The 71,978-nt window shown below is 44.5% G+C and overlaps 1 protein-coding gene and 1 long non-coding RNA gene across 3 annotated transcripts; one reads left to right on the forward strand and one right to left on the reverse strand.

Moving 5' to 3' along the window:
- Positions 1-42,008: 42,008 nt before the first annotated feature.
- lmo4b (LIM domain only 4b) lies at positions 42,009-58,719 on the reverse strand. 2 transcript variants are annotated; one of them, XM_080860508.1, is made up of 5 exons: positions 58,298-58,719; positions 55,667-55,907; positions 49,433-49,529; positions 47,403-47,558; positions 42,009-43,244 (listed from the first exon to the last, which is right to left on the reverse strand). In XM_080860508.1, exons 2-5 carry the CDS (start codon positions 55,900-55,902, stop codon positions 43,236-43,238), a joined length of 498 nt encoding a protein of 165 aa, XP_080716634.1. In that variant the 5' UTR covers positions 55,903-55,907; positions 58,298-58,719; the 3' UTR covers positions 42,009-43,235. The 2 variants fall into 2 exon arrangements, with proteins under 2 accessions (XP_080716634.1, XP_080716633.1); XM_080860507.1 differs by having other exon boundaries at positions 55,661-55,907.
- Positions 58,720-66,334: 7,615 nt separating this feature from the next.
- On the forward strand, positions 66,335-69,896 carry LOC308361172. Its single transcript, XR_013968543.1, has 3 exons — positions 66,335-66,470; positions 67,929-68,179; positions 68,543-69,896. It is a non-coding gene; the product is annotated as an uncharacterized lncRNA (long non-coding RNA).
- The last annotated feature ends 2,082 nt before the right edge of the window (positions 69,897-71,978 follow it).

Here is a 71,978-nt window from a genome sequence, read left to right on the forward strand (position 1 = left end):
ATGTGCTCATTGGGACTTACTTACTTACTTACTTTCATACTTATTTCCTTACAAAAGCTGTTGTAATGCCTTTCAGCTGAGCTCAATGCCTCACTGCCCTGTTGATTCAGACCCTATTTCTAAGCCTGTGCTTTGGTGCTGTCTTCTCTGCAGTACCAGCTGCAGAAGAGGGCCGTGTGGAGAGCCGTGGCGTTGCAGTGGCAGACCTGGCCCATCCTGCTATCAGCTGTAGCGTTGCTCGCCCTGGTGCCATACTCCGTCTACCGCCTGCTGACCACTTTCCCGGACCCCACCCCTCACACGGTCTTCAGGGCAGCCTCCATCTGCTTCGGCCTGCTTTCCATCATCCTCCTCATCAAGTGAGTAGAAACAGCTGCAGCGGTTGCTCAGATACCTGACTTTTACACCCTGCTTTCAGTGTCTGTCCTCACCCCCTGCTTCCACCCCCCCAGTTCTGCCATGGATTGAGAAACAAATGGCTCGGTGTGAAATACAAAAGAGGACTGAGGCACAAAAATTAAATTAAGGATTCATTCAGGGGTCACCAAGAGGCGCGCACATCTGCAGTGCTCTAATTGCAAACAATGGCAATTCAACATGTGACAATCTCCCCACCGATTATACACACACACACACACACACACACACACACCTCCAGTTTGGTACTGTCCTGTGGCAATATGTCTTACACAGATGAGGGTTTTTCTTTTTTTTTTTTTACTTGCCATAGGGGGGGCACAATAGAATGTAAAGAAAAACACCTGCCACTTGTGATAAGGGAATCAGGAGTGGGAAGTGAGGATTCCATGTGCCGTGCGTGTGTGTGTGTGTGTGTGTGTGTGTGTGTGTGTGTGTGTGTGTGTGTGTGTGTGTGTGTGTGTGTGTGTGTGTGTGTGTGTGTGTGTGTGTGTGTGTGTAAACGCAAAGAACATGACTCACTACCTGTGGCCAGTCTCTTGAGGCTGAATTAAGCTCATAGACTGTGCATTTTAATTCCAGTCCCGTTCTCACTTATTTTCTCAGCACCTAATTTTTCAGCACAGTCCTTCTTAGGCCCCATCCACATGATGACAGCAGTGAAGTGGAGGTTTTGCAAAATGTTCAGGGCCTGAAAATGCATACTTTTGAAAATGGGTCCAAGAGGGGAGACTTTTTTGAAAACAATGATGACACAGCCCCATCTTTATCCAATCACGTTTCCTTCTCTGCAAAGTTTTAGTCTGAGCTCCGGCCTCCAAAGTCACATCTTCAGTGGCAACAAATAGAAGATCGATTTTTGATTGTCAGACAAATCATGGTTATCAGCCAGTTTGTTCTGTTTCTACGAGGAGATCATCTTTTATCTTTCTGGGTTTATTTGTAAATACATACTAACAACCTTAAGCAGTGTAAGGGGAAATTCTGTCTGCCCAAACCACGACCCGATGAAAAATGAACTATTTATATATGCAGGAAATGTGATTTTTAAACGACCTGGCTAGCACTCAAAATGGTGTCTTATGGACTCAAAACACTTTAAATGTTTTCAGAACATCCCATTGTCGTGTGGATGGCCCCTTATTCTAGCTCTTCCAAAGTGAAATAAAAGAACTAGTGCAAGGCATGCAATCGGGAGGAAGTAAAGCAACCAAAAAAAAACCTAATTTCAACTCAGACCTCACACGTGTTAAGGCTCCTCTTTATGTTTATCTGTGAAATCAGGTATTTATTTTGCCCAGATTTCAAAAAGCGTTCAATGCGCCTGTCTTAAATCACACCGTGATGAAATTTTTCAGAAATCTGATATGTGCAATGACTTTTTTTCTCCCTTTAATACAATCTTTCCAGCTCACAGAGCCAGCGCGTCGTAATCTCTCAGATTGTTTCGTTTTGGCCCTGAAATATAAAACGACTGGGAGAGAGGTTTTTTTTCTGCGCAATATTGACATAACCAATCAGGGGTAAAATTAAAAGCTGTATTGATCTCTGCCTTTCTCATTTTTCTCTCCCTTTTGGTCCCTCTGAAGTATTGCAATTCAATTTTCAAGCTTAACAAATTTAAATACATTTTCCAATTGATGATTTGGTGTATTTAATTGGATGTTCGCTGGCAGATGGAGATGTCATCTGTGCGAAAAATCCCACCGAAGGCAGAGAAGTAATAAGGAATGAGAAACACATCTCGCCACCATTAAACAATCAGTGTGTTCAAATAAGCCCTTTTATGTAATGCCATGCCTGCTATTTCTTTCAGGGGCTATTTTTTTTGTCTTGATTATTTTCGGCAAAATCTCCACTATATCCTGCCAGCATCCTGTAATGATCTAATTAGTGGAATCTGGCAAAATCTGCATCCCTGGAGTTAATATCCATCAAGAAGTTTGCCATGCAAGTTTCTCTCTCTCTCCCTCCCTCTCTCTCTCCCTCCCTCACTTGCTAGTTTTCTTCCATATGGCATTAAGTCATCCTACAGAAGTTTATGGGGATGTGTTTTTGAGGCATGGATCATCATTCATCTAATGACAGATGCTTGCATGAGGAGAGTACAGAGCGTATTAACGATAGGGTTTGGTTCATATTGCGAATATGCCTGTTTTTCTCCATATTGCATAACCCACAGGGGTCAGTCTTTAGGGTCAAAGGTTATGAGTGGAGACTTGATAGATTGGGCAGGGTCCCAGTGGAGTAAAGGCCGGTGTTCACTTAAACTGGGGAATACCCCTGAGGATTACCCTGGAAGACAGCTATGTGTTAGATGAGTGCGTGCTGATTGGGGTTGTAAGACCTGACTGAAAAATGGCTCATACAGTTTTAGTCATGCATCTGGGTCCGTTCCAGAAGCGCTGTTCTGTCCATCTCCCCGGACCATGACAGTCGTATCACCGCTGTTAAATCAGCTTAGTTTATTCTACTGACATGTGAGGTGGCATTATTTGATTGAATCCTTTAATTAAGTGTAAGTTTTTCTTTTGCGAAATCATGTCTCAGAAAGGAAGATTGAAATGAGTTGGCAGGATATAATTTAAAAAGGTACATTTTGCGTTAAATTACTGTTATTTTTACACTTGTTTTGAGTCATTTGTTGCTCAAGTTGTGTATAACCAACATTAAAATAAGGTTTTTGTTAATCTGCTCATTCAAACCTACTGTTGAGTGAGTGGTGATGTGTGTGTGTGTGTGTGTGTGTGTGTGTGTGTGTGTGTGTGTGTGTGTGTGTGTGTGTGTGTGTGTGCGTCTGCTAATGACTTCAGCCTGACTCAAAATAAAACACACTCTTCCACTCCCTCTCCCCTTCTCTGCAGTCTCTCCTACTTGATTTGATTTGAGTCGTTTTCATTTTTTAATATGACTAATTGGAATAATGCCTGAGGTGCTTTAAATCATTAGTAAATGAACAGCCTGCCTTTATTAGTGTCCCACTTGTAAATAATGTATTGAATTCTTGGCATAAACATGATCAGCTCTGTGCTGTATTCATAATGGGGAAGAAAAGTATTGCTTTACTTCCCCTCACTGAAGTAATTTTAACAAATCCAATGTGAAAGATGTTATTTGCGGAAGCGGTGATACAAATATATATACACCCGGGGCTTCTTTCCATGCTAACAAGGGAAATTAAAAATGGCGACATGTACTGTAATTCTGCATCCCCCCCCCCCCCCCCCCGTTTCTTTATCTGCTCTGTTAAGAGAAAAAAACAAACAAATCAGAACAGGCTGTTTATAATGAAGCTTTGTCTCATTAAACGGCCATTTTTGTTACCTCCCCCCTCTACTCTCTTTCCATCCCTCGCACTCTCCATCTCTTTCTCTTCCTCTCGTTCTGTCTCTCTCAGTCCGCTTCTCGCAGGGAATGTGTCACATGGATTGAGAATTAATAATATGGTTGCACCCGTAATGTGCCATTAAGCTGTTGTTTCAGCCCTAATCCATGCTAGCAATGAGCTGTAACTTTACAGTAGGAAATTGGTTTATGTTTAACCAATACGCTAAATTGCTCTAGAGAAGCTCCATCATCTGGGCCCCCTCTACCATACATGCCCCCACCCACCCCTGCCTGGCCCTGGGTACACTGCTTTGGCTTTGGGACCAGGAAACAAAAGGCCTATAAAAATATGTAAGCACCTTGAGGGGAAGTGGATGGGGGTGGAGGGAATGGGTGCAGCTGCTGGAACCTCCACACTCAACTGGTGTGTTTGAGGTAAAGAGAAGATTTATTTGCACCCAACAGCTGCTGAATCATGCCAGAGTTCTGTGTTTTTAAGAAGGCAGCAATACTGTTACTGCGGTCTGTAGTGTTGTGCCCTTGCTCCTTTCATTTCCTTTTCAACCCCAAAGCTTTGACAAACAATATCCTCAACACTCTTTATCCACTTTCCAGTTTAGGCAACGTGCACCTCCAAAATGTCAAACATGGCTGGGCTCTTTTAGAAAAGTGATTGACTGTTTCAGAGGATTGGACAGAAGGTGGTTTGTTCCCGACCGCCATGTTCTCTAAAAGAATAGTCATCCTGAGAGTCCCTCTCTACGTAAGCAACAGACTGCCGAGCTGTTGGGTTATTGCCAGGCCACGCTGATTCATCGTCTACACCCACCGCATGGACAGACCCCTCATTGGAGATGATTCACGGCAAATGGACAGAGTGAGAAATAAAAGTTGGAGGGACAGAGCGCTGAGGGAGGGGGGGGGGGGAGATGGCTTATGCTGTGATGCAGCAGTTGATCTTATTATCACGTAATCATTACCACACTTGTTACGGAGGCACCGTTATTATCCATCTGAAAGCAGCTTGACACACTTACACACACACACACACACACACACACTCACTCACTCACTCACTCACTCACTCACTCACTCACAAACACATGCAGCAGAGCTGAAAGAGGCTAAGGGTGTGATGACATTGGATTATTCATTGTCGGCGGCACAAACTTAATTGACGGCAGGAACGGCCACACTGGCGACATCTCAGTGTGGACGCAGGGCGGAGGGTGTCAGCCCCGAGAGCGAAAAAGAGTGGAGCTGAAATAAAAGAGGCTGCACCCTTCCACTCGACGGCCTCGCTCTGTTAGATGCAAAGTCCTCACAAAAGCAAACACTAAGATCTCAGACATGAGTCAGAGTTTGGAACAGGAGTGACAAGAATAGACAGAAAGAAGGACAGAAAGCCTCATGCATAGCAGATGTCGGCCAAATAGGCATCATTGTGTTCAGTGCTGCTATTGAAAATATCATAGACAAAGTCATAGTCAAGCCTGTTCGTTTGTTCATCTCTGAGTATTCATAATTGTTTTCTTATGTGTACAATGTATGTTCACATCCATATATTGTATATGCGTGCCTGTATGTATGCATTCATGCATACATATGTTAAACACACGGACACTCATTTTGTGTGTTTGTGTGTGTGTGTGTGTGTGTGTGTGTCTGCCCTAAGCCGAGTGCATCCGCATGAGTGGTGTTTGATACATTACACCCCAGGCACAGTCTATGCAAATCAGCCCCAGACAATTGCAGCATGTTTGCATAACATATTCCTCCTCTTATTGATTGCAGGGGAGTTATCTATCTGGTCTAGCCCCAAAAAAAGCCCTGATATCTCTTTCTCTCTCAAGCACCTCTTGAGTCACATGAATCATACGGCGAGCACGAGATATTATTACCTCTATCTTGATGAAATATGACTGTTTGTTCCAGAGGTTCAAGATTTGGAGCCCTACCCCCCCTCCCTTCTCCCTCTGCTGCCACCACCACTACTAACACCCCCCTTCCCCCACCCCCATCCATTCCACAGTACCGGGGAATTTCGGGGAAAAGTGGCCTAACCTTCAACGCTTCATAGCACCCATTGGATAACCATCAGCACAGCCAGCTTAGCTTTCCACTGGGAAAAAAGAGGCCATTTGGGTGAGCTTCCTTGGAGAAAGCTGGGTACTCAGACACTGTATTTTTGCTCAAACTGATGAGCTCAAAACATGTGAAGTTAATCATATTCTGTTGGCTATATTGCTGTAATGGAGGACAGCGATAATAGAAGGTTACATTACTGATGCTCCAGTGATTTGGCCGTCCAATTACAGTGGCTAGGCAGACTTCCAGGCAATGAAGTGATGCCTTTGTCACCTGTCAAACATGCTGGGTATTTAATAGAGATGTCCGCTTGAATGTTTCCATTGACAATGATAGGTTGTGTTTTCCCTCCAAACAAAGCAATTTGTCTGTGGTCTTGCCCTAGCGTATCTTCTTTGGTCGTGTGTGAGTGTGACTCTTATGCATCAGTGTGTGTGTGCGTGCGTGCCCGCGTGCGTGCGTGTAGTGGCACAGGAATGGATTTGCCCCCTGGTGCCCCTGTGCTGCCCGGGGTGTGCCAGCCTCCTGCTGCCCGCTGTCAGTGTGTGTCTCAGTCCTTGGCCGACCCTCAGGGAGGAGGCCCCTTCAGAAGGGTGGGGTAGGTGGGAGGAGAGGGGTGGCTTCTGGGTCCGCCTGACATCCTAACCTTTAGCAAGAAGCGCTCAGAGCATTTAGAAAAACAAAAGCCCACCAGCCTCCGTCCACTCCCCACGCATTCTGACCTTTCACTGCCAGTGCTATTGTGTTGGCTGCATCGTCAGGGAAATAAATAAATAAATAAAACGCAAGCAGGAAGATGCATTCATTTATGTATTGGGTTGTGCTATTAATTAGGGTTAGTGTGGTGGAGAGGTTGTGATCTTCTCCACTGCCAGCCTGGCAGGGTGGAGCACCCTGTAGAGTGCTCTGAAGTAGTGCAGGAAAAAGTGGGGGGGGGGAACAAAAACCTTCTGTCAAACCCTGTGAAAAAACAACCTATTTACATTCAGTTCCTGCCAGGAGCTCTCACCAAAGCACAGTGCTGTATGTCCATTGTATGTTGTAATCAATTTATGTAATCATCAATATATATCATAAAGGTCCAAGAAAGACTTTTAGTAATACACAGCCAAAGATGTTACATTTCTTGTGCTATTGGTTGGGGACTTCCTACAACAGGCCAAACCTCTCACTGTCACATTGAAGTACTCATACCCAACAACCTAGCTTAAGCATTATAACACAACCATTACACCAATACTGAACAATACTTAACATCAACAACAACAAATATGGCTTTGTGTGCATTTCACTGGGATTGTCAAGTGTGCACCTTACTTTGTCAGTGTTTCGTTGAATTAGGCCCATTACTTCTAGAAAGCAGTGGTAAGCCCCCCCCCCCCCCCCCCCCCCCCCCCAAAGGGTATGTCAAATGGACATTAAACAAACACTTCCACATAAACAGCATCTGCACTACTCTTCAAAGTGGTCTCCTATGAGATTTCCATGGGAACTATATGCTTCTAGGTCAGCAGCACCGTCTGTTCTGTTGCAGAAACCACTTTGTTTTTTTTTTCAGATTAGGTTGATACATCTTGAGCTCAATGTTTAGAGTGATTTAAAGATTAAGTGTTTCTAATCAAGCCGTGTTAGCAGGTTATCTCCCTCAAAGCATCAGGGACAGGTCAAGTGATTGGTTCATTATGTCAAGAATTCCCAGGCACAGTTCAGCCTTTGATAACCCTTATTTGCATCTTCTCTCTATCTGTAAGAGCCAACGTCTTATCTCCTCTGCCCCTTTCTTGCATTGTTTCAGCCTCAGCATCATCTCCGCTACAAAGGCAAACAGCCCAAGATGATGGCCAACAGGGCTGAAGCTTTAGGTCCTGATTTGCACTGCCCTGAGGTGTGGGGTCGCAGGGGGATTGAAGGGGGTAGGGGTTGTTTCAGCATACTCTGCTGCCTTTAGTCCCGCTGCACCACACCTCCTGGCATAGAGACAGCAGATGGCCACGGGGGGCAACTCTCTGTCCTCATTTCTGATAGGGAGGCCCAGCTCCTTAGCTCTCAGTCCTCAGGACACAGCTTTTGACAGCTCTGTGATCAGAGAGTGCCAGGCTTGGATTCTGGAATTTTCAGAGGAACAAATCAGACAGTAAAGCAAACTGGTTTGCTTTTTGTGCAGTGAAACACTGTTAGACCAGAGACAGGTATGCAGATGAAGGTGGCGACCTCCAGAGATGTTTTGGCTGCAGGGCAAACGCCTGGTTGCCATAAAGACAACGGCCCAGGTCCAATTTACATTAGCCTCAGGTGTGATACAGGTTAAGAGTGTTTGATCTATCAGAATGCAGATCACCTCTGAAGAGGTAGGCACCAGAGGACGTGTTTGTGTTCCTGCGTCTACAGGAGTTTCTCTGATGTTGGGCAGCACTTTTGTGGAGTCCATGTTTTATTTATGCATTGTGTTTGTGTGGCACAGGCTGTGTTTGTTAAATAAAAAAATATATACTGGTAAAAAAAATCTGGATGCATTTCGCACAAACAAAATTTTGAATTTGAAAATGATTATTTAGTTTTCTTGGTTTCTGTGGAGGAACACACAAAATACCAGCTGTTCAAAACAAAGTCTCTCAAATAAGGTTGAGGAAAATTGGATCTGACATCACTTTCAGTGCACAAAACACTTTTGACAAAGTGAAGTCATTCCATATTCATTGTTGGAGCAGATTGCTGTTGACTGCAGAGACTGAACCCTTTTACTGCAGTCATGACTCAAGCAGCTCTGTAGGTTCTCAACGTTTCATACTGGCGGTAGCAGGATTACAGGATGCAAAATAACATTGACATAAATTTGTGAGGTTTGACCAGTTGGGAGGTTGTCGATGGCAACCGGCTGAAGTCCATCAAAGCTGCCGCCAGACCGAGCGGAGTGGCAGCAGACTGTTGCCACAGTTCGTTTTGATCCTGCTGGCCTGCCAGTAAGTCACATGACATTTGTCTGTGCTGTGCCACCTTGATGTCCACAAAAAAGAGCCCCACTGTCACACAGTGTCATCCCCTTTTACCACCCCACCCCCTCCCCTCCGACCTCTCATCTCCTGTCAGGATGAGGGAGGAGGATCCACACACACTGGCTGCCCCGGCTGGGTCGGAGCTCGGCGCTGTGTGCTCTTGTACGCCACCGTTGCCTGAAGCTTTAAGATTCTCATTATGCCGCATGAGATTTATTAAAATAGATTATGGAAATGTTAATTAAGTCATTAATTACATTATTTAAGCAGCATTGACAGATAAGCCGGCATGCAGGGTGGGGGAGGGGGGAGAGTATGAAGCAGAGACGCATGGGGAGGGGGGTAAAGGGGGAAGGGCTTGATGAGAGGTGTCAGGCTTGTGCCGGAATGTCTTAAGAGGATTTTGAATGGTGATGAGACGCTTTGGAGAGTGTGCCTAACCAGAAAGGCCAAAGTGCCAAAAACATATCCTTGCAAACCATGTGATACGTGACACACACTGTCTTGTCTTCATCTACTCTCCCCTCAGTACTCAAAAGATTTGAAAAGAGACACTGATTATACTGTTATTTTACAAACTGAATGGGACAGTTTAGAGGGAAAGACACCTGATCAAATACTCCTGTGGCAAAGATCATCAATGGACTGCTGTAGTCAGTAATGGCATAAATATGCAAACATTCAAAAAATGCATTAAGCATTTGGACCAAGGTCTTACAACTAAATAGTAATTCAGGGCCAAATAAATGATTAATACACAATATTGTTTTACGACCTTATTCAAGGACTAGACCTTTGTTTTGTTCTACAATGACTAGGAGATATTTGTTAGGTTGTTGAACTGGATCCATCTCCCGTTTTAAAAGCTTTCTCCTCTTTTACGTCTTTATTCACACATAGAAATAATACATAAAACACGGACAACAAGGACAGATTGTGCTCTAGTTCCTCTTTTGCAACTTTAAATCTTTCATTGTGCAAGCATTTGGCGGAAACATTTGGAGTAACATTTGGACAAAGGCCTCAATCCATAATTCCAAGCTGTTTAAAAAGAGAGGGGGAAAAAAACAAGGGAGCGATCTCAAGATGGATTACCACCGAGGTGATACTGTGAGCTTCCTTTATCTGTTGACAGCTTAGTTACCGTTAAGGACGAGAAATGTGTTTTTCAATTCACTGAGAATGGAGCTTTCTTTGTCCTTCGCAGACCTGCATTAAGGAGCTGGCCGATCGTCCCATGATAAGTCCAAATAACCGGGCCCTGAAATGACTTGAGAGCTATGCCTGATTTGCTCCTCGCTAGTGATTATTTGTCTAAAAAAGTTTCCAGACTGTTTTGTTCCCTGTCCACCCAGAGTTACTCTCTCTCTCTGGTTTTATCTTTTATCTATTTTTCGATGATTGGTTCAACTTGGCCACCGAGGCACTGCTGTCCATGAAGTTTTGAAAAAACTTACAAAACAGTGTTTGAAATCAAGACAATTTGCTTTATCTCTCAAAGTTAATGATGTCAATAGATAGACGAAAGGCTACGTTCACACCTACCCCTCTTGAACTTGAAGGGGAAAGTGGTTATACAGTATACACAGTAGATTCACACACACAATCACACAAAATGTATGTAAGTTTTCCAGAGTCATTGAAGTTCAGTTACTGTATTTAATTTGTTCTGTGATTAAGGTAAAACAGCTTTCAACTGATTTTGAAATGCCACTCTTTATGCGAGCAGAAGCCTCGAAACGCCACTCCTCTGTCTGGCATCTCCGCTCCTACACTGAGGTTGCTGGGCAACCTGGAGTGACCCAACTCTTCAAAATCAAGTGGCTCTTGATTGCGGAGCAATTGACTGTTGTGAGATGAGCCTTGGAGAGGGCCATGGTTTTTAGTGCATGCCGCCACAGCAACCAAACGGGACCCAAGTGTCCTTCCCCAGGTGAACGGTGTCATGGGTTTTGATGACATGACTGTTTGAGAAATTGGCCTACAATTTTGAGAATTGAGTAAATCAGTTAACAAAGCAAATTTTTCACAAAGGCATTCACATGAAGGCGGTTGAAATCACAAAAGCAGTCAGCCAAAATATATTTTTTTCTCATGCTCTCCGCTTTTTGAGCAGCTTCTTGTTTCTTATCTTTGCAATTAATCATATAGATTGGTAACTTTGAAGAATGTTCTAATTACTGTGTGGCCATCAATTATACCCAAATGTCATAATGGTAGATTCAAAAACAAAAGTTAGGGAGAAGAATATTCACATCTCTCAACTGAAGTCGTCGTTTTTGTTAGGTATTCTGTCTTTGTTTTAAAATAGCCCCAATTAGTTTAAGAACAGATCATCACTTGTACAGCTGTTCTCAAATTTAACAGGTTCCCTTCTTTTGACAAGTTTAATTACACTTCATAAATAAAGGCATTATTAAAATAATGATCTATGTTTCATTCCAAAGGTGGTTTGATCTGATTATACTACTTCAGGCTGTCACCCTCTTATAGCCACACATTCTTTCTTAAAATACATTACATGCCTCAGTAAATGCTCAACCAATTAAATGTGTAAAATCATAGGAGTGGTACTTGCCGTTTTGAACTGTCTACTTCACATAACTAAAAACACTTATGTAACACACTTCACCCAAGTAAGTATAAACACTTATACAACACACCTCAAACTAGTCCAGAGTCAAACAGATAGTAAGGGTGAATAGACACACTCCATGCTTGACAATGCATGCTGTTGGTTTGGGAATTACATTTGCAGCAGCACAGCCATAAATGACTGCTTCAATCTGACTCTGCTCAGCAAGGGGTGCTGACATCTCAGATGAAAGCTTTATTGGCTGGGGAAACTCTGTGATAAAATGATTAAACATAAACTGATTAGTTTCACAGTTTGGTGGCACTTATCTATGTATAATAAAGATATCACTTCATATGTAATTACTTACTCTGCATTAGTATTGATGTATAGCAGTTTATGTAATTTACATGACAAATTACCTCTATTCTTGTATCGAAAGATTATACTTAGTTTTACTTGTATGAGGAGGAATAACAGTGTGCAGTGCGCAGTGTTTTTGGAAATTAAAGTTTGAAGATAAGTATATACCTTGAAGCGGAAGTCAGAGCGGTCCATACAAAAGCAGAGAGAAATTCTTGCTTTTGATAATGCATAAGAATTACAAGAAACACTATATTTTGACAGTACATCCGTACCGGTACTGCATCCTAAGCAATTCATAATGGATTTATAACACCACAGATGGCTGGAGGAAATCAGTCCCTGCAAGATCACTACATTTCCTTGATTTAAAAGCCCATACTTTAAGTGCATATGCAATATATGCAGTTATACAGGCCCTCCATATTGTAAATTGACTTCCTGTGTTAATTCATGAAAATACAGCTCTAATGTGGTTCTTGTACAATGTATAATGCAATGCCTTCTATCGCATGTATGATTATGTCAAATGAGTGTCGAATGACATTCATTTCCTAGGAAAAAATACTGTTCATTAATACTGTTATAGAAATGTAGACTCCTTATACCTTTCTTCTGTTGTCCCCATAAAAGCAATAATCTCAGTATGTGTGTAATTCCTCCAACAAACTTTAAAAGTTCAAAAACATTTGCCATATTATCATCATTACCGACCAGCATAATAGTACAAAATGCATTTGTGGTGTTCTCATGCGCGACAAGCACGCATTCACACATGTGTTCTCATGGCCGGTGTCCCCCTTCCTGTCTCCACAGGTGTGTGGCTAGCTGCCTGGGCCAGCGTTACCGGCAGGCGCAGCGCTCGGCATTCAGACTGCTGCCGCGGCCACTGGACAGGGAAGAAGGGGAGCAAGAGAAGAAAAAGAGTGACGCTGCCTGCTCAGCTCCTTGGTGGAGCGGCGTGACAACTGGCATGGCTCAAGGCTCCGGCACACCAGAGGGCAAACTGGAGGAGGCCCGAGCCAAAGGCCCCGGCTCAGGCCTGAAGCTGTGAGAAGGCGGACGAGGGGTGGGGAGTTGGGATGGGGGCAAGTAGAGGTGGCAGGAGAAGTCCAGTGCCACCACAGATGAAGAGGAAATAGCCCAGCAGTAACGCAGTATGGGGGTTGCGAGTGGGAGGGGTGTGGGGTGCGAGAAAAACAGATTGAGTCTCAGTGACTCATTTAGCTTCTGGATCACACAGACCCATACTCCTGCTGGCCATTCTGGCCATGTGTCAGTGGAACAGACATGTTGAAAAGAGGGGGGAGTAGTGTGTGTGTGTGTTGTGGTGTGGGTGTGTGTGGTTTTTTTTTGGGGGGGGGGGGTAGGCCAGGGCTTGAAGGTTAAGGGGTAATAAGACGCATTATATAAGACACATGATGTACCTTTTGATAAATTAACCTCTTTAGAATTAGTTTCTATGGTGTACAGACAATGCTCAAATACTCACCAAAGTTATAGTCAGTAGTGGGTAGTAGCAGTAGTCAAGTTCAGATGTAATGCCGGCCATAATCAAAGCATACAGTTTGGCCTGAATCCACTCTAACTTTTTATATTTTCTACTTTTATATGCTGATATAGTATGTAAAATGTATGTGTTTTTTTGTTTGTTTAATGCATACATCTAATCCAAATACTTTGTATTATGCACTTGTCACTTTTATGGATAGATCTTGGATGTAACATTTCTCTTTGCACAGTATGTTTTCTGGACTGTAACCGGGTTTCACTGACTATGCAGCAGATAGTCATTTTGTTTATAGTATGTTTACCATGTGCTGGTCACCATAGAATTAACTTCATGTGTCATTTATTGCTCCCCATAGATAGAAGGGCCCAGGTTCATAGATAGTTTTGCAACCAGCAACCGACTGAGTTTAGCCATTTGCACTGGGTGCAATTCAACTCCAGTTCATCCTCTAGAGGTCAACTGCATCCCGTGTGAAGAAAACGTGCAAGTTTGACTAGTTCACTCTGGTTATGGCTGCATGAACAGAGGACAATTTGGTTGCTTAATCTTTCTCTGGATACTGTTTTGACACAATACAGAGGTAAACAGGCTATTGTCTAAAGACACTCATTTTACTCGTTAGGGCTTTTTAGAAATGCTGGTATTTCACTACAACAAGACAAACGTTTGTTGAGGTGGAAGTTCACAATCCTTCAGAACACTGCCAACCCATCTCCATTTTGAGGTTGTACTAAGAGTGTGCACACCCAAGCTTGTTCCTAGTCTCCGAGGCATTAGTGACTTCTTTCTTGTATTCTCACTAATCGAAAAGCCTGGAATGGGAGGTGATGGCCAACAACACAACAGTTGTGTTTCCATTTCAAAACCAAGCCCTGCTAGGATGTTTGCGAGAGAGAGAGAGAGGGGTGTTTGAATGCTGAGGTGACTAATACAAGACAAGGCCATTAAAATGGAGTGGAATGCAGCCTGAATTAAGTTTGCAAATAAAAAGCCTGATGGAAGGAAATGGAGGTAACAGGTGAAAGAGTCTCCACTCTCAGTACGGCGCGGCCTCTGAAAGCATCCCCGCTGTCTGTGTGTGATGAAAGGAACAATAAAAGCCCTGATTTTCTCTCTTAATTCTCCTGTGACAAGCACTTCCATGCCTCTCTCTCTTTCTTTCTTTCCTTCTCTCCGTTTGGCCTTCCCGTTAAGGTGGTTTACTGTTGGTGCCTGTGTTCTTCTCTTCCATCACACTCCTCGGGTTTGTCTCTGACAGCCAACTCTGTTTACGCCTCTCAGTTCTCCCACTTAGATGAGAACTTGCTGCCTCGCTGTCGTTGTCATGTGTGCTCCATAACTGCGTTCCCTCCATGAAAAACCATATGGGAACACAACCCAAATCTCAGAGCCACACGTTTCTATTACAGAGATGAGAGAGAGATGATTTACTTATCAAATAAGTAAGACCCTGACATAGCTAAAGTTGAAATGCCACAGCAAAACATCATTATCATGGACCTCAGCAACAACAGCAGTGGGGAGACAGGCCCCAGTGTGCCTAAGCTAGTGCCAGTGTGTGTGTGTGTGTGTGTGTGTGTGTGTGTGTGTGTGTGTGTGTGTGTGTGTGTGTGTGTGTGTGTGTGTGTGTGAGAGTGTGTGTGTGTGTGTGTGTGTGTGTGAGAGAGAGTGTGGAAGGGGGGCTTAGCTCACGCACACAGGGCCAGATGGGCATGTTCATGAGTGTGTGAGCGTGGATTACTCCTCCTGCTGCAGCTGCAGCTCCACATGGCACAGCCAGACTGCGGGAAGCAGACACTGGGCACATGGACCCGGGGGGGGGGCGCAGGACACTCTCCCGATCTCCGTGCCCGCCAAAAAAGCAGCAGCAGCACCCCTTCCCCTGGCACAGATTGCGTCTCCTAAAAAAGGTCACATGTCCCCACTCCGCGCGCGCAAGAGAGATGCATGTGTCGGACTCTCCCAGTCGAAAGAGCAGCGTTTTGGAATTTCGCTATGGAGTCGGACGCCAAGTCTAAAGTCCCTGTTGATGCCCTGATGGGGGCTACTGTGTTTTATGCGGCATCCATCTCCACCTCACCCCCCCTCCTCCTGGCTCTGTTTATTTGTGTTTGCGTACGTCCTGTCATGTGGTGGTCTTTTTTGAAAATGGTAATCTCGCCACAGATGTGCAGCGATGCACACATGGTTCGGCGGTAATTGAAGACCAAATTAGATTAGACCATTTCTCAGTATTTTGAGGTTGAACCTCTGCTCGTTTATAATAATGTCTTCCTTCAGTGGCTCGGCTAGAATATTCTGAAGTGCATGCTTTCTTGTCATTTGAATTAGGGGAGGCAAATGTCCAAATTATACATGAAGAGTATTTCTACACAGCAGACAAGAGATGAAATGCAATCACCAGAGGATTTAAGAGGATATGGTCCTGATATTTTCCTTTGTCCATGACACGTTGAGTTATTATATTAAAGCTTTCTGACGGGAATTGCTACTCATACCACGTGAAACACATCTCTAGAGTTTGCTGCATCGTGCCATGCCTGTGCTACTGATAGGACTACACAAATGTTTTTTTTCAATTTTACATGGGGGTCTGAGCGATGGCCTTACCTTTTTGGAATTGGAACAAAAATGCTTTCATCGTTTAAAGTCCGGGTCGAGCGTGTAATCTGCTTTTGGCAAGGCCAGGATCAGACATCATAACTAGCTGTTAACCCAACAGATGACAATCTGTCTCGGTGAAGGACAAAGCCACTCTTGTTTTCACTCTCCCTCTGCTGTCATGCTCCTCATCAATCACTCCATCCCTCTGTTTGCTCTGACTATCATATTTAGCCAAGTATGCAAGTATGCAACATCTCCAGAACTTTTTTTTTTACGTGAAGATTGATATATTGTGTTTTGTTTTGGTTAATAAAATGTAAAAAAGAAAAAAAAACAGTCCCATGCGTTGTTTCTTTGAAGTGTGTTTAATCATTTGAAAAATTGAAATAGACAATTATACAGTACAACAGAGGAGTTCATTTGAGAACTAATTTCTGGTTGTGTGATGACATATTTTATGTTATGAATTCCCACTTTCTACAAAGCCTGGCCAACAACGGCCATTTGTTTGACCAAATGTTCAATTAGATATTCAATATAATATCCAAAAATTCACAAAGAGAATACATTTTCAGAGTTTCGAGAGATGTTTAAAAGTATTGTGCACTGCCTTTTATGGTCATTAATGCTCATCCAAATGATCCGACTGCTTAGCCTTGGCAATGAGGTTTCAGCAAGGCTTAGTTTGCCTGTTGACTTCAGCTCCACCCCTCCTTCATGTCTCAGAGCTTGATCCAACCAGAGCACCAAACAAACCTGATTGACGCCTACAGTCATTCTCGTGGTCAAGGATCAGTCCAGAAATCAGTGTGGGAAGCGGACCCTATCCTTTTCAGCGGTAATAATTTCAATTAATTTCCATGAGGCGATTAAGTGCCAAACACCTCTTGTGCTGACTGCGGTCCAGGGGAACAGTCCCACTGCGGCCCTTGCCGTGAGGTAGAGCCTGTTTCCTTTGAAGCACTGGCTTTGGCAGGGAGCACCCATGTGCCAAATGTCCTGTGTCGTCCAGGATTTTTGATCTGCACTGCAAGCTACCTGATGATGAGGATTAGACAAAGCCAGGGTCCCATTTGCATTTCATGTGCAAAGGCCCAGCACGGCTCTACGTGCCAGTGAACCGCTGAGTCTTGCTGGGGACGAGTGGCGGAGAGCGGTTTTGAAAAAGTTCAGACACGCAACAGCGCCTTCAATATGAAAGAGCAGTCTGCAGACTGCTTCGTGCCTCCTCTCTGATCGTCCCACCAGACCAAAGCCCTGCTTGTCACACAAACATGGGAGATCAGGAAGTCAAGCTGATCCTTCTGCCATGATGGAAATGTATCCATGCCATCATAAAGCTGCTTCTTCAAAATTCTTTCTCTCCCTCTCTCTTTTTCTCTCCCTGTCTTTCTCTCTCGCTCTCTCCATCTCTGTACTTAGCAAAAGCATTTATTGTCAGGGTTCTTAGAAAAAGTCAGTAGGCCCATAACCAGGATCCATTCTGGCGGCGGAAGATTTAATGCCCTCCACTCCTCCACCCCCAGTTCTCATCCTCAAAAATCATATCAAAATATTTAGCGTCAGGGTCTGGTGTGCTGAAAGGAAGCCATCCCTAATCCAAATGGAGCCAGTAATGTGTAGCCCAGACTTTTGTGGCAGGGCGACTTTAATGCGTCGGGTTGCTCTAAATGCCCTTATTGTTTCAGGCAGCTGCATCTTTCCCCTAGTTTCTGGAGTGGAAAGCCTCAGATGCAGACACCCCCTTTTCCTGCCAAGGACACAGCATCCAGTGGTGAAATGGTGGAGGAACTATCTTCTAGAACAGTGCCAGGTTGGAAATAGCCTCCGCCGGGCCCTGCCAGGGACGCTTATGTGAATCTCGTGGGCTTGAGGGGCTCTTCAATCTCAGAGAGAGCAGAGCTTAACACCCAACGACACTGTGGCCGGGGTCGGCTTACGAAGAGCACAGTTACGGCTTTTGATCTGATTTAGAATGCTTTTTCCCCTCACTTATTTTATGAAACAACAAAAGCTCTGTCTTGTTGCTGTAAAATGTGGCAAGTTGGACGTCAGTCGACTCTCAGCCACATCGACACGAAGATGTTTCATGAGTTAACATCTGCGAGTCTCAGGCAGGGTTAGGGGGTGTGACACTTGTCAGAGCAAATCACTCACAGTAAACTTAATTTCAAAGGTAGGCTGAGATGATCTTTCCTTTCCTCCACTAAAAGTAATGTCACCACGAAATTTTAGCCATAATATTTAGCTGGAGTGTTATTGTAAATATGTGAGATCTTCCAGAGTTCTGCAGTCTGAAGAATGAAAAAATTATGTGTTCTTAAAACTGTATATATATGTACGTATCTATATACTGTATCTATATATCTTTATTACTTGACATTGTATCAGGGCTCGACTGACTACACATCCTGAAGCAATCTCCTCGCCTCTGGCCTGAGTCACTTCCTGTCTGCATACCTTGATAATGAATTCAACACACACACACAAAAAAAAGAATCCCACTCTTAGACTACGGTCTACAAACTAGCTCTGCAGTGTTGCTAGAATGTAAATTGGCTTTGCGGTGGTTAACCACGCCAGACCACATTTCAGTTAACATGACCCTCAGGTCTAATGTATGTACATTTCAAATGCTACCACGATGCCATTAGCGGCCGGCAGCATGACAAGCGCTGGCCATCATTATTTCAAATATGCAAATGTCATGGAAAAAAGGCCAACAACAACAAATTGCTTGTAAAGTACTCAAGAGCCTGACCTTTCGAACTGACGATCATGTATTAAAAGAATTAGCCTTACTTAGTGTGAGATTCTGGGATGTGTGGTGGCACAGCCAAGACCATTATTACGACGAGAGAACAACCGGCACCGCTTTGTGTTAAAGGAATTTCACATACCAACCGCAGGCACTGAGACACCCTGACAGTTTCGTTCACAGTGGCATCTTGCGGTGACAGTAAAATTGCGAGCCACTTCATGAAACACTGTCCAGCGAGCCTCCTCCATCTTGTGGTAGAGTTGGCCATGTAGACAGACCACTGCTCCCATTGTGATGCAAAAGGCCGTGGCATTGTGCTTATTCAGTGCGATGATGTGCAGAGAGGTGCTTTAAAATGATATGACATGTGCTTCTGACATGGCAGAAAACTCCCCTCCCCACCTGTCCTGTTGGCTTTGTCTTCCGTTGCGACACAAACAGATGAGATGTAGGACACTGCTGCAGTTGAGTCACAGTTTATGTGTGTGGTAAAATAATCAGCAGTTTGCAGTCCTCAAGCTTTTATCATAGTATACTATGCACAATACTTTTGCACAGAAAACTGTTTGTTTGTTGTTTCACAACCCTTGCACTGTCTCCTTCTGTGTTATGCTCCAGGGTATTGTTTACTCACGGGACATTCAGCCCAGTGGAGGATAACCTGTAATCTGATGCAGTTGAGATGAGAGAGAAGGAGAGAGAGAGATGGTGGAGGACTCAGTGGGTGATTTATGATTGAGGACTCGCTCATGAAAATATCAAAAGCATCGGGCCTCTGCCGAGGGGAGATACGGACCCTCTGCGTCCATCATGGCCGACAGGCCTGCACAGGGAGTGTTCTCTGCCAGTAATGCAATGCCTGCCCGCAGTCTTCGCCACAAGCCCTCTCAGTGTGCTCAGAACGCTTCCTGCTAGGCTTCACCCTCCACACAAGGTGACACTTCTCCTGGGTCACGGTCCACACCGTGGGCACAACCAAAGCCCTGGAGAGTGCAAAAACCAAGTTGTCTAAAACAATATAAAGCCTTACCCAAAAAAAAAGAGATAAATAAATAAATAAATATTCTTTCTCTGGGACTAAATGTCATGTGCATGCAGAGCACTGGGGGCCTACCTGCCCTTTCAAAAATACTTTAGATGCAGTGAATACCCAAGTCTCATCATCTTGTCCTGGAATATTTTGTTGTTTTGTGCTGTTTGACATTGAGGCATGAGGCTCAGGGCAAGTTGTCCTGTTTGGTCGGAAGAGGCTGTTCTTTTTTTCAATGGTGCCAAACAAACAATATTTTGAACATATAATTGTTCTAATGTTACAATGAATGGTAAGGGATAAGTTTCCATGCATACATCCGGTTCCCACAGACATCCTTCGCAACCTATAACTAAAATAAATAAATAAAATGCACACATAAATAATGACACACACCTAGAAGAGTCAGGTGTGGGTGAAGGTCAGGTGTAGGTATTCTTATAGTATGATTAACAGCCATTAGTTGAGCGCAATATATCATCTGATACCATTCGAGGTAGGCCTATATGACGTATTAGCCTATATGACGTGGACAGGTTAGGTAGCTACTACCCTAGCAACATTGCATTTTTGTTCTCTAAATAGGCTAGTCTGTGTCAGGACCAACGATCCTGATCCAAAATAACGATGTCAGGTGTGCCTGTGTGTGAGTGAGGTACATGGTAGAACTTGCGCAAGCCGTAACTGTATACTTTATGGTCAACTATATGCTTTTGCGTATTTTGTACATGTGTGTATTTTTGAGAAATGGTAAAATGGTGCCCATGCATGACGTTCCTGAAAATGTACACTGTGTCCTGAATATTAAAGTACAAAGCCGGTGCTGGAGACTGAGGCATTTGTGATAGTCACTCACTGTGGCTTAAGAGCGGAGATAAAAACTTGATGTCTCCCTGACATTTTACACTGAACTTGAATGAAGCAGCATTTATATGTTAAAAGTAAAGGGGTGTGCTGGGTTGTAGACCGGGAAGCATTCTCACTTAATTCCTCTTCCATCATTATTATTCCTGAAATCCAAATGATTTTCTGTCAAGTTGTCTTGCTCGCACACTGAAATCATCTCCAAGCAACTCACACTGTTCTGGTGATACAAATTTCACTCGACATGAGCGATTGCTCCTCGACGTAACAGCAAGACAGATGTGTTCATTTTTTTTACTTCCTTTTTTCCCCTTGTTCAGTGTAAAATTTGCCTTCAAGTCAAACCTTCAAGGAATTCTTTTTTACACATAGCATTTACTTCTATCATTAATTAAAGAAATCAAAAGAGAGAACAAGCACAATTCAACAGGTGCTTCAAATTAATCCATTAGGATTTGCTCTCACATATTGTTCACATTTCCCCCACTTTTTTCAGATTATGTCTGATGCGAACACACACTCACACACACACACACACACACACACACACACACACACACACAATTACTTTGTTTCTGTTCACTTCTGTAGTGGTGGCCATGAACCAGCGCCTCATCAACTATGAGTCAAGCACGCACTAAGCCCCACTCACTGCAGTTTGAGCATAATTCATTCGGCCGTAGAATTACACAAATGTGAGTGCGTGTCCCTCACCAGACTAAATAAAAAACCGGAGAAGAATGTGGCATGATGAAAGTGCTTACAAGGAACTCTCCAGGACAATGAGTGATTTGCAAGGTCCATTTCTTTTGAGGGATAGGCCGGGAATTAAGCTGTAATGGTATATTATTTACTTTCTGAGGGTGAACTAGCTGCAGTGGTGTGGGTGAAGGAAGGGAAACAGCCTGGTGAATTCTTGCTTTTTGTGCGATTTTAATTGGCTGTGCTGCGCAGCAAATGAGGAGAGAGGAGAGAGGTCAAGGAATGTCTGATCCATCCGCAAACATTGACTCTCATTAGGCTGGTTGGCAATCTTGCGGCTCCTTGCGTTCGGAGAGAGAGGGGAGGACCAGGAATATATGTCTTTGAGTGTTTACTTGGCCTTGTGGGTTCAGTGCTGATGTGTTTCGTTATTTCATAGGTCTCACGGACACTGGTGGTTGATGATTCTCTCCAACCAAGCCCCGCACAGATGCAATGATGGTTTCTAAAACGTGGTGTTGAGTTTTGGGTGAGGTTTGGGGGTGGTTGATAGGGGGGCGGTGGGTGGTTGAAAGGGGGGCGGTGGGTGGGTATGGGGAGGTTGCTCGTTTAGCTGTCTCTTGGCTGTGGTGTGAAATACTTGTCTGCTGCGGTCATGGCTTCTCTCTCATTAGCCCAGCGAACCCGGCGGTCGAACATCTCCAGCTCCCCTGGCTTCCCACCACCACCCCCTAGTATCTCTCAGCTCCATTGCAGGCCCCTCTCTATAAATACTCTGGATGGAAACAGGGCTGCTTGTGTCTCTGAAATGAAACCATTTGGCGGGTGATAAGGTGCTAATTAGCGCCTCTTAGTAGAAATACCACTCGCGAAAGACTCACGTTGGCGTTGTCGCCGAATGTTCCGAGGATGATCATTTCCCCTCTGCCAGCTGACTCCGCCACTTGAAAGATGTTCCTATTAACACCGGGAACCAGAAACCTTTTTTTTTTTTTAACCCCCCTCCCTCTCCAGACCAGGCTGACAAATTAAGTCCACAGAGTCATTAGATTAAGATAAGAACTTATCTTTTTACTTTGAGACAGAATTTTATGTGTTGTATTTTTCTTCCCTCCCTTTCCTCTCTCTCTCTGTCTCTCCCTCTCTCTCCCTCTCTCCATCTTTCTCTCTCTCTCTCCCTCTCTCTCTCTGTCTCCATCTGTGCTTCTCTCACTGTAATTAGAGGATGGTGTGTAACTGGATTGCCTCGATAGGATTTTAACCCTGTCATGGGCCGACCTCAGCCTGAGAGGGTGAATAGGCTGCTGCTGAAAGACACGTTCATTTTCATTTCAGTGGAATAGAGAACAGACTGGTGTGGGAATAGACATCATCCGTCCTTTTCTTCTTTTTCTTTTTTTCGCTCCCTCTCCACCTTTCATTCTCTCCTTTCTTCGCAGGTAAATTTGCTGCGGACCTTGCGGAATGACTACTTTGTAAGATGCAGCCTTATTAAAGCGCTGGAATGAATTCTTGGGGTCACTGAGCAAGGCTGTCGCGGCTCCTCCGTCTCCGCGAGCATCACTGAGAAATATTCAACAAGGGCCTCGCGGTAGGAGAGCCAAAAGCCATTTTAAATGCCCTTTTAGAGTTCAGTGCCAAGCATGCTCTGTTGCTCTGTCTTAAATGGATTCAGCAGCAAAAAGAGCACCCGTTCCCCATCCACCTGATAGTAGATGGATGATGTGGTGCTGGTGTAAGGGCAGCCAATACAACAAAGAGCCCTTTCCCCACCAGCCCGCTTTGGCCTAAACATCAATACAAGCGAGAGCGACTAAAAAAAACGCTAGATGTGTCAGCCTTTTAATTCATTATTAGTACTTTCGTAAGCCATTCCTTGCTCGGTCGTATTAAGCGCAGCTAAATATTTGATTAAATGAGCCACACTCTTCAGAAAACTGTCCTCTCTCTTTCTTGTCTCTCTCTTTTTCGATATGTCTTTCTCTTTCGGTGTCTGCTTTGCTCTCTGTTGACATGGACGAGCAAACCACAGTCATTTCATATGTGTGACACACAGAGAGTGAATTGCTTGACAGGGAGTCATGCGAGGCCTCAGAGTAGATTGGAGAGATTGGTGCGATCCTTAGGTCACCCATGCCCTTTAGTCTCTGTCTGTGGTCATTGCGGCACCTTGTTGATGTTCCAGGCCAAGGCGGCGTCTCTAATTACTATGGTATACGCAAGGACAGAGCAGCGAGGAACACAGGAATTCCAGGCACTTGTTTACCCAGCTGCAAGATATCAAAAACTGTCCCTTTTTTAAGAAAAAGAGAAAGAAGCAGAGAGAAAGAAAGAGAGATTGCTCCTGTTTTTTTAGAAAGAGACACAGAGAGACACTCTTAAATAATGAAGCGCCGATAGAAAAATGAAAAACACACATTATATTTTCCATTTTAACAGCCTTTAAGACAGGGGGGAGGCTACATGAGAGGCAAATGCTTGAAAAAAAATGTAAAAGAAGGCAGAGGCTTCATTGGGAGTTAAATGGCAAGTGTGGCTGGTGGGCCTGGCAATGGCCCTTTGAAGTGCAGCCTAACTAGCTTACAGCGCAGCTCGGCGACGTGTCAAACACGCATCCTGACTGATGAGAGCATTGTGTTTGTGCGAATGTAAGGTTTTTATCCCCTTTCCTCCAGTCTCCAGCTTTATGTTCCTCATTTGTACCTAATTTCATTAAACTTGACATTGTGTAATGCCAGGGACTGCCCATTAGTGCATAGTGGGTGTTTTTCCCCTTTCTTTCTTTTCATCTTCTTCCTCCATGGGTATTTGTTTGCTGGGTGGATCATTGATTCGGGGGAATGCTGTCATTTATGTCTATACGCTTTATAGCGGGATCAAAATCTATTTACATTTTGGATAAAAAAACTGGCAGCGCAAAGAAGTAAATATTTAAAATCTACCCAAAGAATTAAAAAGATCAGCCTTTTTCTCTTTTTCCTTCTGCCGCTGGTTTGATGTGTGTGTTGACTGAGAGGCAGTCGCCCCAAGTCCTGTAAACACCATTATTTCAATTCTGGAAATACTGTGACTTTCTTTTGGCTGCATGTAAAAGCATGACTATAAAACTTGTAGTTACACTGTTTCACAATGACATAGTGACACAGAAGAACAACGCAACTAAAGCAATTATTTACCCACTCTTGGCATCACACACACACACACACACACACACACACATTCCCACTCTCTCTCTGACATACATGCACTCTTTCCTCTTCTACCCTCTTTCTCTCTCTCACACACACACACACACACACACACCTGTTCTTTTTTGTCACTCACACACACACACGGTGCAGTGACTTGCCCATAGCTATTGGATCTTGTGATACTTGTGGTTAGGCAGTGTTTGTCAGGTAGGAGGAGGCTCTCTGATGATGGTCTTGATTGCTTTGACAAAGCTCTCTAAAGAGGTCATGCTCTTTGTGTTACACAGTGCAATTGTGTGTCTTTCACGTTTGATGGATCGCACAGAATTGAGACTGGCTGATTCACAATTGGCAGTGAAACTTAGACAATTATACATAAAAATAAGCGTAGGGGTGGACACAAAAGCAGCTCGTAAATCAAACACAATCTTAAGTAAATATTGTCTTGTCATCTGCTATTTGCCTAGCAGCTGGGTGTGTGCAGAAGCATGTGAGTGTGTGTGTGTGTGTGTGTGTGTGTGTGTGTGTGTGTGTGTGTGTGTGTGTGTGTGGTGTGGGTGTGTGTGTGAGCGGGTGTTTGTGTGTGTGCGCACAGCGTTGTGGCAAATTGATTCACAGTTCAACTGATGGTGAGCTTAATAAAACATTCTCAGAAGAAGGGGGAGAAAAAAAATGAAATAAAGATAAATTCAAAGGAATCCTTGAGAGACATCCACTTTGTCCTCTGCAAGCCTCTGCAGAGCGATAAGCAAATGGCAGATATGGCTGCACTCTTTTAGCAGGGCCCTAAATTGTAATTTGTATCTTGAGATGCTATCTATGCAAATTCCAGTCTGTAACGGCACGCAGATCCCCTTCCACCACAGCTCTATAAAGAGGGGAAGACAAAAAAACATACCGAGACTATCTATTGTCTCCTACCCTGTCCTAAAGAGAAGGCCATCAAACGCTTTATTCACGCCACTGCTTGTAAAAGTCACCTCAGCTGCCCACCCCACCACACCACACCCACCACACCCCATTCCACTCAACAAACACAGGAATTTGCATTTGACAGTGCCCTTCTGAAAAAGTCTACTCTGTTCTTATCTGTTTCTCCATAACATCTTTAAATGCAGACAGGAGGCAACGGAAAGAGAAACCGAGAAAGAGAGATATGAACAAAGCAGTATTGTACTTAATTAGCCTCCTAAGCGATGAGCTAATGAAGTTTGTTTTTCAGATACGCCCGGGTATATGCGTATATTAAGCATGTGGAGACGATGAGACGATAAGGGCCGGGTTTGTGAAATGCAAACGGGGCCATGATTTACGGCCGGCAAGCAACCCTGCAGGACCAAGGAGCTTCCCACCAAACGGGCTGTGCAGGCTAGGCTGGCACACAACAGAACAGATCACACCATCATCACTACCACTGCTTTTTACATCTAGGCTGTCAGTGTAATTTTCTCCGTCTCTCTCACTCTCCCATTTTTCTGTGTATTTCTTTCCCTCCTTTTTATTCTCTGTCTGTCTTTCGACAAAAAAGAGACAAATATCTAGCTGTTCATATTGCTCAGCTAAGGCCCGCAGCTGAGCGGCCCTTGGCATAAATAGATCTTCCATGTTCATTTGGTACATTAAGAGAGGCACACAGTTAAAGAGTGTTCATTACAATTGTAAATTTCTACCCTGGGGCCCTTCGCCCTGTGCTAGATTACATGAGGTCTATGCTCACGGACAGTGCCTGCCATCTGATTGAGGGTCCGGCACTGCTAATTAATTTCATTAGAAAGTGAAGTCATCTTCTAGCAGGAATTAATATTTGGAGCGTCATGTTGCTAATTCATTTCCAGATTTAATTAGCTCAGAGAAGAAATGTTGCTTGGGCAAGAGGACTTTTTAATTATCAGCTTGGATAAATTTGAAAATGTTGATGCCTTAGGGTTGAGTTAATTAAAACCTGCATTATTTTAACTTTAATTAGCTCCCATCTTTGTTTTGCTCCACCATATGGCCATGTCCTGTAGTCAAATTTAGTTAATTAAGCTAATTAAGCTAATCATTTTAATTACTCAAGACAATGTGATTGGATAGAGGATGACTACAAGTTTATGGCCAAGTACTTGTTTTTCATTAAGTTGAAGGGACAGAGTTATTTCTGATTGCAGTTGGCAGGCACAGCGGAGCAGTTCGGGGCTGTGACAGTCGTTGAGATATTAAAGCTGAAGTATAATTGCATTCCTGGGTAAAAACAACATGTCACTAGCACTAGCTCTTTTTAACGGGGCAAAATCATTTAGGGCTACATCCATTAGCATTCAGAGGGACTGTGCCCATTGGTCCATAAGACTCTTTTGTCTCTTGCGGCAGTCTAGATGGCAAAGACCAATGTTGATGAAAGAGGCTCGGTGATCATGTAGCCCTTTTCAGCTTATGATCTATTGCCATGCTAAGGATACGCGGCCAAGTCTGAAATAAAATGTTATTGCTTACATGAGTAGGGTATTGCGTGTACCTCGGTAGATGTGAGGAAAATGTGTGCTCTGCCTCCATACACACACACACAGACACACACAGACACACACATATGTATATATTACTGAGAGACAAAAAAGCTGAAAAAATGACATATTGTTTCAATTACATATTAATGGAACAGATCCACATAGTCTAAAGATGAGTAGACAGGGATATTTATATTAGTTTGGATAATTTGCAGACTGATGAAAGAATTTGTATTTTTTTAACTCTAAATGTAACTCTTTTTTTTCTGATTTGTGCTTCTTTTTTTTCTTCTTAGTTGGAAATAACCTTCATTAAATGAGATCACAGACACACAGACTTTTTCCATGTCCCAAAAAGATTTACTTGACTGGTCTCTCCTTAGGACTTGGATTTAATTTTTTGCAGAGGCAGTTGGGGAATGTTTGGTCGGGTATGTGTGCGTAAGGGCGGAGGGGGGGGGGGGGGGGGGGGGTTTAGGGGGGTCTTGCATTCCAGTACAAAGAGTGTGCATAGGGAATGGCACTCAACATAGCTCGGCGCTTGTCATTCTGAATTGGTCGGCTGGTGGCGGAAGCTGCCTGCTGCCACTCCAAATGACCCTGGTCTGGTACAGGGGGTTGGAGGAGGGAGGGGGGAGAGAGAGACAGAGAGAGAGATGGAGGGAGGGGGGAGAGAGAGACAGAGAGAAAGAGACAGAGAGAGAGAGATGGAGGGGGTGTGTTTCTCAAAGCCTGGGAGAGAGCAGCTGTGTGGTTGTCCCGCAAGGGGCACAAACCCATACACACACACACGCGTGCACGCATACACACAAACACACGCTTCACTCCAGGCCCCAGTCGGGCGCGTCCCAAGCCGGACTGACAGATGTGTCAGGGGCTAAAATGCAATAATGAAATAATACAGGCAGACATCATGTCCGTGGTTTCCATCATTGTTAAAGATTTTTGGTAGCTGAGTACCCCCACTTAGGTAATTTGTTTCCGTGTGTATAATCCTATTGCCCACTATTAAATTAAACCAACTGGCCATTTTGGTTTTGAAACCTATAAATATCCCAGTTGCCATGAGCATGGACAATATGTGGTGCGCCTCATCTGATTACAGGAAAAGCACTTAATAATTTCACTCCCACCCCCTCCACACACACACACACACACACAGTCACACACACTCACAGCCTTTAAAATGTAATAAGTTAATAAATCTAAAAAGGTGACCCTCTGGATCAGGTGACCTTACTGCGCCCCCACCGATCAAAAAACTGAAATGCCTCCTGTCTGACCCTAAACAAATGTCCTCTAAAAAGCACACAGCGTACATGACTTCATCCCTAAGAGGCACTATGCACAACCTGTGTGGAAATACACATGCTTGACAGTAGTATGAATCTGTTTAGACTTGGTCTGTTTAAACATACTGTATTCGAGTGTTCTCCCTTTTCCTATGTGAATGTCTTGGGCAGATTCTGCTCTTAAACGTCTCAATGGTACGAAACCATGGAGGATGACTGCAGTTCTGATGAGGCGTTTGAATGTAACACTTCATAAAGGCCCTGCTGTGAATGAAGACTCAGTGAGCAGGAGGATTGCTGGAGGTCGCCTGACTGGTCAGGGATCAGTGTAAAACAGAGAAGGGAAACCATACCCTCTGCCCAGACTCCTCATCACTGATGCAATGTACAGCACTCTTGAGTTATTCTCAGTACAGTGAGAGATCACATGTGACTCACCTCTCCTTATTTAAACATCCAGACAGCTAACTACCTGTGCCTCGCCTCCATACCTCTTTATTCTCTCTCTTTCTTTTGAGCATAAATACATATAGGTGCATGTCCTCAAGTAAATACATAAGTAAAACTAATTTGGTGAGGGCTATCTGAGGGGGAAGAAAATGCTGAATTATGGAGCATGTTCATGCACACACTCATTTTGATCTCGCTGCACCCTGCAGCATCTCAGCATGACCTGCAGAGTGGAGGTGAGTTAAATTCATTGATCAGTGGATGGAAAAGTCTGCCAGTCGCCACGTGTCATCACGACTCGCTGCTTCCCAACTTCTAACAAATTACTCACCCACAGCGGTGTATTTGAGGCGATGCTAATCCCTCTGAATTGAAAACAAACAACTAAATGTAAGAGATAGTGTCCACTATTGTTTTTCTTGAACTGTTATTGCAGTGATTAATGAAAGTGATCTTCCCTCACTGGCTTCTATAATACTGAAGGAGGGGAGGGGGGGGGGGGGGGGGGCAGGCATTATAATTACTGGGATTAATTTACACTTGACAGGAACTTTAGACACTAAAAGTTCATCAGAGCTGTGAACCCATTATACAGAGATGATTCAAATTCATTATCACCTATAACACAAACAAATAGGGGGAAGAGGGAGAGGGAGAGAGAATATACCACTGGCTTGGCAGCAATCTGAAAAGGCCAGAAAGAATTCACAGCCTTGTGATGAAGGGATGAGCTCCTGCTCTCCCAAGCAGTGCCTCTAGGCTAAGTATAGAGGGAAATGGCTATGGAGCGCACAAAGCTAATTACTCATTTTAACGTGTGGTACTCTGAAACAACATTTGATCCCAGCTATTGAATTACAGCGTCTTTGGTGTGGTAGATGTGGATCATACACTTAATGATATGTGGAAATATTATGCGCGACCCTCACACACAGGCTAATGTGTTTTGCCATACCCAAATGCAAAAGGCATCATAAATATACCTGCATGAAAATGTGTGTAAAACTACGTAAACCTACATAGTTGAAGTACTAGTGAAATGCTGTCTCTTTAAAAAAAAAATCTCAGGACACAAGACTACCAATTACTAGCTGGAGGCTCCAGGTGGAAATATGACTCTCAGTATTGACAGTGACACATTTGAGTCATATGTCCTACTGTCCAAATGTCTTTCTCAAAGTAATAATAAGAACTTTTATGATGTTATACTTGCATAAGCTATAGTTAAAGTGCATTATCCAGAAAAGGATCACTAATAAACACTTAATTGTTTCTATGAAAGCATTATTGCCCCTATGAAAGCGTTAGACTTTGTACCCATGATTGCATCACAAAGAGTCATGCTTCATAATGGCTTTGGAATGCAATATTGAAACTTCATACATGAGAGTGCATTTCTACAAACAACACTGGTTGCCACAGAGCAGAGCTGAAAGCATTTTGGCAGAAAAGCTGGTTTTGTGGAGCCTCCATATGCGAAACGCAATCTATCTGCAACAGGCTGATGTGCCAGATCATTAGCCTTCGGTGGAGGCGAGAGGGAGCCACACCGCGACATCTCCCCATGCCAAATTCCGGTCGTGGCGCTGCTTCAAACCTCCCCTCCCCTTCCAGAGTGGTGCAGGGAGGGGAGGCGCAGCAAGATGGGGCTTAATAGATTAGCTGACAGAAGGGCGACGTGGAGGCCACAGTCAGCGGAGAGCCCGGGCAGCATCTGCTCAAAGGCCATCTCCCCGCAACCAGGGCTTGGTCACCAGAGGAGCGCGGGCACAAAGCCTCCATCCTGGGCCGCTCGCTAATGCCACTCATCCCACACACACACATACAAACACACACACGTGCGCGCATACAGAGTGCAAACAGCAGCAGCCCCTAGCCCTCCCACACACACACTCTCTCTAATTAGGACCATGCATTTATTTATGCAACCACCAGGCCTAAACTTAGGTTGCGTCAGTTTTTCTACACTTTTGGTTTCTGCCATCATGTGTCATAGGGATCAGGTCAGATGTCTCGTGTTACACTCCTGTCAAAAACTTTTAACGTCACAATTTGCATATTCATAACTGGGCCATGTAGCAACTTTCTGCATTGTAGCCTGCAGAGGCAGGGCCCCATTGGCTTTCACTGTGACGAGTTCTGCCTAAGTCAGTGAGATTTGTCCAGAATGCTTAGTTCTGTTTCATAAAACGTTCCTTACACAATTGGGCAATCGTGAGCAGGTGGAATGTCACCAAATTGTGAAAACTCAGTGGTGTCCTCTGACACCGCCCACAAAACAGATAGGAAAACACCAAACACAATAAGGGAGACATATCTGTGCAGGAGGGAGGAAGTAAACAGAAAAGGAATCTTTCAAGGGTACGAGGGAACTAGTCTTTTAGTTATAAGTAAAGGTCAATGCATATGAGAGTGCTGAAATGCCAGCCTGGTTATTGTGGCTGAGGATCTGTTTGTGCTGGGGGCCAGATGGATTGTCTGCTCTCAAGTGTTCTTCCAGTCCCCATCGATCAAATGACAACTGCCTCATGATACAAAAAAAGGAAAGGGAGAGAGCTGGGAAATCTGGAGACGCCATTCTCATATCAGTCATTAAACCCAGGCCGGCACACGAACTGCCTGAAACCTCGTGAAATTTGATGATCACTTGAAAGTCTAATTCAAAAGAAACACATGACAGTAACTACACCATAACGCGCTCTCTCTCTCTCTCTCTCTCTCTCTCTCTCTCTCTCACTCTCTGTCTCTGTTTCTCTCGCTCTCTCTCTCAATCTTTCTAAACTGTTGCCAAACTTTTACCCGGCATGAATAACGAGCAGGGATTCTCATAGACGACATCTTTAGCATCCCTCTTCTCTTAGTCACACCTAGTCACCTACTTTCCCATCAAACACTTTCCATGCTGAAGTCTTCAAACTGGAAATTCCAATCGCAGGACGAGAGAGCCCGTCTGTGGATGAAGTGATAGTTAGTCATTCCACTGTCACACCTTGGGCTATGCAGAAGGGTTTGACGAACACCTCCTGATGGCTCACAGTCAAGGCTTTTAAGTGTGGAAAGCATTAGCTTCCAGGGACATCTCCCCCTGACCTACGCGATCATTAAGCTCTTAAGGTTGGGGTGGGGGCCAGGGGGGACCCTTATGGGTTAAGGAATTCAGGCAGGGTCAAGTTCTGGCATCCAATAGATAAATGAAAAACATAAATTGCGCTCACGGTTCAGGGGATTCCACTGTATGGTGTGTGTGTGTATGTGTTTGTGTGTCTGTGTCTGTGTATGTGTTTGTGTGTGTGTGTGTATGTGTGTGGGAGAATGAGGGAGATGGAGCGAGAGAGAGAGAAAATAGAACGTTTTTTAAAGAAGCTGTGTGTGTGTGTGTGTGCGTGTTAGAGAGAGAGGGCGAGAGAGAGAGCTCAAGTTACGACAACACTCGCAAATGCAGAAAATACTTGCAAATACAGAAAACGCATGCATCAACTTGACACAATTAGGACACACTTACAACCATAGAGAACACAGTCTAGTAACACAGTCTAGTCTACAGCACATGCAACAATTTTATGTGACAACATGTCTGCTGCAAATTCAGACAACGCAATTTGGAAGTGCTGTGGCCTCTCTTGCACACCTGTGAGCAAACACGTGCATGTCTGTGTGCTCTTTTAAGTGAAAGTGGCTGTATGTGCACACGCATGTGTGTGTGTGTGTGTGTGTGTGTGTGTGTGTGTGTGTGTGAGTGTGTGTGTGTTTGTGTGTGTGTGTGTGTGTGTGTATGTGTTTGTGTGTGTGTACTTTGGGGAGTGTAATGGGTTGGGGAATGGACGGGTAGATGTTGAACAGATCCCTCTCCCTCCTATGTAATTGCACAGATAACGGAGCCTCATGCAGGCACTCTCGGAGTCGGGAGGCAACTCTGTGATTTACCGCACTTTAATGGCTCTGACTTCAAAGAGGCACAGGAGGGGAGAGGGGGAAAAATCATTAATAGATACATTTAACAATGAGATGCATTGGACAGGGCCATCCCCACTCACTCTGTTGCTATTTGAGAGACGTGGGTAGCAGGCCCATTTCAAATGCTTTATTAATAGCTAATGAGATTACTCTTTCTCTCACTCTCTCTTTGGCGCTCATTCTCTCCCTTTCAGTTTTTTTTTTCTTCCCTTTTATTTTTTCCTCCTTGCCCTTTCACTTTCTTTGACCTGTAGAAAGCCAGGGCTAAAATGATCGCTTGTAAAACACACCAATGCATTAGTCGGAGCTTTTAATGTCTTCTTTCCATCCCTGGGTTTTTAAGTACTCGTATATCCATTTCTGATGCCCCCTGTTTCTGCAGCGGACTCAAAGTCTGTCATCTGTGTTTGGGGTGGTGGTGGAGTATTTCACTCCGATAATGGCACAGCTCACTGAGGTGCTTTTAAGGAGTTGTTTTGCCATATGTTTCGCATTCTGACCTTTTTTAAACTGTGTTTTTTTTGGAGGCGGGTATTTAATTTGGGAAGCTGTACCAGTATCTCGGTGTCCTTGCTAGGATTCATCAGCTGACAATCATTCCGAGGACTCATTTCTTCAATCAATGTTTTTAGCCAGCGGCGTCTAGATTTCGATGGCGCAAAAATCCTGGCACTGTCAGAATACCAATAACAGTAACTAGGGGCTTATTTCTCATGAAGGGGGGCCATCAGAACGCATTACATGTGTACCCCCTGTATCTATGCCATGCCATCAAAGGGAAGCAGAAAATAGACACTGGATGTATGCATGCTCATGAATGTGAAGGCCTACTTCTGCTGGATGAAAGGGTAGGACGTATAGGCCTTTTTGATGTGTTTTGTAGCTTGTACACGAATGTCTCTGTGAACTTTGATCCTCTGTGTTTAATTAGGCTATGCTCTGGTGTGTGTGTGTGTGTGTGTGAGACACTCGCTGGTGTCTTTAATGGAAGCATTTGGTGACCTTTCAGTGTTATTGCAGCGAGGCCGTCCCCCTGCGCTGGAGTCATGCAGCACGGCCGGAACAGCTTGAAGGAAGCGCCACCGCCTGCCCCGTGTGCCCTCTGTTCAGCACAAATTTCACCAAGTTACCCCTGTTTGTCTGAACAGTCATTTGGCCTTAAGGCTTTCGAGAACTGATCTAGGACCAGGTTGTGGGTTGTGTAAGCACTGTAAGACCATGAGGGAGGCCACGTGAAGGAAAGAGAGTGAGATGCAGACAGAAACAGAGGGTGATTATTAAAACCTACTCTCCCCTTATCAGCGTTGGCTACAGCACTGTGTTTAGCACTGTCTTTGTAAAAAAGCTGGCTTGGCGGTGCCTCTGGCTTGTGTCAGAGTGTAGATCAGAGGGACTGAGGCAGCTGGCACACTAAGGGCCTCTAAATGGCAAATGAATCACCACTACATCTGCCATTCACAGCTCAGGGTTCACATCCAAGCAGGAAGATTTAGGGCATTCAAAAACAGGCTGTATGGCTGGTCAGAAAGTATAACCTGATGTAAGGCAATAGTTTTGACTTTGTGATTGATCACTTCTAAGGTAATGCGTGTGTTTTTCTATCCCCTTCTACCCAGTTCCTTATTCATGAATTCATGATAGTTTTCCTACCTGAATTCATGCTTCTCTTATATTACTTAAATCAAATAACTTATATCAGCATATTGTGTCATTTACATGTTCAAAAGAATCAATAACTTGCCAACAAGCATACGGAATCAAAAGAAACAGCTTGGGTTCAGTATAATTTTTAGTGTCTTTGACCACGGAGCGATCTTTTTGCAGCAGCCTTATGTTGATGAAGATGAAATGTTGGGTTGCCAGATTGGCAGCTGGGGTCTGAGGACCCTGCACTCCCTAATGCCCTCTTTGGCCCCTCAGCAGCAACTCCTGTTCCTTCCCACGTGCTCCACCCCCTACAGCTTACAACCAGATAAGATTACACAGGTTATTGGTTCAGATTAATGCCATTGCCTTTTCAGAATGAAAAAATTATCATAGTTTACAAGACACATCACACATCACACATAACGCTGTTTTGTGGGGAAGCTTTGCCAGTTCTGGCAAATTGTTCTCATTCTAATTCAAGACCCTTTCTCCGAGTCTCACTGTTAAGAGCATTGCCTCTAAACAATGCAATTTCCCAGCTGGATTCAAATTAATTTCAATATAATAAGCTCTTGTCTACTAGAACAGTTGATGTGAATCCACAATTTAAACTTCATTTAGCCAAAGTGTTTGTCAGGTTTTATGAACATTACATGCAGAGGAGCGAGCGTTCAATGTGCTGCATTGTTAGATTCAGACCACATCCATTAACTTGTGTGGGCCTAGAGGTACGTCTGTACTGATCGATGCGGTAGAAAAGCAGCTCCTTGTTTGTCACCTTAATCAGTGTATTAGATGGCTGAGAGAGCACTGTAATAGTGTTCTTGACAACCATCATTTAAAAAAAAAAAAATTAGTTTGGTTGCTTTCCGTTGGTTGCTTTGCGTTTAAAGGTATTTTAATTTTCCGAAGGTCACATGGCCTTCCATAAGCCTCTCCTGTCCCAATGGTGATGTTTCATTATTGTGTCTGACTGTCTGAGTCAGCTGTGACATTTGTCAGAGGCTATAAAATCTACCACCATTACTGCAGAATCAGAAATGGAAAAGATCTTAACTCACACAACTCCACATTACATTTATGTATGTGTGGGGGTGTGAATTTGTGAGGACTTGTGCATGTCTGTATCCTCAAGTGTGTGTATGTGTGTGTGTGTGTGTGTGTGTGTGTGTGTGTGTGTGTGTGTGTGTGTGTGTGTGTGTGTGTGTGTGTGTGTGTGTGTGTGTGTGTGTGTGTGTGTGTGTGTGTGTGTGTGTGTGGCTTTATATGTGACTGTGCACTCTCTGTGTAAGAGTGCATGTGTGTGCACTCAAAATGTGTGTGTGTGTGTGTTTGTGTGTGTACACGCATCAATGTGTGTGAGTGTCTGAGTGTGTGTACTGCGGACGTGTATGTGTGTTCTTCTGAGTGTGTGTGTGTGTCTTTAGGCTCTCTGTAGGAGTCTGCGAGCTGGCGAAGGCTTTCAGGAGCACACCGGCGGGTTGTGCACTTAAGAGGAGAGCAGAGGAGCGCAGGAGTGTGTTGTCAAGCCCTGCCGCCCGCTTAATGCATTATTATTGTTACCACATTCTTACGCACTGCGCTGTGAAGGGGGGGTGGGGGGTGGCCTGGAAATGTTTCTCAAGACCCCGGTCGGAGAAAATGTATACCACTATAAATACCCACTTAGAGCTGAGTGTGGTTTCTCCCCGATGCTTTCCTCATCACTGCCTCGTCTGATGCGGTTGAAGGGAAACTGCCGGGCTGTTGGAGAGCCATAAAGCTCATTTGCTTTCAAATGTGTTAAACGGTTTAGTTTTTTAATCAAACATTCACCAAAGAGGGCTTAGGTCATTTTCACACAATGGGGAGCATGACCTTAAAGAAAGAGCTGTGCACCTCTTGACACTTTGTGGACTTTGTGTTTACCTGAATTCCTCCTCTTCACTAATGGCCTCTGATTGTTTCAGACACACACACACACACACACACACACACACACAATCACACACACACACACACACACACACACACACACACACACACACACACACACACACACACACACACACACACACACACTCAAAGACACACTCAAAGACACACAAACATCACTGGCTGAGTTTGTATAAGTGGCGTTTCCAGGTTTTTGTTTGAGAGCTGTCACTCTGAGTGAGAGCCAGACTGCAGACCCTGTCCAGAAGCAGGTGAGAGGAGAGGAGAGGAGTGGAGCACTGTGCTCTGCTAAGAGGGAGTAGAGTTACTAATGCGGGGTGGGTGACTTTTTTGAATCGCTGTTTGGCTGAAAAAAAAGGGCTGTATCCCGTAAATGCCCCTACCTCTGAGTCCATCACCAGCCCCAGGGGGGGAAAGGAAGAGAGGGGAAAGGAAAGAGCAAGAAAGGGAAAAGAAAGAAAGATACGGGCGGTGCTCTCAACCTCCCCCCCCCCCCAATCTCATCGCATTACAAGTGCTTTTACACAATAGAAGACGCCTGTGCTTGAAAAGTGACCCCCCCCACCCCGCCACCACCATTCAATAGCACCTCCCTTATGGCCTCTCTTCAACCCCCCAGCCCCACAGCTCCACCCTCCCATCTTCCGAAGCTAACCCTTTTAGCTGAGAAAAACCATACCTCTTTAGAGAGGCACGCAAGCAGGCGCTCGGAGTGAAAACACATAATGGCCGGGATTGGGTTACTCTCTACTTTAGGGCAAACAAGACTGGCCCCTTAATTGCCTTACCAATATTTGCATGTCCCTCTCCGTGTTACTGAGAACCCTGCTAAGTAACTGAGCCCCGCTGGCCTGGCACTATTTTAAGTTGTTTGCGGATGCCTCGGAGGACCGTCGAAACGGGACAATTACGGGCCAGATTTTCATGCCGTAATGAACAAGGAGGGAGAGTTGGGGGCTGATGGTGGTGGGGGTGCTGGGTTTCACCACGATGGGCCTCCAATCTCAAATGACAAGGACTCGCCTCGCATCATCTCATCTCACCTCGGACTGCATGCCCCAACACCATGCTCTTGATTACCGTCGACCCGTCTGCCATTTAAACACACACACAACCCTCACCATCAGCACGGGCCTCCGACGTGTGTCCTAACATGGTTTAAGGATGTGGAAGAAGAGACGATCTCCATACGTTTTAATTATTGAGCTGTCCTCGTTAATAATTCACATCCATATTATGGTCTCAAGCCAAAGTCGAAGAGGTAATATTCTCCAGTCAGTGAATTCTTTCACCTTCCTCCTTTCTCCCCCTCTTCCATTCTCTCTTTCTATTTTAGAAGAACATACCATGCCACTCAGACAACCAGCTCTAAGTGTATTAGATCCAAGGCAGAGTTTAGCTGGTAATGGTAAATGCTTGTAGCTTTGGGAGGCTACAGCTCTTGTGGAGTGTCCAGGGAGAGAAGTCCCATTATGAGGTGGTTCAGCCTGTATTTACCCCTGAGTGAGGCACTCTGCTTCTCTCAGGCTGTGTGACTGAGCCATTATGGTGAGCAGCTCTTGAAGTAAATGTGGGGCCTTTATGGATGTCATGACATGCATGTGTTGTTATTAAGCTTCTGGTATGTTGTGTGTATTGGAAATATAGTTTCTTCTCTCTTTTGCGGCAAGCAAAAAGAAACGGTTCCACCCTCTAGGATGCTGTGGTCTTCCTGTGCCAAATAAGAAGGCAAAAGCGAGGGCATCTGATACAAAATCCGTTTCCTTTCTCGCTGAGACCACAGCCACAGTCCTCACCTATTACTTAGAGTTTCAATCAAAGTGCAAGAGGGAGAGAGAGAGAGAGAGAGAGAGAAAGAGAGAGAAAAAAAAGAGAAACAGACCTTTTAATTTGTTTAACTCAGTGACACATCTCTTAAGGACTGGATTCCATAGCATTCCTGCCCGATCATGACCCTGATAGTGCTAAAATGATGGCCAACATCATGACAGATTTACTAAATGAGCACACGACACACCCACACAGTCACAAAGTCACACCATCAGCCATCAAGATCCCCACAAAGCCTGAGGACATAAACAAATATTCCATTACCCAGTTCAAGGAGGACAACACACTGTTGTAGTTGTTTGTACTAGACAAGACAGTCTTTCACCAACATAAAGAATGAGCCCCTGCTCCTGCATCACAACTGTTTGCTCAGTGTTGCTAGACGTGATTAAAGACTCAAAGATTAAAGTTCATTAGGGTCAACATGCACCTCTGAGCAAGTTGATTTGCTTTCATGGAGTATTGCTCTTCCAATAAAATGTTGGCAGTTCTCTGGCATCCAGTTGTGGACATTTTGTTCTGAGGTTTGGGAATCCAAACCTGCTCCCTGAAACCTCTAAGGCTACTACTGGCAAGCAAAGTCTGGAGCATCAGTGACCATAGTCCTTCACTCCTTAAAGGAAAATCAATCAGGATCCTCTCAAGTTGTATCAAGGTCTAACATCCAACTGTCAGATTGTTTTCCAATCCCTGTGTCTTCTCTTCTCTTCTCTTCCTCTCTCTCTCCACCTTTGTTCAAAGATTGCAAGCAGGCCATAGCTTGAGCATATATCAGTTGGCAGCAGGCTCAAACCTGCACTGGCATTCTGTTGGGACAGCTGTTGGGAAACGCTCTTCCCCCTGCTCACCCCACACACCCACCTACGTCATACCCCTCTCCTTCCGAACTCTCAGTCTCCACCCCTTGTTGACTTCTTGCTCAATTCATGGTCTAGGTCCTTAATTCTCCCCTCTAGTTCCTCTTTGGCCCATGCTCAGCTCCTTCCACAGTGGTGCAGCTCCTTCCCTTAAAGGCTCCAAACTGAGCCTTGGCTGAGGGGAAGTGGCTAAGTGACTTAGCCTCGTTTCGAGCTTATTGAAAAGAGCTTTTTATGGGGAGAACATAAAATAAAACAAATGGCAGAAATGAAAAGCAACGACCCAAAATTAGCCCCTTTTCCAACCCAAACCACGACCACAAACCCACCCACATTGTACCGCCCCTACACATGACTCTCAGAGTGAGTAGTTTGGGGGTTGTGGCAGGGGATTGGGTGGCGGTGAAGAGGGGGTGGGGGGTGGAGGGGTGAGCTAAGGCTGTAGGAAAGTGTTTTCCATCCCTGAGCTACAGGCCTGCTGTTGAGAGTGAGAGTCGCTTTGCTGTGAGCTCCATTGTTGTGGCTGAAATCCATTACAGCTCAGCTTTTGTGTGGCACATCAAAGACGGGGCCTGGCATATGGATTATGAGCATGGAGAATGACGACTGACAAATCAGTCGTTCGCGGCTCTCCCTGGTATGGGCTATTGGTGTTTAATAGGAGCAGATTAGCGCAGACTATCACCCCTCTTTATGCTTCATGGAAGATAAAAGAAAACATGGCACGGGAGGGGGAGAGAAAGACGGAAACAGAGAGGTGGAAAATGTACTATCCCACATAATATGCCATATAATATGCTTACACCATAAACGTGTCATGTAGGAACACAACGACAACAAGTTCGTAATAAGGGCACTCTCGACAAAAGGTACGACAGCGCTCACTTTAATCACGGGTGATTAGAAATACCCCTGTGATGATTACTTCAACATTATCATGAGATTGCTGGGGGACGGCTGCCCCTGTCACGAACAGAGCTTTTTACGCTGATTGGCAAACCAGATGTGTCCACGGAGCCGGGCTGCTAATTGCAGAGAGAGCAGCTGGGCCCTGCGTTTCATAACGTCCGCTTTATTTGATGTCGGCCTGCCGACACAGGCTTCAAAGCCTCTCTCTGCCATTACTAATATCAGTTCTTTTGCACATTCATTTCATCACTGATCATAATTCTCGATTATTTGATGGAACTGATGGGGCTGATTGAATGCCCATTTCCTGATGGGCGAGAGGCATCTCGACGCTGGAGCGCCAGTTTTGCAGCTGAGGACTCATCACTTCTGCTGCTTCGCTATTCTGAGTGCGGGGGGGGGGCAGAGGATGGAGGCGGCAGGGCACGAGGTTTAACGGCAGAACCAGCTGCTCTGTTTCGGAGCAAACCTCACCTGTTGCTCATAAATGTATTTTTAAGATCATCTTCGTATCCATTACACATTTCACTGGCAGCCCACTAAGAGATGCAGAGGCTGTTCCAGAAGACAGTGCTCTAATGACCAAGGGAAAACGTGGCTGTCTGTGTGTGTGTGTGAGAGAGACAAAGAGAGCGAAAGAGAGAGAGAAAGAGAGAGGGAACAACTGTGACCACTTGCAGCTGTCTGACAAGGGCCAGGTCACTGCTCATCTCATTGTTGAGTGTAACCGGTCTCAGAGAGTTATGTGCCGTGTTGCCAGTTTCTGTCCGAAGAACCCCTGTCGATGTTCTGCAATCTCTGAACTGGAGACATTCCACGTGGCTTTTACAAGTGTGGAAACGGTCCGGAAGTTTCTGGGGAAACGCTTAGCTTAGAGATCTGTATTTAATAGTGAGGCTTATTTCAATTCCTGATGCAATTTAGGGGAAGGGTTACTCCCACACCTGTTCTGTGGGGATTATTCCAGTGTTATCCCTAACAACGGCACAGAAATGGGGGAAAACGAGCCTAATTTTTTACAGCATATGATAGCATGGGGTAAACCATTAAAACCTTCGCACAGTATTGCCCCTGCACACACACACTAACACACACAGACACACACTCCAACTATTTCCATATGATGGAAAATGGAGGAAGGCTTCTGACAAACACAGACCAGATGGTCATTGTTCAAAATTTTGCTGAAGAAAAACAAACAAAACCACACCTGAAAACAAACCAAAATCAAACCTATACCAACAGAGTTTGACCTTAAGGCCTCTGATGTTACAGGAGGCTTTACCGAATATTTCCCAGAATGCCTGAGCCTTCTTCATCTCCATTACGCCCAGCCATGGCTTTAAAATGGTGATTTGTTCGGCAAATAGTCAATTCACTTTATAGCAAAATGGGAGCCAACCCACCTTTTTCTTCTCAGAGGTAATTGAATCTTCAAAGGACCATTTTCTCCCCATCTGTAACAAGCCCAGGCTGGATGAATTGGAGCCGCACATTTGCAAACGAGGGGAAACAAGGGTGAGGAAGGAGGCATATTTATCCTGCTTCATTTGGGGTCCCAGCATCTGCGTTCATAAGCACTGAATATGTGTAAACATGTCCCCTTTGTATGTATGTGTATGTGAGTGTTGGAAGGCGAGGTGAAAAGTGAAGCCTTCTTCAGAATTTAATGAGATGTATATGTATGTATATATATATGTATACACACACATTAATAACACTCCACCTGAACACAAAACCATCACCGGGTGAGTGGCAACATGGGGTACACGGTGCATGCATGTGTGTGTGTGTGTGGCTAAGAGAAGTGAGGGAGAAGATCTGCGTCTTTGTTGCAAAGTGCTTTCCAGACAGGTAATCTAAGATGTGCGGTGCCTCGACTGAGCACCAAAGAGTACAGGAATCGATGGAGGCAATTAAAAGTGAAAAGGAAGGACGTTTGACGGGACTGGCGCTGTGCCCGCCGCATGAGTTTAATGTCAAAGGCGCAGAGCCCTGTCAAGCTGAGCGGGTCAAGTTCAAGTAAACTTGTCATAATTCCTCTCTGTTGGGTGACAGCCAAATGGAGGACTTCATATTCAATTTTTGTCTAACACACATACACACACACACACACACACACAAACAATGACGTTGGCATCAAGCAAGTGGGGACAACAGTTCCTTTTGTATCTTAATTTTTATTAATTAAATACACCATACTGGAGCAAACGTCTCTGAAAATATCACAAATAGATTTCTCTCTCATTCAGCATTATACGTTGGTGAAAATGTCTACTTTACCAACTATGATCTTCATGTCTGTATGTCTGCATGTTTGTCTGTCTGTCTGTCTGTCTGTCATGTTTGAAGTGGTTTCAGGATCGGAAGGGGGAGGGGTACGGCTAAGTTGTGTGTATTGGGAGCAGAATGTACTGTAGCCACATTGGGACAAAAAACATTTACATGCATACATACATGGTAGTTTTTTTTTTTCTTTTTTTTTTTTTTACAAATACACCAAGAGTGTTCGACTGTTCGTGATTCGATTTTGCACAAAAGAAAAGCCACAGATACTTTTTGTTAAACCCAGTCTTGATTTTTTTTTCATTTTATATCACCCAAAATGAAACACATTCCCTTTTACAACACTTAAAATATAGAAAGAGGGGATACCATGTCATGAAAGAAAAAGGAGGATAGATTAGAAAAATGAAATGATTAAAAGGAAAGGAATATGGTACAGAATGAGTCAGGTTGCCCCACCCCCAACAATTTTCAAAAACGAACCAAACAAGCGATTGCAGATTTGCTGGGGAACAAAAAGAGGAAAACATTTGCTGTAAGTGATTAGCTTCTCTTTTCTGTTTCTTTCCTCACTCTTCTTTTCCGTTTTCCCTCTCTCCTACTGAACCAGAGATGTCCCGTTTTCATCTCAGTCTGGATCTCCATCCATCCCTTGCTTTTCTCTCTCTCTCTCCTTGTGTCGAGTTCCTCTGGCTCTGAGCGCTCTCTTTTGAGTCCAGGTTAATGGAGTCCTCAGAGAGTACTCTCCAGTGCACATTTGCACAGGGCTTCATGTGTGTGTGTGGGAAGGGGTCCACTTGCGATTGGGGGGGGGGGGGGGGGGGGTGCACTGCCGGACTTCACCAAGTGGTTGGTTTCAGGGGTAGTTGACTTGGGAAGCTGTGGCGGGTCTACTGTTGTGTTTGGGTCGCTGCTGAAGCAGTGGAGCTTCGTGGGCCCAGGTCAGGGTGCTTCTGGGGTGAGAGAGATTTGAGGGGACGAGGGGTACACCAGAGACACAGGGCAGGGGGAGCAGCAAATGATCGCATGGGGTCGGGGGATAGCATGGATGGACAGCCGCCGGCCGGTTGGACGGGCGGGGGTTCCGAGACGTCTTGAGCACGAGGGTGAGCAAGGGCTGAAATGAAGGCACACGTCCTGCTTCCTGCTGCAAGCCTCCTTCTAACAAACCTGGGAGAGGGACAGAGGGGAAAAGATTAAAAAAAAGATGTCAGTGGTGTCAATCATAACATTAAAACAATTCAAGCAATTCACCACAGTCAATTCAAAAAAAGTTCTGTCCAACAAGTGACTGGAAGTGGAACACACACAGTAGACCACTGTAGCAAAAACGATCACGTCAGCTTTCATCTACACACCACCTCAGAGCACAAACAGGAAACTGCTACCCCACAGCACTGACAGGACGCTTCGCTTACTGCACCTTGACACGTGCGTCCGCAGACGCTCCACTGCAGCCCTGCCTGCCTGGCTGCTAACGCTGCTGCTCCGTCGCTAATGAGGCGGGGGCGTTGAACGTGGCCACCTCCGCCATGCCATCTCAGAGCCGCGAAACACTATCGCACCCCTGCCAGGCCGCCCCGAGCAGCCTCCCTCCCTCACGTTACATTTATTGATCAGCCAGGCTTCAGGAGCCATCTGCCGCTCTATTTCCTGCACGTTAACTCTAAAGCGCGGCGTGTTAAGTCCTCCTGTCTCTGTCTCTCTGTCTGTTTCGTGTAATTTTAACAACGCTCAAAACACAACCCCCAGGGTGTTGCGTTTCCGTGAAGCAGAAAAATGCTTAGAGAAAGAGAAAGAGACTGAGGGAGAGAGAGCGAGAGAGAAATAGAGGGAAAAGGGAATACAATTATGCTCTTCTCTGGCCCATTGTGCTATGTTTTCACAAGCAGTGAGAACGACTTTTCCTTTTTTTTCTCCTCAACCCCCTTCTTCTCTTCCCCCTTTCTCTCCCTCACTCTCCATTTTCTTTCTTTTGTTTTTAAGATTCTAGGGGGCAATTTACTTTTCCCTCCTTTCCTCAAATTACTAAGCGGGTTTGCAGTCTATTAGTAATTGCAAACCCCCTCCATCTCCTTCCTCTCTCCCCTCCCTCCCTCCCTCCCTCCTTCCACCTCCACACACACTTTCACAGACACACACACTTTCAGGGGGCTAATTAAAATGACGGAGACTGGGAAGGTTCCCCTGGGTGGAGGCTTGGCATGAGAAAGGTAATTTGTCTGTCCTGAACAAAGAGATTAGAGGCCAAGGAGCCAGGAAGCCCCTCTTAATAAATGAGCATCAAATGTCCTGAGCCACAGACACGGACAACACCAATTATGTCACCGTAAAATGGCACATAAGAGAAGGGGGGAGGGGGGGGGGGGGGGGAGAGAAGAGAGAGTGGAAGGGCTGATGGACTCCAGCCTTCATATCCGGTTGAAGTGTGTAAGTGTGAGTGTTTATGTGTGTGTGTGTATGTGTGTGTGTGTTTGCACGTGTGTGTGCTGCCCCTTCTTCCCTACAGTCCTTTCATTTCCTTGCTTGTCTCCGCTGTCCTCGACTTACATCGTTTCATCCTTCCTCACCCTGCTGCTCTAGTCTAAGATCGCCTCTCTCCTCCTCTGCTCTCTCCTCCTCTGCTCTCTCCTCCTCTGCTCTCCCCTCCTCTCCTCTCCCTTCCTCCTTGCGTTATGGTTCACTGTTACTTCGCTGCCTCAACTCTCTAACCCTGACAACCAACCGGAGGGCAGTTCTGATCAACTCATGTCCCGCCTGAATCAGCTCAAGAGCAGAACCAAAAGCCGCCGCACACCAGAGCAGCACAAACAACCAGCACAGACCCAGCGGCCCAGGAGAAAACAACAAGAGTAAATAAACAAATAAAGGAAATAAACAGATTTTTTCCGAGATCACATTTAATAAAACTCCCTCACTGGTTCCCAGCTGGCTTGGGTCGCAGTGTAAGAAGGATGTAGCAGCCCCCCTCCCCAGAATTATTTATTTATTTTTATTTGGGTGTGAAGGAGGGAGGCGTCTGTGCGTATTTAAGAATTCTTTCCTCACTATAATTAAGGCAGCGTGGGCCAATATTCAGATTGCATTTTAGCATTAATAATTCAGCTGTTTTCACTCCAATTGATGTCGGCACATAAATAAACAATGAGGCCTCATATTTACCGCGGCATACGCGGTGTGAGAGAGTCGACGGAGTGAGGGGAAAGAGGGAACAAGAGAGAGAGAGAGAGAGACAGTAAGAGAGAGAAGAGAGAGAGAGAGCAGGGCTTAACCAGACATTTAAAATTAAGCTAGATAATGCAAAAGGCTTTCAATTTGAAACGCGAGGTGCTCTTAGCGCTGATTTGTTAAAGTGACAAGGCCTTAAAAGGCCCTCTGATGGCTTTGAGGGGGGAATAGAGGGGAGGAGGGGGGGGGGGGCTTAATGGAGCTCTTTGCATCCCACTCTCACCACAACCAACACCCCCCCTTCAACAATCCGCCCCCCACCCCTCCATCCTGCCTCCACCACTGCTGCATCACCTACTCAAGGTGAAACACACACACACACGGGCGTCTCGCCTTTCTCCGTCAGCCCTCGGAGTTATCCAGACACTTCCATCATTCGCTCACACTCCTTCCTTCGCTTGGGGCGGACGTGCTGCGAGGCCTCGTTCTTAGGCCCCTGGGCGATCCGATAGCCTAGTTAGCAGACTAAACAATCCATCTGCCACTACCGACATTCCACCCTGAGCTACACATACAGGCTTCTGCATCGCCAGCACTGTCATCTCCTCCTCAGAGCTGCCCCTGTTCTGCTCCAGAAGCAGGGCAGTAAGGTCAGCGCTACTCTGTAGCGGAGAGACATGGCGAAAGAACGGCCAAAGCTAGGGCATGGGGTAAAATCGGCCACCGTGTTGAGACTACGTGGCATATGACAAGCTTAGAATGACGTGTAAAGTAGCCTAAAGCTCATTAAAAACAGCTCTGATCAAGTGCGTTCTCAGGCATTCACGAGGCCAGACATTTAAGCATCCGTCTTGTTATTCTAAAATGCTTCATGAAATAAATGTGATTCCCCCCCCCCCCCCCCCCCTTTTGGCTGGATGAGTGGCAAAACAGCTTTCGCCGGCGCAGGGCAACGGGCCGACTGCCTAACGTCGGAGAGGTCCTAACAACAGGAGCGATGGAAAAATCCATGGGCCACTCAAAATTAAAATTCATCTTTGGTCAATACGGTTTAATATATATTTGCAGAGGGTTATTGCCCTATGGAGCAAATGAGTCAATGTCATCAATACACAATCAGAACGAGTTATGGTGAACTTTTTTTTCTTTTCTCCTGACACAGACAAACACACACACACACACACACACACACACACACACACACACACACACACACACACACACACACACACACACACACACACACACACACACACACACACACACACACACACACACACACACACACCACACACACACCACACACACACACACACACACACACGCACACACATATATAGATTTAGATATATAACCTTTGCAAACCCATGCTTGTAAACATAGGCACACACACAGATACCCTTATGCATGCATACAGACCACCAGACACACACACACACACACAAACACACACACAGCCCTGTTTTCCGGTCCTGTCTCCTGCCCATGCCTGGGCTTGTGTTAGCAGGCCTCTCATTTTTAAGGAGGTTGACATTAATTGATACAAATTAGCTCTCTGGGTGACAGAGCTCCGAGTGGCTCGGCACTTCCGGGCTGTGGCCTGAGGCTTTGTTAAGCAGGACTGATGGGGCTGGACAGGTACAAATAGAGAGAGAAGGAGAGAGCTGCTCCTGCCCTGGCCGCACGCTACGACGCTCACACTCGCTTAGCCTCACAAACATGCAACCCTGACTGGACATCGCCACTCACACTATCTATTTTTTTCATTTGATTACATAATTAATTATTCATTTTAGCTACTAACTGATGTTTTCATGTTAATATTCATGGCTACATGGGCTGACAAAAAAGCTTGACAAAAAAACAAAACAAAAGAACACTCAAAAATTCACAACACACACAGTCGCGACTGTGCCTAATTAGATGGCATGATCATTTCCGAGGAGGTGGAGGAGGAGGTAACAGAGAGTTGGAGGAGAGACAGAGTGGGACAGACAGAGAGTGAACCCACTGCGAGAAACCTGAATACCAGAGACAGCACTAGAGAGGCAGCAGGAAATCGAGAGAGAGAGAGAGAGAGAGAGAGAGAAAGAGAAAGAGAGAGACACAGATACGAAGAGGAGGATGAGAAGGCAGTTGGACTAGAGAGGGGCTGATTACCTTCTGGTCTGGCAGTAGTGGATTCGTCTGCAGTGAACTCAAGTGGCCGTTGATGAGTGCTGTGGGTCTGTCGTGTTCGCAGAACAGGCTGCCGTTTATGTAGTGGAACCGGTCTCCGGGGACGAGCCGATTCCGGCAGGTAGAACACGTGAAACACTGCACAGGGGAGAGAGAACACAAGTCTGTTAGCCACAATGCCCTTCACTGCCTTCTTAACATCACTTAGGTCCAGAGTCGGTTGGCAGACTTCACACGTCACGTATGCAACCATACTGAGTATACTGTAAAACACCCTCAGACGCAATGGAGATGAAATAAAGTCACCATAATCCTTTTATTAATTCCTTTATCCACACCACATGACAAAATTAATAAAACCTTTGAGGTGACTGGAATTGCTTTATAGTCAACCATTTTGCTTTTAATATACTAAATGATTAACTTATTGGTGTAAGCTAAATAGCTCCATGGCTGCAACTCAATAAGGAAGGAGAAGACAATATTCAGTGTATTTATAATGGCTTTGCTGCTGAACCTGCCTGCATCTTAAGGTTGTGCCAAAAAGTTGATTTTGTATTCTCAATGCCAACTTGGATTTATTTGAGTGATGGTTGACTTCCTGCTATGTGGATGTATAGGAGAAGTTAAAGTTTGTTGTCTTGCTGTCAGTTTTGCTCTATTGCGTTATAAACAATGTCCATACAATGCTGTTATATGACAATGGAAATACTCTGAAAAGTGAACTGTTAGATTTTGTGCGTGAATTTAGTTGTCAAAAATCCATACGCGAATATATGCCAAAACAGAGCTTGTTTTTGCTGCAGTGTTGAGTAAGGTATGGTGAGTCATGAAATGTCACGACCAACGTTAGTATCAACCAGCTGGACATGTTGTGGTAACATGTCAATGTTGATTAAGTTGAGTCGATTCCAAAAAAAAAACACACATGCAACAAATGTCTTCCTGGGTATCTGGAGGAGTTTTCACAAAAATACTCAAGGGCATTCATTCTAGTGAATCATTGGCCAGCCCAGATACTCAGTGACTAATACATTAGTAATAATGCAATTATTACAGCAGATGAACTCTATTTACATGTGAATTGATCTACATAAGCTGTTTCCAGGCTCTTAACTTTATAACAGACAAATCCCCAGACGAGGGATTAATAACAGGATTTAAATTAAATGTTCATTTCCTTTCGTCTTCCTTGATTTCCATTTTGATTTTTCTCTTATTCTCTTTTCACTTGTAAAGGCCTAGTTGTGTTGTGTTTTTGGTTTGTTGCTGTTGTTGCTTTGTTCGGTGTTTCTGTGCCTCATCTAATTGTCAGTTATGATGTGCAGTTCTGCATGTGCTGTGCTAGTTTCTAATTGAGGTCTTTGCTGTAATGCTGTAGATTACGCTATGCTTTGCTTTCTCTGTTGCCACTGTGCTGCTCAGCTGTTTTATTTTTTGTCAGAAGACGTGTTTTATCAATTTGATTATCATTAAATCACACGTCCAATCAAAAATGAACTCAGGACAGGTGCTTTAACACACATTTTATATCTGTCTAGGTGATAGACCTATGTCGTAATAGAGTAAGGAGTAAGTGTAGGGTAGCAATGCTAGTATAACACTGACTCATTATTAATAGTTACCTTAGAATTGCAAAACTCAGTAAACCTCTTGTTTTATGAAAGTCTACATTTACATTGTAAGTATTATGGTTCTACGAATATTCAGATGCTGTCCCAATGACCAGTCAATGTGAAAAACTCTGTATTTAAAAACCATAGGAGAGATTTACTAAGTTGTTGTTTCATTAACTTTGGCTAGCCATCTCTGACAACAACTTTGACGTGCCTGTGCCACTTGTGCAGGCAAAAATTCTCCCTGTAACGCTATAAAAGGTATTTCTCTTCAATCATTTCCATCAGAATTCCGTGATTCCGTCTGTGTTTTCCGCATCGCATAATACTACGCTTGCTCTGTTTTGTTTCACCTTATATACTTTAATATCTGAGGATCGTCCGAGGCTGACTCACCTTGAGGTGGTACACGTTGCCCTGTGCCCGCATGACCAGCTCACTCGCTGGGATGGACTGTCCGCACGCACTGCACGCCCCACTGTTCCCGAATAACCTGCAAACACATCAACAGAAACACACAAAGGTTAAGGACCGGCCACAAATGCTTGTCTGAGTGTGTATACAAAATCTATATGAAATACACATACATAATAAGACTATACAGCAAGACAGTGAGTTTGTGGATGAAAATTATTTTTTTTCCACAGCAGTGGTATGTCCTTGGAAAATGTATATTACAAAATGACTAAATCAGATGAGCAAACATGCATAAGTAGCAGGCTGTGCATTTGTGTTTGTATGGGCTCAAAGCCCTCAGAAAGGCTGGCCTTGCTCAAAGAAAACAGCTCAGCCCTCAGCCCGTGGTAACTGATGACGCACACCAGCAGGTAAATGCATGTGCACTTTTTTTTTAACAATAACAGAAAACACCCACCCATCTCAATGCCATTTCTAATAGGAGGGAATTCAAAATTACAATAATACCAGGAAACCCCCCACCCGAACATCCACCATCCAGTGCCCCTGGAGTTGGTCCACAGTGGAACCATGTACTACCTTTGAAACGGACCCTCTCGCATTTTTTTTTGCTACCTAATAATAACCAGGTAACATAAGCAATCAGCAGGTAAGGGGATTTGATTGTACATCTAGGCGGAGACGCCAGGGCTTTTGCCATTAGGGCTCTGGCGAACGCTCTGTCAGGCCCGTGTTTCCAATAGAAGTCTCCAGCTCCCCACTGCTGATATATAATGTGCATGGGGTTAACCTTTTCAATCTTGGTGTCAACACTTTAGATTTGCTTCTGCTCATCTCTTTCGTCCCTAACCTTCTCCCTCTCTCCCCCTCCTCCTCCTCCTCATGGTGCCACTTGATAATGAAAAGCTTGCTCCGGCTTCCCTTCTATCTACCTTCGGAGTCCACAATTTAGATTACTTCATCTCGCCCAAGCAACAAACTGAATGAAATTTCGATTTGAGCAGAAAGTAATTTACTGGGATCTGGGCCCATTTGTCATCATATCTCACCGGGTGTTTGCTCTATCACTGCACTTTTCCTATGCAATCAAATAAGACCACAGCATCTGACATGCTCAGGAAGGAGGGGGAGGGAGAGGGAGAGAGGGAGAGGGAGAGAGAGAGAGGGAGAGAGAGAGAGAGGGAAAAAGGAGAGATATGGGGAATAACTAGCGAGGCTGGTGTGAGTGTGCCTGCACATGAAGACATTTGGCTCCTTAGGCTAATGAGCAATTTGAGGGAGAGAGAGAGAGAGGGAGGGCAAAAAAAGAATGAAATAACAAATGCCACAGAAATGAAGGTTAATTATGTACAACACTGACCTCAAAATTCAACACAGGTTTCATGCTGTTTTTGTAATAATTGTTTCTCTTTTCCTCCCCCCCCCCCCAACATCATTTGCATTCTGTGATTTAGCTCGCTCTCCTTCACTTTCATTAGACCATGAACTGAGACATATGATGAGGACACAACCATCTAAGGGACCCAAAATGCCTGTGTTATCTTAGCTGGACCCATAGTGTTAAACACAACCACCTTAAAGAAAAAACATTCTCTAATCGTTCTCTAAACATACTCAAATTTTAAGAAGGCAGAGTTGAGGGGGGAGCTGTGACAGCATCCCATTTAAAAAAAAACTCTTTACAGGGAGCCGGAGACAAGCGTCGCCGTGGCAATCGATTGGAAAAGCTCAATCAAAACTCAATTTCAAAAGTAATTAGTTGGAGGCCCAGACGACAGCCGTGCTATTCCACTGCTCCGGCTGCAGTGCCAGATGAGGTGGCAAACGTCAAGCCAACACCTCACAGAGATGACGCCGCCACGCCGAGTGGCGTTTTTTTGGCGCACAGAGCTGCCAACTGGCCGGGCGCAAATAGGAAAAGTAGGCGGCGGCACCCTCAGATGAGACCCAGCCAGCGCTTCCCTTACAGGAGGCAGAGAGACCTCAGTACCTCAGCACAAACACCCCCTAATTTAGAAGAGAACATTCTGCATTTCATCTAGAAACTCACCAACACAGTTTTGCACTTTAGTCACGGCTTTCACAGTATTCTTACATAAATAAACAAACTATGCTAACCAAAAGGACTCTGGAGATTAGCTTAGTTAGTAACCATTTTATTTTATCTGGGGAATTCTAAACATGGCAGGTTAATGACTTGACCAGGGGATGGCTTCTGCTGATAGTGTTTGATTTAAAGGCCATCAGGCTCCAGGGCACTCACTCAGGTTCCTATCAGTCTCTCTGGGTTAGGTCTTAAAAAATACCCCTCCTCCACTGAGCCCAGTGCTGGGGAGAGCTGCTGAGATCGGTGTGTGTGTGTGTGTGTGTGTGTGTGTGTGTGTGTGTGTGTGTGTGTGTGTGTGTTTGATGTCATTCAGGCCAAGGAACTTTCAGTGCAATGAGGAAAATGGATTTGCAGATTGCCTTTCTGGCCCCATTTCAAATCAGGTGATTTCAAAGGGGTCGCCACTTGTTTTGTTGTTGTTGCTCTTGTTGTTTTACACCCTTTCTGAAGGCCGGCCATGTCAAAGGATTGTTCCGTTGACTAACAACTACTTGTTTCGTTTCAGTGGCGGGGAGGCAGAGGAGACACTTCTTCTTGTCAGCTCATACAAAGTCTGAAGCAATGTAAGCAAAGTCTCTGCTGCTTGTCTGTGGTAATAACAGCAAGGAGGAATGCAACAAAGTGCAACACGGAGCAACATCCTGCACGGCCATCTGGCATTGGCCCTCCTGTCCGACGGGACCTCTCAGCGCAGGGTGGTGTGTGTTGGAGGGGAGCAGAGTGGTACAACAATGATTCCTGCGACACAGTCCATTAAAAAATGCCTTTCTGCATCAGCAGCCAAAGCACCTTAAAAGCACTAGGCCATATTGATACTTAACTAAGGGCTTTGCATAATGGCAAGGCAGCATTAGGGCTGGGGAGAGAGAGAGGGAGCGAGAGAGAGAGAGGGGGAAAGAGAGATGGAGAGAGGGGAGAAGAGAGCAGGAGGAGAGAAAGAGGGGGTGTGAACAGGAGGGGTTAAGGGCTGGAAAAAACAGCCAAATTACACTTGGTTAATTCAGAGTAACAGATCTGGACCCCGAGTGTACTGAGGGCCTTGAATTAATTCTGTTATGACAAATCAAGATAAACGTTTCTCCTAAATTGCATACGATTTAATTAATTTCGGCGATCCCAATTTTATTCTCCCCCTCCCGTCCTTCCCTGGCCTTAATAGTTCACATGCTCCCATGCTGTCACAGTCTTTGAGTGGGCAGGCTTCAAAGTGATATTAAATAACCCAACTATTAGATTTACCTAGCACACTCTATTGGAAAAGTGCCATTTAATTACCAAGGCCTATTCAATTAAAAGGACAGCATTTTTCTCCTAAATCTCCAAGCTACATGATTGCCAGCTACCTAAATTGTTTCTCCTCTCTCTGTCTCCCTCTCTCCTCTACACTCACGCTCTCGCTCTCTTTCACTCTATTACAGTAACCCCACACATATAATACCACCTCTGGCATATACACAAAATGATCCAAAGCAATCATAGCTTCAGCTCCAACCCCCCTCACTTTAAGGCTAAAGCTCACCAAATCTGTATCATCTACAGGCTCGCAGTGGGCTGGGCCTCTCCTCTGCTTTGCTTTGCTTTGCTTTGCTTGCACACACACACACACGCGCACACACAGAGCACACACACACACACACACACACACACACAAACACAAACCCACAGAGTGAAAGCAGTGGCCCTGTGCGTGATTGATATGTGATGGCTATCATTCCAGGTCATCTGCAGCATCTCCCATTAGGAGTAATGCGATGCATCTTCACTCATATGTCCAAATCAATCCCTCTACCTTTTTTTTAGACCACCCTCCACATCCTCCTTTTGCTTTTTTTCTCTTTTCAACAGACAAAAAAACAACATTGGCTGCATTCATGACAGCATGGAGATATAACACCATTATTTACACAGGGAGGGCAATTTAATAATCCATTACAAAAATAAGAGTGGCTCCTTTAAAGCCTTGGAGGCATCTGGCCTTTGCAATAATCCTCTCTCTCTCTCTCTCTCTCTCTCTCTCTCTCTCTCTCTCGCGCTCTCTCTCATCATCCTTCGTACTCTCCATCTCACTCTCTCTCTCTCTCTCTCCCTATCTCTCCCTCCCTCCCTTCCACTCTGTCTCAAAAGCCAATTTGGTTAATTAAATGTTTTGTTTGCAATGTGGCTCTCATTCATTTCGGACACGTCATTGGGAGCAGAGTGGAGCCAGGGACCAGATCTCATTAGATAAAACCCATCAGGGCTAAAAGAAAATGGAGGGGGACTCTAATTAAAGCTTTTAATTGTGTGGACTCACTGTCAGATGTTTTCCTTTGTGTGTGTGTGTGTGTGTGTGTGTGTGTGTGTGTGTGTGTGTTTCTCTTATCTCTTATACAGATCACAGGCTTGTGCTGAGCTGTGTTTTAGTTCCATTCTTCCAGCAAAGCACACTCATTACAAGTGGAAAGGTGTATGCACTCTCTCTCTGTCTCTCTCTCTCTCTTTCTCCTTCTCTCTCTCTCTTTCTCCTTCCCTCTCTCTCTCACTCTTTTCTCTCTAACCCTCATTTTAATTAGGTTGCAGGCCCCATTACGAGTGAGGTGTCCCTTTGACTTGATCCAGTGCAGATAGGCAAAAAGTGGAAAGGGTGAAGGCGCTCTTAAAAGTTTGGACTTTTCCAGACACCTCTCTTTCTCTCTGTCCTTCCCTCCATCCCTTCCTCTCTCGGCCTATTGACACCCATCCGTCTGAGCTTTGGGCAACCGTTCAGGAGCCTGCTCCTGCCAAAGAGGTCATTCCTCGATGACGAGGAAAGTTCAGTTCACACTGCTGCTCACGCATGCTCTACACTGTTGGCATGCTGGCAATGGACTGCCAAGGTATCTTAAAATATCTGTGTCGCTGCTTCTGACATGAAATAACAACACTTTGACTTCTTAAGCAAATACCAAAGTCAAGACTCAAATCATCACAAATTATGCTATGCTATTAGTTACTGTTCTCCGTAATAAAAAAAAAATTAAATAAATAAACTGTAGTGTGATTATCTTTTAGAAGGCCCATATCTCCCTCAATAAAACTAATGAACAACTGAACAAAGTTTTTTAAAAACATCCCAGAGAGTTAGCAACTGTCACCAAATACCCCCTCAGCCTGGCGCTCCCCTTCGCGAGTGTCCTTCTCGGGGGTAAAGCAGTCGAGCGAGCAGTCAGGCAGTCAGGAGAAGCTATGCCACATTAGCTGAATGAGAGAGCCGTCACCAGGCTCTGCTTAAGTGTCAGACGCACTTACATAAATATTTAAAAGGGTCCTTTTTGCTAATTAAATTGTTTCTTTCAGATACACAAAATATGGCGGACGGGGTGAGCAAGCCCTTTTAAATTCCACCTGAGCTGAAGGTCAGTGCTGCCCGACACCATAGAAGTTTCTATCGTCTTGTAAAATAAACAAAAGAATGAAGGCTAGTCTTTTCACTTTATAATACAAAATAACTAAATACAGAGATGAAAAAAAGCAAAGAGAAGCAAAATCGCAGATGTTCAGCCTTCCCGGGCTGTAAACATGTCGACAGTTTTAACTCTTTTCTCTTTTTCTTTATGAGAGGAGCAGCTTCTTGCTGTTCCCTTTTTAAAAGACATGTCAATGGCAATGGAGTTTTAACATGCGCACTCTCCATTAAAAGTGCATTCCAAACCCAAAATAAGGTCATTAAACCTCCCATAACTTTTCCCCCCTGCATATTCCTCATTCCTTGTGTCAAAAACAGCCGTCACAACAATCACACACTCAGACACCAGATTTTTCCAATGCAGACCCAGCACAGCAACTCCTTCATATCAGATCACTACACTGTCATTACCAAAGAATTAGCTAATGCCAGTTGTCAATGCCCAGGTATGAGCAAATCTTCACAGATATTGCAGCAAGGTTTGCGCAGTGTGTCTAAGAGAATCAAAACAAACATCCTATCAAGCGCATTTGCCCTCTCAGACACACACACCTGCAGTAGTCATTTCTGCAGAGGACTATTTCACTCTTGTTGTGGCACAAGGTGCCAGTCTATAGAACTGAATCAACCACAGAGACAGAACACCCCCCCTACACACACACACAAACAAACGTACACACACCTGATGTAGTCGTTTCTGCAGAGGATCATGCCGCTTTTGGTGTAGCACGAAGTGCCAATCTCGCCCAGCTGGGCCTGGCAGCAGGAGCACTTGAGGCAGCGACTGTGCCAGTAGCTGTCCATGGCGTAGAGCAGAAAGCGGTCAGCGATCTTGCCTCCGCAGCCGGCACAGCGCTTCCACGAGAGGGAGCCTGCTCCCACAGGCGGTGGCTGGGCACTTCCTCCGGGATTCACCATTGTGCCTGCCACACACAAATACACACACAAAGTACATTTATACATGCATCCATGCATACCAGATGCAACCATATGGACAAACAGACGGGTATATGCATACCAACACAATTTTAAACAAACAAGCATGCGCAGACACACACACACACAATAGAGCTGTGGTTAGGGGAATATGTACACAGGCAGGTATTTGACAAAAGTTCAAGCAACAGTCTCTTGTGTTTGTGAGAGGCCATCACACATCCTGTGAAGATCCCTGGCTGCTGTATTAGTTTCCACAGAGCTGACGTTTATTGTGATTAGGCCACGGCGCTAATCAGGTCCCGGGGAGGCCTCAATTATTCAAACAGTCGGTGAATTAAAACATTTAGCAGGGCCTCTGTGAAACCTGCCTGTCACCTCCAATGTCCTCAAGCCTGTGAGGGCAGGAGATCAAAAGCAGAGTAGCGCATGTATTGACTATGTGTAGTCTACAGAAACAATGAGAAAGGCACCCTTTGCTTAGTTGTGTGTAGATTGTTTGTCTGTTTTGTGCTAAGGTTCATGCCCTCACTCTTTCTGAAAGCTAAGCTCAAACATGCAGCGCAAGTCAAACTGGATAAGCCCTTAGAGCCTGTTGCCTCATTTCCACATTTTTTTTTTTTTTTTTTTTTTACATTTTGAAGAGTCTGGTTCATGACGGTTCAAATTGTTACCCACTGACACCACATTCAAAAGTCGTGGAAGCTTCAAACTTGTCTAATTCTGTCAGGCTGCAGATCAGAGATCAAGATAGTATCAAACTGCTTTAGTATATCATAGTATAGTAGTATAGTATCGAACTGCCCTCTGATCAACCTTACATTAAACCTTGCTGTCAGACGTCTGGGCAAACTCCACGACCAAGCCTTTGATTATGTGTAGTAATTTTGGGATGAAGTGAGAGAAGAAAATGACTTGAGTTGACAGCGATTTAGCCCAACTCGTTTGGTGTTGGCGGTTTAAACATCATTGGGCGCTCGAATCTGTCCTTCATCTCTCATCTCATTGCTAAGGTCGGCTCCTGGCTTTCTCGGTGATGAACACCCCCATCCTGATAACACGCAGCCGGTTGAAGAATTTAAGAAGCATAGTCTTTTGTTGAGCTGTCTAAATTATTTTTAAATAGCGCAATACACCTAACTATCAGTTCTGTTTTCACTTGATGGGTGCTGAGGCCGTATATAGTCTACTTGTTATTGCTGGTAATTGAAAAGCCATGAAAGTCATATGGATAGAAAAGCACGCGCACACTAAAGCGGTCCTCTAGTCGCGCAATACGAAAACCCCCCGTTTGAAAACATCCAGGCCCAGACAAACACGTACAGCTCGATCACATGCATGATTGTCCGAAGCAATGTAATTTGGTTACGTTCAGTCAACAACGTAGACTACATGGTTTGCAGGTCACTAATGTAACAACTTCCACCGACACGTCCTCAATGATTTCAACATTGTAACATTCTATGTCTAATCCCCCTCTCTCACCATCATCTGTCATACTGTTGTTATTTGTATGCAATGCACGTATTTCTGTTTCAGTCTTCAACTAATATATGTTAATTTTTAATCTTTTTCCAATTTCGTAGGGCAGGCAGTCTTCATGGCGAGCTAAGCCAAATCTTTGTTGAAAGGTAATTAGAGGAGAGAGGAGAGGAGGGGGAGAAAAGCATTGCACTGAGAGAAGCATTCAGTAACCCCATTAGGGAAGGCTCTTAGGGAGAAGCAATACCTCAGTGCTGATTAAATCTAAGAAGAGATGAATCAAAAAGTCCGCCCCGAAAGTGACTCCTGAGATAAATAAGATCGGACCGTCCTCAAGTTTCATTCCGAGTTGGGTAGAGGGGATTTGAGGAGGGGTGGGGGGAGCTTTTAACTTAAATGGTCTAAGTCAAGTAATTACATGGGCAGACAATTTAGGCATCGAGTTGGAAGCAGCCAGGGAAATACAACCGATCTCAACAGATCCCATTATATAATGATAGGCAAGGCGAAACAAGACATGAAATGTGCAAAAAATCACATCACAATCCTTAACAGTCACGTTAGCAACAATCTTATCTAAGGAAGCTAATCCTAGTGATACATTTAAGATGTCGGTGGTAGTTACTTGTGTAGCGGTGCTCTAGCCAGTGTACATTTTACTCTGATGTTGCATTTTGTCATGCTACATTTTAACAAAGTAGAAACGAGGGAGTTCAGTTCACATAATCGCGCGCTCATTATCTTGTACAGTCCTGAAATGCTGCCAACCAGCAACAAATGTGTAGCTTTCATATGAGCTGTTAAATTCGCATCACATGGGCTGCATTCGAGTTAAAGTAACGTCGGCACTGTTGGAAAGTTCGGAATATTAAACATTAGACTGGTGCACACCCACCTCTTTTGTCCCTTTTAAGTGTAATGATTGGATCTTTCCGTTCACGCCGGGTTATACAAAAATGCAATATGCAACGGTCCCACAGAAGGCTTGGCAGAAGCCTTCAGTTATAGCAGTGGCCCAGCAGTCCGAGAGGAATCGCAGCACTCAAGTCCGTTGGGTAGTGCGTGTCTGTACGCTGTTGAACGGAGGGAAAGGCAAATGGAGCTTTCAGATTATATTTCCACTAGAGACGTCCTGGTTTGCCGTCTGTCTTGTTCTTATAATTCAGCTGCTGCTCTATGAAAAATGATAAAGTTGCGCCGCGAGGTCATTTATCTCCAGGTAGTGTCTCTGCCATACAATTGAGACCAAAACGCGTGTTAATTAATTATGGACGTCTTTCCTCTTGCTCTGCTCCCGTCGGAATGTCTCGTCTGTAGTCGGCCGTCGCTGTACATGTGTCAGTGACAGCAGAAAAATCCTAACTAAACCTTCTCTTGGTCGATGACGTCAATCACTCGGTAGCCAATCCTGGCCCGCTCCATTCAAGCGGAATAACAAATCCAGCCAATCACAAGAATGCGACTTGGACACTTCGGAGTAAAGGAGGAAAAATGCAGTTGAGTGTGCAAGCTTCTCGCAGTTTAAAATGCCGTCCCCCGAGCCTTCAGAACGGCACGCCCTTCCATAGCCTGTGTAAATGTCCTGCATCATAAACTTTACTGAATGTAAGTAACCAATTCACTTCTGCAACGACAAATATTTTGCTATATTCAGTTATCCTTATGACCTTACTGAGTTCCAGTAGCCTCCGTGGTTACATTGTGTAGGCTATTTGCTTTCCCACAGGTGCTGTTCCAACACGCATGTCTTGGGACATAGCTTTCACGAAATATAATGCAAACGCCTTTTAGCGTAGTAGGAAGGTACCATTTCCCTTGTCATGATTATATGTTTTGATTGAGGTGCAATCCTTATTCTTTTTAATTCTACATTTGTATTTTACATTTCGGAATAGACCTCTGTAACCTCAGTCGCTCGCTGAGAATAAACATCCACCCGTGTTGTTATGTTGTCTGACTGCCTTACCGCGACTTAAGGCGGCTGCATGCTACAGCGTTGGGGGTTAACGGTTGCGCAAAATTTACTCGGTGCAGTTCATGCTCCCAAAGGTTGCGCGTGTTGTCATGAGCCTGCCATTTGCCTGGCAGATACAAAGCTGTTTCCCTAACAGAAAGTCTGAAGCTTGAAGTTCTTTTCAAACCTTTGCTTGGGTAGCACTGTTAAACTGAGCAGACATGCATACTACATTTGAGTAATCTCATCACGTAACATTCGTTTTCTAAAAACAATCACATAGTATTGCATGTTTAACTGTGGTAGAAAATACGTTAGCTTAATGCTAACGTATATGGAAAATCCTATAGACACCGCGCTAGGTATTAGCATCAAGTAATTCACGTTAATGTTTTTGTATGAGCCTGACATTTGCTCTGCAGATAGATAACAGGTTCCCTAACAGAAAGTCTGAAGCTTGAAGTTCTTTTCAAACCTTTACTTGGGAAGCACTGTAAAACTGAGTAGACATGCAGAATATTTTAGTAACCTCATCTCGTATCATTCGTTGATAGAATGCAGGCTGCGAGGCTCGCGTAAGGGCTTACGTAAAAAATGACGCAAGTCTAGAAAAAGGGGCCGACGCACGCAAGACGTAAGAAGTCGCGCAAGGGTCGCGCAAGGGGCTTGCGCGGCCTCTTGCGCTTGCGCTTACGCTTACGTAAGGAAGCATGAATCAGCCTTTACTGTTATTGCAAGCTCTAGCATAGTGGCGCCATCCTCTGACCAGTAGTGATAATTGCATTTTTGACTCGCTCAAAGCTTGCAATGGCAACCAACTCCACCAACACCAGTTCATATCAATTATGATTAACAGTGAGAAAGATAACAGTTCATTTGTATTGTTAACTCAGATTGAACTTGATTAGACATACACATGCCAGCTGTCATAGCATCATTTTACGTTACGTAACACAGTGAAAGTCACAGAAGGTGCAAATTACATAGAACAGGCCTGTGTATTATTGACCATATGTTATTGTGCGTTGCTTAAAGGGAATGGTGTGTAACCACTGTTTAGTGTATCACATCTCAGGCTTCGCACAAAGCTCACATTTAAAAATAGTACACAGGTCTTTCAGAAGATCCTCTCCTTTTTATAACTATAGATAACTTGATACAATTTATAATAGAGAGAGAGATAGAGAGACCAGCCAGCTATTAGTTGCATTGAGCAGACTCTCTGTACTAGGCAATTATGGAGTTAACAATCACAGTTTATAGGTAAATGCTTATACTACACAGAAAGAAAGAAATTAAGGATGTGTTTTTTGGGAGATGAGAATGAGCACCTGTGACACACACCTTCTGTGTCACTCTATGCTGTACAAACATGGGACAGCAGCATTCTTTCACTGTCAACCTGCACAATCAGTCACCGTTGTCGTTAACACAGAAAGGTGATCAGTGCAGACAATACTCTTCAGCCATTCTTGACTCATGTCTTCCTAAGACACTGGCCATGCCCCCTTTTACATGTCACAGGGGAATGATTGATGTCGGAGAGATGTCGCTCGTCCTCAGAGAAGACTGAGTGTGGAGCTCTTAAGACATTTAAAAGAGACGGGTGTTCTGGTGGTAGGAGGAAGTTGTGAACCTGTAGTCAGAACAATGATGTTGGTTTATGCAAACATGCCTTGCAAACATGCCTCCCTTAGTCCAAATCTGATGTTTGGAATGGAATGTTTATCGTGCTATGCTAGTTCCAGATTCAGTGTAAAACCAATATCTTTGTCTTTTGGAAACCTGAGGTTAAAATAGATGTCTTGGCCTGTGATCCGTTTGATTGGCCAGAGTTGGAGGGACACTTAGGAGTGTTAGAGGCTTTGTGACATTGAACAAAGTTGGACAGGGCAACAAGCCTTTACATGACAAAACAGCATAATTATGTGCGGCCCCTTGATTCAGAGGGACACATAACATTTAGAAAGGCCTCCAAAAGCAGATACTAATGGTTTAATTGTCCCCCACTCTCGGCTGATTGCACTGTGCAGTCTTCAACCCTTAGCAAAGGCAACACTATTCCACCTAGGGATGGCCTCCATTCTCCTGTCCTACTCATCAATCCATCCTGCACTCTCCAGGATGAAAAGAGACAACGGAAAAGACTGTGTTTTCCACAGAGGAATAATTAATTTATCTCAACTATTAAAACTGGGGGGAAATTATGGGATGACTTTGAATGGTGGGGTCTCCGAGGAGAAGCTTTGTTTGTTCTTTGCCTGTTTTAATGAGCTTTTCAGAAATGGGCAATACAAACGACTTACTTCTCTTTCTCCTTCTCCCCTCTTTCTTTTTGCAATATGATAGTTTCCTCACAATGAATAGGGGGGTGCCTGGGGGATCCCCATGGAAATCGTGCACGCCCTAATACTGAGAGCATGCACGCACACACACACAGGCGCACCCCCCCCCCCCCCCCCCCACACACACACACACACACACACAAGCTCTATGATCCTCTGATGTCCTCACATTATGATTACAAACAGTGCAGATAAAAGTGTGCAACAATGTGGACCAACGCTATTAAAATCTTTAAACAGAGGATAGTGGGGGAGGCGCACAAGCACACAGTGTGCTGTATTGATACCCCCGACAGGTCCTGTCTTTTAAGAAGGAGAGAAAAAAGTGACTCCACCTCATAATGAAGTTTCTAGCCCCAGGGGGTCAAGCAGGAAGAGCTGCTAAAAGACTCATATTCAGTGTGATGTTTCACTTCAGATAGTCACTCTTGACAATTCTATTATCACATTATTGTACTGCAAAGACAAGCCCCTTGCATCCAACTGTGCTGGGCCAGACCAGCCTCTATTATTTACCATTCCATCACATCCCAGACAAAAGAAAGTACTACTTTTGGTACCGTCTGGCCACAATGAGGGAAATAGGTGGTTAACTACAATGTGCTTTACACAATAGATTGAATTGCTATGAATAACATGAGACCATTTCTAATGTGATAAGTCCCAAACAGAACGACAAAGCGTAAAGATAAAGCACATAAGGTGTGCAATAATGTGTTAATTGGTTTGATAATTTCAAATGTGTGAGAATGGATTCCAATTAAGCCTTTTTTTAATGTAACATTTTTTTTAGGGTTTAATAAGCAACTATTTAAAGGTTCCCCTAAAGGGCTTTACGTAGCAGTACATGTTCAGCAGATGTTTGGAGTAAAATATGGCTGTTTAAAAGTAAATGACTCCCCTTCCTTCCTTCTCTCTCCCTCTCTCTCCCCCTCCCTTGGGACCATTGGGGAAGTCAAACCAACAAGTGGTTGATTCCAACTGGACATTCCTGCACGGTACTTCAATTCACCAATTTTCAGAAGTAAGACCAGAGAAATGGCTCTGCGTCTACATATGATATACAGTAGAGGCCTAAGTCCACCCCCGACTCTCAGTGACCAAGCCCAAGCCCAGTGTTTTTTTTTTTTTAAATGATGGGACATTTTAAATGATAATTGAAGTTCGATTGCGTGACACCGTAATTTACCACTTGCGAGCTGTTCTGGTCTCCTGCCTACCTTTCCCAAGTGACGCAAAAACTTAATGGGGTGTGTAACTCCAAGAAACACTGAATGGCAGATCTCAAGATGGATTGAGTTCTCCACACTCCTCACTGCACTCACCCATAGGCTTGCCTGGTCCCCTTAATATGCTCCTATTGATCCCCTTGAGTGATCTGTTGTCAGTGGAGGGCAAATAAGTGAGTTTAATTAAACATAAATCAATACCTTCTTAATAAATAGCTGCATTGACTGAAAATGAGGGGCAAAAAAAAAACAGACACAACAAAAAAATCTTGTCGAGACATCTGTTAGAGAAGAAAAAAACGAAACAGAACTGCACTGTGCATTTCACTCCATCAGAACTTCATCTCTTTTCTGTGATCATTAAGTATCAGTGTTGGAAATAAAATGGGAGACTGATGATAGGGCTGCTCTGCTGCAGGTCTCTGTAATGATCTGTTTTCTGATACCTTCTTTGCGCTGTGATTACATTTTTGTAACGAATGGTAGCACCATGCTCAGGCATGGTATCGGATAATTGGCTATTCTCAGCACAGTTGACTAATCTGGTAAATTGGCCCAGTACAATTATCAAGCCATGTAGCGAGGAAACTGACGGCGAAAAGCCCATTGATCCTTCATTTCCAGATTAAAAACCCGGAGAAGATATCGAGTAAACAAAGCAAAGAGGCTCTTTTTCTCTCAGAAAAACACTCTCCAACGTAATTGATGTTGTAGTCTTTTGTCACAGTGAGAAGCGGAGCCTTCATATTCTTTCTCTCATTGGTGGGGCAAGGATCCCACCCCAATGCTCTTAATTAAAGCTGGCACCTGACTCGGCAGGCAAGCGTGATTATGTTTGTGAGTGCTGCCGGTGGAATTGATCACGCGATAATTTCCTTTGTCAGAGACACTGATTTGAGAGACACCGGCACCAGGGAAATGGGTAAAAATGAGCAGGATGAAAAGAAGAGACAGAAACCACAGAGCATGCTCGGAAAAGAGCAGGGAACTTTGACGAAGATGGAAGGCATTAAGCAGTGTGATTACAAACACAAAAACATGGCTCAAAAATGCACCTTGCCTCGAAGGCTCCTTGTGTTGAGAGTAACATCTTTATGGAGCACTCTCGTATGCACCACACCAACATCAATAACAAGGCAAATGCCCTGATGTCAGCGGTGTGACATATTCAGATATGTTTTGTGGGCCATTTTAATTGTGCTTGCATTGCTAACAAGTCATTTGGATCATTTCCAAGAGAACTCAGTGATGTGATACTGTGTGGTTTATTTAAAAAGGTTTAATTTGTAATACACTGCATGTTAATGTGAATTGCAACTGCCTTGTGAACCATGCTAAACGGAAGCATTAATAAGTGAGTGATAATTAATGGCACCTCGAACTCTATTTATCTAATATCCATGACCCAAGCACCCAAGAGTCAAATAGCATGTAACTGCAGTGGATCTACTCGAAGTTATGGATGTGTGTCAAGACTAAAATGAGATGAAACTATAACATGCAACTGTGGCATGCAATGGTTAAACTGTGTTACAAGCAGAGCAGTTCTAAACAAAGGCATATGATTGTTATGATATCATTTATAGGTGTAGCCCACTGCTCTCTCCTGAGGCTAAGTGTCTCAATGGAATGCAAATTAAGCCATATTACAGGAGTATTTCCAAACCTAGAAAACTGATCAGTAGTCACCTGAGCTTGCTTCTCCAGTTGCAGGCCCTCTGTAACAGAAGTATACAACAAAAGCCACCAATGTCACTTTCATTATCAGAGTACCGGCTCAAGAGGACACCCACTTTTAAACACACACGCACACACACACACACAGGGTGCACCTTCCTCAGCCCTCGTCTGTGGCGCCTATAATTATGCTGATCAGTCCATGCCGTCGCCTTCCTCAGCATCATTCTAATGAAAGCTCGCTAATCCTTAATGAGTCGCTATGTCTTGTGATAAATTTCATAATTATTCAAGCCGGCGCGACGGGAGATGAAAATTCATCAGTCAAAGCAAATTAGCCCCGGCTCCATTAGGATGCCGCTTCTTGTAGGGACACTCGCTTTATTAGCCCCGCACACCCATTGCTGTAATTGGGAGCATATTTCACTTGGCCGTGGACCCACTTCACTGAAGGACTGCTTTTATCCTTTTTTATTTACAATGTCACTCGTCTCGGTGCGCCACGACACTGCGCGGCCTTCGGTGTAAATTGAATCTGAGAGCCGGGTAGGTTTTTTCTTTTTCTCCTCTCTCTCTCTCTCTCTCTCTCTCTCTCTCTCGCTCTCTCTCTCTCTCTGCCCCCCTCTGTCTGAGAACATACTGAACATGTAGGTGGAAGGAAGTGATTATTCTCAGTGAGAATTTACAGGGCATTAGATAATGAAAATGTTCGGAGGAGGAAATATACTGGGGTGGCACAAGGGCTTTATTTGTACACGCCAGATACTTGTTTCTGTACATCATCATTACCGAATTGTCCAAACGGATGAGGGAACTATGCAACATCCTGGCCTAAACGGATTCCCAGACGACCCAGGATTCCCAGGATCTATGACAGCGCCAGGCGTTGTTGGGCCGCCTCTTCCCTCCAACTCAATTACCATTCTTCCTGTCACTGCGGCTTCAAATGGAGAAAAAGATGACAAAATATGATTTCTTCAGCTCCTTAATACCAATTAAATGGGCTGAGCATGAAAGGGGGGTATTGTCCAGTTGTGTGTGAGTGTGTGTGTATAGGGGGTGGCTTCCTCTGTTCCTGCAGGCTTCTGGGGATCAATGGGCCTGCGCTGTGGGGGTAATTTTGGCAGGATGACTGACATTGGGCGGCCCTCACAGACGCCTTCCTTGTTTGTCAGGGGGACCTGGGACAGCCCAAGGGTGCGCTCTGTGGCATACCTTTCTCTCTGTCAGTCCTCGTCTCTGCCTCTTTCATTCAGCCTCTTACTCGCTGTCTCTCAATGACAACCTGCAGACATGTGGGATGAGAAAAAGCATTCTTCGGGCCGAGGGACCATGCTGGGGGAGGCCGAGCTAATCCTTTGCCCCTTGTTCCTCTGCCATTACTCCTGTCATGTCGCATGCTGTAGTGTTTCTTCTAGCGATATGTAGCGCTATGCTGCTGCTATTAGTGCTACTATTGTTAGCAATACTGCTACAACACACACATGCTACGCCTGGGTTGATGTTTTTGCTACTCCTGCTACTGCTTTGACAGATAAACTATTACACCACTCACTAACACTTGTGTTACTTGCTGGCTCTGCCACTTCTTTGTGTCATTGTTACTTTGACTATTATTTGTTATGTCTCCCTTCTCTCCTTCCCACATCATATCTACATGCTAACAGCTTGACTTATCAGATATGCTGTATATTAGGAGAGGTAATCTAACAAAGAATTGTGAGTGCCGTGGAATGCTCAGAGGAGAAGGACACTGCAGCGAGCCTCTCCTGCATCCTGCTGAGACAACGGGGACAAGATACAGAGATGAGCTATGAGGCCAGGTGTACGCCAGAGGAAACAGTACAGCAATAACGCACGCAGGTCAGGTTACAGCACAGATCCTGATGGGTGTGTTGTGTGTGTGTGTTAGGGGATGTTGGTGTGTGTGAGGCTGCAGCACTGGTTGTGTTGCTCGTAACCTTGGTTCGTGTTAAAAAAGACAAGCGGATCAATCTCCAATCAAACACAGAGGGCAGTGGCAGCAAAGCCACAGGTCAGACCTAATTGGATTAAAACACATTCAAGTTTACGGTGATGGGATGTTGATTGAAGACAAGTGATAAGGTGATTGAAGAGATGTTTATTACATCAGGACGTAAGGGAGAACCACGGGTGTCTGCCTCAGGAGACAAATGGTTAATGTTCAAATCTGCTTACAAGTATGAAAAAAAACAGATCTCGGCAGTGGCTTTGTTGCTTGCTTCAGAATCGTTTTCATTTTATTTGTATTTTTGTATATTCCCTGGGCCTAGCTGTTAGATTGGATGGGCCCATATTGTCATTCAGTTGACAGAAGTTAATTGGCTTTGCCGCAGAAAGAACCTGAGCCCCAAAAGAGGGGGAAAAACCGCGAGGCCTCGTGGAGATTTCGGCTCAAATCCCCTCAGTCGGCCTGTGTCACACCAGCGACCTAATCTCTCCATCTCGGACCTCATTACAACTGTGTTTGTCCAAAACAATGGGCACAGAGTAATGAAAGAGACTGCCATGCTGCCAAACAGATTGGAAGGTTATAAAAAAAATCAGCAGCACAGAGTGAAAGAAGAGAAAAAAACCCACACACAGGGTTTTTACACACATACACAAACACCCACACACACAGGGATTTTACACACACACACACACACACACACACACACACACACACAGCCTAACGCAGAAACCCCTGAAAATAGCACCCTTATCATCTCGTGCTTCATTTAGATTTGATTACTGTCGGATTATAATGCAATCACAACACTGTGTGAGGGGTAACCATGGCAACCGGTTTTTAACTGTTTATCTTGCCACAGATCTTAATTTAAGTTTGAACACTCCAGATCACTCAGATGGGAGAGACACGGGAGATGAGGAGTGGGGTTGGGGGGTGGGGGGTTGCGGGACAAAAAAGGAGAAGGAGAGAAATAGAGAAGAGAGAGAGAGGGAAGGGGAGGTACAGAGAGAGAAGGGAAGGGGGGTTAGTGGGAAAGAACATTGCAAATGAAAAAAAGGCAAAAGAGACAGACGCTTTCTTGTTCATCCTGTTGTATTTCATATGCGATTCAATTTGTCTTTCAGAGAGAAAATCAATTTCTGATGACAATCCGCCGCACGGGAATGAAAGCCACAGAGCTCCCCTGCCCTGGGAAAGAGAGGCTGAGGGAGACAGCCGCTAATCTCAGGCCGAATGAATCATTCGCACTTATTTGGACATCTGTGTTAACTTTCCTTTCTTTCCCCTCCCTCTTTTCCTCCCTCCCTCCCTCTCCCCACCCTGTGAAAACTTTCCCTCGTCTTCAGTGGTTTTATTAGAAGTTGTGGCAGGTGGCTGGGACTGTGACAGGACAGAAGGAATGCTGCAGAGAGACACAGAAACTCATTTAGACCTCGGACAAGGGAAGCGTTGCACTTTTCATCGTCTTTTCACACACTCACAGCAGCACTGGGCCCTGGGCTCTCCAAAGATGTGACTGCATTAGAATCAGAACAAAGCTGTGCTCTTGTGCAGAAGCAGGCAATGCCATGTGTCCTGTATCTATTTGCTGAAGTCTGTAAGTTCTATTTACTGTTATGTTATAACTAGCTTGTGTTTCTCCAAAGCTTTATAAGGAAAGAAATAAAACAGTCTAGTTAGTTTGAAGTGTTCATGTTCCATTAAAGTGTCAAAAGAGAGGATATTACAAACTCATTCAAAAATGACAAATGTTTAAAAAAACAACATATAGAATGCTTCTAGAATGTCGAAAACCTCCATCCCCAATCTATACCTCAGAGTTACTATGAGAGTGACCTTCAATTTCTGTAATGCAATCCGTACTTGGGCTCGTTAACTGTGTGTAAGACTGTGTGGATCCTCTATATTTACCCCCAAAAAACAAATGGACAAGGTCATCTACTCTCCACTCTGCCTCCAGATCCGACAGTCAGACTGATGAGGCAAGTGTGTGGTCGTGAGCCGAGAGACAGTGTGAGCAGGTTCGCTCTCAGCTGGAACCTTCTGAAACATCTGTGTTCATCACCCGACTCTGTGAGGAGGCCCTTCACCCATCCTTAGGAATTGGCAATAGCAGAGGAGAAGGAGCCAGAACCAGCCAATGAGCTTGGAAAGACACAAGGGGAAAATGGGAGACGAAAGACAGAGAGAGAGGGAGAAAAACAATGACTTGAATGAGTGGAACTGCTGATCGATGGAAAGTTAATTAATGAAGTGTGGGGCACCATTGGCTGCAATATGGATTTCCAAGGGTTGAGCACGGCCGACCATTGTTAAGGTCCCTCAATGCATATTAAACACATCAGTGACAATACAGACAATTCACGGCGGAGCTTTTCCAGAACCATCAGGAGTCTGTGCAAGGGTACAATGTCCAGGGGGGACAAGAGCTCATATTCCCAAGGTCCACCATGCTATTACACATACATGTACACAACGTCTACAAACTTATTTGACTTCGCTTAGCAATTTCAAAAGCATCCATTAATCCCAAACTTTCAAACCCCATCCTATGCTTGTCATGTAAGAATGTCGAGTAGATATTAAGAGTGGGTTCAACACAAACCTAGGACCATGGGCATCTCTTTTTTCAGTGACAGTTTGGCCATGCATCAATTTACACACATTTACATATGAGGTCTCTACTCTTAGATGACCCAGGCCCTTGCCTTTTCAGCACCAACCATAAGTGTCTCTTTCATCCCTTGAGGAAAATGAACTTCAAAGGCATGAAAGGAGGCGTCTAATCAGGGCTACCAGCATGTATTTATCACGGACTCAGAATTACTGAATATATAAATGATTTTGTGGACATTCCAGTTTTATAACATTAGGCACCAAGGTTTAGTCCCAAAACTTCATTACTGCAGGAAAAGCAGTAGGTTGTTTAAAGAAAAGAATCTCCAGGTCAGAAGGGAATGCATAATAGGGATACGGATGCAAATATGTATGGCTAGTCATCATTATGGTCATCATTGCGTCATCATTTCGACCACGTAGAAATGTTGGTGACATGAAATGTAGGTGACGTATTGAGAACTGCCCATCTATTTGGCAGTCTGTCCCTCAATACATCTTATGTACCACCCTCATTTTTTTTGTTCTTAATGAGAATCCATCAATTCTTAACGCAACACTAAGCAAGATTTTGCCACATTTTCGGTTATGTTTTTATAGGCTACTAGTATTGGTATCATCTTCAAATTCATTTAAATGGTATATGGTCATGTGAAGGACAGATAAACACATGTGTCGATCCATGATAGGCCGGGACGTCCCGTAAAAATGTACGAAAAGCTTTCATTGAATTGCCAACTACAGTATATTGCTTTTATCAGTGCCAACTGGGCTGTTGGTAATGTTTCCAAGGGTTTTGCATGCCTTAATGTACTTTAGTTAGTGTCAGGCCAAAACTCTGTACTGTTCACTGTACTGACACATAACAACAATTTTCCAAAAAGCTTTTTGACAAAAATCTGACACCTTCATTTGTCCTCCCTGAAAAATCCAGACATGCAGTTACTGTAAATCTACTACGATCTTATGACTACAGCATATTACTCCAAAAGGTGTATTGATTTAAAAGCATGATGAAAATCATGTCATATCCAGGGACTTACCACTGAGTTTCTGAGCCAATAACAGGACTGACATGATGGAATTTCTCGTGCACAATCAGAAGGAAAAAGCCACATCTGTGGCCTTTTCTAACCGATCTTCATTCTAGTTCATACATTACCTTCCCCAGTAAAAGGGGGACATGAAAAGCTCTATAAAAAGGCCAAAGAACAAGCCAGATCACAGAATGACAAAAGAGCAATCTAAGGAAAATGTAATTTTTTTGGAATGGTCTGCCTCATTGTCTTCAATCTGAATGCAGCGGAGATACAGATTTTGATCAATCAAACTGGCAGTTAGAGATCCACACCCTTTCAACCCCAAAAGGTGGAAGCGTTACTGACAGATTAATCATGGCCCTCCATATTGTTTACAGGATGTCTCTCTGCTCTGTAAAAATGACATTTCCTGGGTGTTCCTTTGTGTATGACACATGCTCCACCTGCAGATGTAATCACAACCAGATTTCAGCCGATTTTTCTTTTCCTTTTCTTTGAACCTTCTCACATGCTAGCTAGAATTGATGGATTTCTGTGTCTCTTAAAAAAAATCACTCAAAATGAGGTCGCCATCCCTGGGGCAGCAACCCCTGGTCATTGAAATCATTCATCCACTCACGTTGGGGACATCGACTTAAAGCTCCCCATTCTCCTCTCAAAGGGCTCATAATTAACAAGGTGTGCAACACAATTGTCACACTGTAAAAGCCTGAAAGTTTGCACAGCACGGACGTTGGGTTTTAAAATAGACTGCTCCCCAAGACCAGGGTCTGATTACAATTAGGCAAGCCACTTTCCTGATTCCAAATCAATGAGGCCAAATTTCGCAGGTGCCCCCATCAATGGTTAGCAACGAGCATCTCTCTCTCACCCCCCCGACCCACACACTCCCTTCCCCCCTTGAATCCTTCCCCAATCAAAAGTTTTGCTCTGTATAATTTCATGCAATCAGATTTCTCCACAGTCAACCAGCGCAATCAGGTAATCAAAGGGGGCACATTAAGAAGACAAATGGAGTTTAAAAAGTGGGTGCAGCCTGTGTTTGCAGGAACTTCCCATGGTGAGGTGCCTGCCGACCCCAGCACCCCTTCCACCCCCACCCAACCCCACCCTCCACAGCTCCCTTCACACATCCACCCACCCTCTCTACCCTTTCAGACGAAATAACCTTCATCACCCACGTGGCGCGGCTCCTTCCCCCGTTGCGAAAGCCACAAAAGCAACATTTGGCTCATCAGAAATAGAACATGTCGGCTTAGGAGCAGACTGTCGTCATCCCACATCTTGCAGTTGTCATATGGGAGGGAAAAAAAATTCTGCAAGCCTTTCACTCACACACTGTAGCATATAGCAACCTTTATGAAATGGAGGATTCTGGGATGTTGCTATGTTACTTTCTAGAATGTTCCATCTCTTTGCCCTGGGAGTCATTGAAATGGGCTTAATAGCAGCAGTAAATTATTTGAGGGGCTGAATTATGGTCCCTTACAATTGCTCTTATCTAACATTAAAGCAAAATAACCTAAAGTCCATACTGTACTTCCCAATTGCATCATTAAAAATGGATCCAAACTGATATTAATCTTCATTTGTCAGTGAAATTGGAAATTGGAGTAATTGTGCCCTTTAGTAATCTCTTGTTGCAATCACAAAGGGTTTTGGGTGGGCTTTGCAGGAAAATACACACACATACACATGGTGTGAACATGATAAAGCTGTGCAGAGATTCCAATTAAAACG

This window comes from Sprattus sprattus (genome assembly GCF_963457725.1).
Source record: "Sprattus sprattus genome assembly, chromosome: 2".
NCBI classification, from domain to species: Eukaryota; Metazoa; Chordata; class Actinopteri; order Clupeiformes; family Clupeidae; genus Sprattus; species Sprattus sprattus.

What these genes read in the sequence shown, in the direction of transcription:
- lmo4b (XM_080860507.1), bottom strand. Translation starts at nt 55,902, where the DNA reads ATGGTGAATCCCGGAGGAAGTGCCCAGCCACCGCCTGTGGGAGCAGGC. An exon ending in AACGACTACATCAGGTGTGT is followed by an intron (nt 49,530 to 55,660) that starts GTACGTTTGTTT and finishes ATGTGTTTGCAG; the next exon opens with GTTATTCGGGAACAGTGGGG. An exon ending in GCAACGTGTACCACCTCAAG is followed by an intron (nt 47,559 to 49,432) that starts GTGAGTCAGCCT and finishes TCCCCTGTGCAG; the next exon opens with TGTTTCACGTGTTCTACCTG.